The sequence below is a fragment of the Nyctibius grandis genome, chromosome Z, assembly GCF_013368605.1.
Source record: "Nyctibius grandis isolate bNycGra1 chromosome Z, bNycGra1.pri, whole genome shotgun sequence".
Taxonomy (NCBI): domain Eukaryota; kingdom Metazoa; phylum Chordata; class Aves; order Nyctibiiformes; family Nyctibiidae; genus Nyctibius; species Nyctibius grandis.
Window position 1 is genome coordinate 31,588,768 of NC_090695.1, and position 50,961 is coordinate 31,639,728.

General features: G+C 44.3%; 1 protein-coding gene and 1 long non-coding RNA gene across 4 annotated transcripts; one reads left to right on the forward strand and one right to left on the reverse strand.

The window, feature by feature from the left end:
* Positions 1–12,623: 12,623 nt before the first annotated feature.
* On the reverse strand, positions 12,624–17,365 carry LOC137676315 (uncharacterized). Of its 2 annotated transcripts, none has more exons than XR_011050067.1 (3): positions 17,277–17,365; positions 16,842–17,029; positions 12,624–16,015 (listed from the first exon to the last, which is right to left on the reverse strand). It is a non-coding gene; the product is annotated as an uncharacterized lncRNA (long non-coding RNA). The 2 variants fall into 2 exon arrangements; XR_011050068.1 differs by having other exon boundaries at positions 12,624–16,098.
* Positions 17,366–17,769: 404 nt separating this feature from the next.
* Positions 17,770–39,932, forward strand: RGMB (repulsive guidance molecule BMP co-receptor b). 2 transcript variants are annotated; one of them, XM_068423663.1, is made up of 4 exons: positions 17,770–18,203; positions 20,894–21,405; positions 31,420–32,029; positions 39,665–39,932. In XM_068423663.1, the coding sequence occupies exons 1-4, from the start codon at positions 18,083–18,085 to the stop codon at positions 39,742–39,744; spliced, it is 1,323 nt and encodes a 440-aa protein (XP_068279764.1). In that variant the 5' UTR covers positions 17,770–18,082; the 3' UTR covers positions 39,745–39,932. The 2 variants fall into 2 exon arrangements, with proteins under 2 accessions (XP_068279764.1, XP_068279765.1); XM_068423664.1 differs by lacking the exon at positions 39,665–39,932 and having other exon boundaries at positions 31,420–34,250.
* Positions 39,933–50,961: the final 11,029 nt, after the last annotated feature.

The following is a 50,961-nucleotide window of genomic DNA, read 5'->3' on the forward strand; positions in this document are numbered from 1 at the left end:
TAAAACGAGCCCTGATGACTGCACCAGCACTAGGACTTCCAGATTTGACTAAGGACTTCCAACTGTTTGTGCATGAAAGACAACATCTTGCACTAGGAGTGTTAACTCAGAGAATGGGAAGCTGGAAGAGACCGGTAGGATACTTCTCCAAACAACTGGACACTGTAAGTAAAGGATGGCCAAGTTGCCTTCGAGCAGTTGCAGCCACGGTACTGCTCATACAAGAAGCCCGAAAATTGACTTTGGGGAGAATGATAACGGTATATGTACCACATATGGTAATTACCGTTTTGGAACAAAAGGGGGGTCATTGGTTATCCCCTAGCAGAATGATGAAATATCAAGTGACCTTAACCGAACAGGATGATGTAATTCTAAAAACTACTAACCTGACCAATCCTGCAGTCTTTTTGAGCTCTGTACAGGAAGAAGGACAACTGGAACATGACTGTCTGACCACCATCGAGTATGTATACTCCAGTCGGGAAGATTTGCAGGATACACCATTGGAGGATCCTGACTGGGAGTTGTATACAGATGGCAGCAGCTTTGTGGAGAGTGGAATTCGATACGCAGGATATGCGGTGACAACTGAAAACACTGTTGCAGAAGCAGATTCCTTACCTTGCACAAGCTCTGCTCAAAAGGCAGAATTAATAGCTCTAACAAGAGCATTGGAATTGAGCAAAGAAAAGAAAGTAAATATCTGGACTGATTCAAAGTATGCTTTTGGTGTAGTACACGTTCATGGAATTCTGTGGAAAGAAAGAGGATTACTGTCCTCCCAAGGAACAAACATAAAATACAAAGAAGAAATTCTGAAACTAATACAAGCAGTCCAGAAACCAACTAAGGTTGCAATCATGCACTGTAAAGCCCACCAAACTGGAAATTCAAAAGAAATAACAGGAAATAAATTGGCTGACAGAACGGCTAAAATAGTAGCAAAGAAAGATGCCTTTCTGATGGCAATAGTTCCTACTAAAACTATTACCCTACCCAGAGAAAAACCTAGGTATTCACAGGAGGATGACAAGTTAGCAAATTTACTGAAGGCAAAGAAAAATTTAGCTGGATGGTGGGTAACCACGACAGGTCAGATAGTGATTCCCCCACTTTTAATGAGGGAAATAATACAGACGAAACACCAGGAATCTCATTGGGGAGCAGAAGCCTTAGTAACTTACTTAAAGAGACACCTAGTATCAGTAAAAATGCTAGAAATGGCAAAAATGGTGATCGCTAAATGCGAAATCTGTCTGAAAAACAATCCATTGATAAAAAAGAAACTTCCGATGGGGATATTAAAATCAGGAATGGAACCAGGAGACTATTGGCAAATTGATTTTTCAGAATTACCTAGACAAAATGGGTTTCGGTACATTCTGGTAGGGGTTGATACTTTTTCAGGATGGCCAGAAGCCTTTCCGTCGGACTAATCAAGCTAAAGAGGTAATCAAATGGTTGTTACAAGAAGTTATTCCAAGATTTGGGGTACCAGTTGGAATTTCTTCAGACAGGGGTCCACATTTTATTGCAGAGGTAGTGCAAAATGTCAGTAAGGTGTTGGGAATCACTTGGGATTTACATACACCCTGGAGACCACAATCTAGTGGAAAAGTAGAAAGAATGAATCAAACAATCAAAAGACAAATCAGTAAAATATGTCAGGAAACCAATCTGAAATGGCCTCAGGCCCTCCCGCTAGCCTTGTTACAAATACGGGTTCAACCAAAAGGTGAAACATTAATCAGTCCATACGAACTGTTGTATGGGAAACCTTATGAATCTCCTGAACCAAACGTAAACATGCATTTAAAAGGAAAACAGGATGTATGTAATTATTTGCTTTCTCTAGGAAAAACTCTAACCGTACTTCGGAGAGTGATAGTGTGGAACAGACCATTGTCTTTGGAAAATCCTGTTCATGATTTCCAACCAGGAGATTACGTATACGTAAAGACATGGACCTCTGAACCTCTGAAGGAACGCTGGAAAGGACCTTTCCAGGTGTTGCTAACCACATTTACTGCTATAAAGATTGCAGAAGCAGACGCGTGGATACATTACACCAGAGTGAAGAAAGCCCCACCAGTTTGGAAAATTGTTAACAGGGACGACAAAACATCGAAATTGATTCTGAAACATGTCTAATTTCCAGTATCAGCTTGAAATGATATTGATTCAGGGATTTTTGTTAGTGGGAGCCAGGTTAGAGACAAAAATTGGAAATGGTGTGACAAAAGGATATGGAAACACAGACCCTCAAACAAGAACAGATCAGGTAATTTATCTTCCAAGAAAAAATCCAGAAGAAAATTTAATGATAGGATTGATCAAGGAATTTGCCAATTTGCAAAATGTGTCACAGATTACAGCTTGTTTACCAATACCAAGGGCAGTGGGTGAGCCAATTCCATGGGGAATCTTAACTTTGAATTTGACTAACTTGGAATTCAATAATAGAACAATGAGGTGTAAACAGGAACTTAAAGAAACATGGGAATTGGAGTATGTTAAAACTGGGGAAGGAATGCCAGTATCTACAACCAGTTGGGAATGTAAGGGACGATTCGTGGCCCAACCTGGATTATATGAAGGTCCAGGACATAGGGGATGGTGTTATTACCCTAAAATGGAACAGAAAAACACCACCACATGGATAACAAAAACAAAATGTGAAAAGATTGACCAAACACAAACACAACAAGAGAAAGGAATGATTTGGGATTCTGTCTGGTCCATGACCATACTATCCCAATTTCAATATATGGCAAACACCTCCTGGTGTTTTGTCTGGGACGGAACAATCTTCACAACATGGCCCTCAGTAGATAATAAGGGAAGCTCAGTTCGGGAAAAGGAAAATTCTGTACCCTGGTGGAACTGCAAAAAAATTTACAATTGTAACACGATAGATTGGGCAATCCAGAAAGTTCCCCCGTTGGCAGCAGCCTTAAAATATGGATGTCTGTGTCGGGGCCTTAAGAATGACCTTCCACTAACTGACAAATATACTATACCTAGGGGCAAACAATTCAATTGTGGAAAAGAGACAATTCAAAGTCCAGGACATTTAGTCTGGGCAATGAGTGATGGAACTTGGACCACTCACTTACCTATGGATGGAAAAGTGAAACAGATAACATTAGGTATGCCAACATTATGCCCAATTTGGAAAAAATCTCCTTTCAAAGGCGAATTTGAAACTCTGAAGCTAAAACGTGTAAAAAGACCAGAAGGTGATAATGAATGGAATGAACCCTCAGCCGGAGTAAGAGTGAGCTGGTTCTTAGAATCCTTGTTAACACCTCTATCATCCTACAGGAATAGAGATTGGATATATCGATTAACAGGGCAAGTTGAGAGGTTGGCAAATGTGACCGGGAAAGGGTTCAGAGACATGAATCTTCAACTACAGGCAACATCTAGAATGACTTTGCAGAATAGGCTGGCATTAGATATGATTTTACTTAAAGAGCATGGGGTCTGTGGATTCCTGAAAGACAGAGTGGATCATTGCTGCATACATATTCCTAACGTAACTCAGGATGTAGAACATGATTTAGATTTACTGGAAAAAATAAAAACTGACACTCATGAACTTCAAGAAGACATGAAAGAAAGTTGGTTGGACAAAATTTTTAGTGGATTAGGATGGAACTTGAGTTCATGGGTCAAATCGCTGATAAACACTGCATTAGTTTTACTAATAGTCTTTATGACTATTTTTCTGGTCTATTATTGTCTGAAGAGACAAATAAACAGCAGAACTGCTTTCAACCAGATGATCATTCAGGCAGTAACCAGACCACAAAATCCACAAGATGAAGATTATGAAAATATGTTCTAAAGGCTCCCACCAACAACATGAAATAAGTTGTATTACTAGATAAATTTCAGAAATAGAAGTGAAAGTCTTGAAGTGATTTTCAAAACTTTCAAAGGGGGGAAATGTTACTAATACTTAAGAATTTTTTCAATCATAAGATGATAAGTTTAATAAGATAGGTATACTGGGAAAAAGGGGTACTGTGTTTGCTATAGAGTCTGCAGAGTTAGCCATAGGATGTTAAATTTTAACAGGTTACCGTGGAAATCCCATTAGGTGACTTACTGGACCTAAGAGACCGTCATGGACAGTAGTTGAATACAATAAGGTTGCCTGGACTTCCTGCTTTAGAACTAGCTAGAACTGGTCTTGAGGATTGACCAAGAGCCAAGGTGTTAATACGCCTGCGCAAGAAGGAGAGGTGAAAAGTGCACAGCGAGGAAGACATACGGCCTTCATCGCAGAGACCCCGGCCCACGACCACCAGAAGAAAATACGCATGCGCAACCAGGAGGAGTTAAAGGCGGAGACTATGGAAATGATTTCTCGGAACTCATTATAATAAAGACCACCTTTTCGCGGAAAAGTTATGCATATGTATAAGAATTCATGGAATATGTAACATTTTACTACATAAATACAGAATGATTTCTCAAGGGAGGCGCGCACGGTTTTTTGGAGGGACTACCTCCTCGTGCCGCCCAGCTGCAATAAAGGTGTGCCTGCTTCTTAATGCTACATTGGTGTTAAGAGGTTTTATTCCCGATTTCGGTGACACAATGATGTTGTCAATGTACTGCAGGTGTTCCGGAGCTCCACCCTTCTCCAGTGCAGTCTGGACCAGTCCATGGCTATGTTTCCACCCCCGGGGCAGTCATTTCCACGTGTACTGATGCCCCTCCAGGTGAAGGCAAACTGTTGCCTACACTCTGCTGCCAAAGGAACAGAGAAAAACGCATTAGCGGTGTCAGTCATGGCATACCACTTAGCTGCCTTTGACTCCAGTTCGTAATGGAGTTTAACATGTCCGGTACACTGTCTCCTGATGGCTGAGACATTCTTCAGTACAGATGGGGAGTGGGGTCTGTCCTCCATCTGGGACAATTTTCCCAACACCTCACTGAGCAGTTCTGTGGATTTGTCAGATGGTTTTTCTACAGCTGAGACACTGGCTCGTGGGGAGGAAATGAGATTGCCTGCATACTGCCGCATCCGATTATCTGTGTCGCCCACCGTTGGTGCATTGGCATCTGCCCAGCTAAATAATGCTAATGTGTTGGCATATGATGGTGGCAAGCTCAGTACCTACTTGCGCCACATGGGTCCGGTAACTTTGAGTGCATCTGGATCTACTGGCGTCCGTAGGTCATCCAGGTCCTCAAAAATCAGCTCCCGCATCAGCTCCCTTAGATTCTTAACACCTCTCTCAATGGTTGTCCACTTGCCTGGGTGGTATATGACATCATCCCTAAAAGAATACCTTTTTAGGAGATGCTGCCAGAGAGTGAGAGGCTCTGCACCAGTTGCAAGACTCCTATCAATATCCACTTCTCTAGCCATTGATCCCAGCTGCTTGGCTTCTCTGCCATCTAACTCGAAACCACTGGCTCTGTCATCCCAGCAGTGGAGCAGCCAAGTAACAAGTTGCTCGTCTTCATGACGGCTGTGATCTTTACGTATATCTTGCAGCTCACTGAAGGATAGGGATCAAGTGGTTCTCTCTGGCTCGTCCTCCTTTGATGTCCCTGGTCGACTGTCATGACCTGCTCTTTTTGTGGTTTTCGTCTTCTGTACAGGGGCGACTGATACCGGCTCTGGTGGAGTCCCTAGGTTAGCTGCATCACCCATCAGTGGGGGCTGATTAGCTGCAGCCCTTGTTGCCAAGGTCTGGGTCATCACAGCAAGTGCTTCCTGTAGTTGGGTAATCGCAGTACCCAGTGCAGAAATCTGAACAGCCTCTGGGGTAGCAGGGTTGTCTGCTGTAGGGACTGGCAGGGTCTGAGTATCTGTGATTCCAGTTGTGGGTGCTGGGGCAGCTGCGGTGTCTGTCATAGGGGCTGGAGCTGCTGTGGTGCCTGGTGTAGGGGGCCGGGGCTGCTGCAGGGCCCGTGAGAGTGGTTGCAGCAGCTGAGCTGTATCCACCCTTATACTGATGTTTAAGCAAGAGCAAGAACTGAAAGACATTCAAAAGACCTGACAATATGAGCATGGCTGTTGAAACATCCCAAGGGTATTCAAAATTCTCAAAAGCCGTTGAGATCAGCCTCGAAGGAAAAGGAAAGTACATGTCACCCACTCCCATTCCATAGAAATCAGAAATGGGCACAGTTCCAACATAATTTATAATACCATAAACCAATGCCAAACAACATAGCAGAGTGACACCTCTAAGTCCATGCCCAGAAATGATAAACTGCACAAAAGCAGTAACAAACAACAGCAAAGTCACACATTTGATTAGCCACCACAAAAGCAACTGTAACACCAAACCCCAAAGAATTCCACCCAGTGACCCTGCTACTGACACCAACATAATGAATGCTCATAACAAAAGCAGTCAAACCTGTGAAAACTTCAACCCTCTGATACAAAAATCAGAGATCTCCAAACCTCCTTGCTTTCTAACTTTCCTCACCAAAGTGGGAAGCTAGTGATACAAAAATCGTAGATCTCCAAACCCCCTTGCTTTCTAACTTTCCTCACCGAAGTGGGAAGCTAGGTGCGGCTGGGTAAGGAGTCCGAAAGAAAACTCAATAACACCAGAGTGTGTTATTAAGCAGGCATTCTTTATTGCAGCGCTGAGCAGCACTGGGGATTATCCACCATGAGTGCTCCACCGGTTTGGTAAATTTTCAGAGACTATATACCATAAAGTTATACATAGTCATAGGATTTCCGAGAACTCATTTACATAGCCAAGAGATATGCAAATGTCCATTCGCATGCGCAGTCGTTTTCCCTGGTGGTCGTTGGGGGTCTTCAGATGAAGGCTGGTAGTCTTCCTCACTGTGTTCGCTGACTGACCACTGCTTCTGCGCAAACTCAGTCCGGGGATCAGGTAGGTCACGTCCTTTGAGGTTGCAAATTCCCTTATCTCTGTCTTCCTGTGCATCCGCTCATCCCAAGGCCCAGCCATCTGAAGTGAGACTATCCTGGAGCCTCCTTATCTTACAGCCATTACCACTCTTCAAATTGTAAAAGCTTCCCTTTGTTTTGTATATCTATGTTAATCGAGTGTCTAAGGTATTTTCAACATCCCTTGCTCTGGGGACGCCAACTGTTTCATTCCCCCCTTTACTTGTTACTTGTAAATTCTTTTACAAAGGTTCCAAGTTTTCATATTTCATTACCTTAGGTAGGATCCAAATTTACATAGCTAATTTCTTCAATTTATACCATAAAAGGCAATTTAAAGCTGTTAGTATAATGACAAACACTAACAATATCAGAGTTGGTGTCAAAATCAGAAACAATATAATTATTAACAGTCTCGAGTCAACTTTACGGATGTGGGTCCTGTGAGTTGGGATTTCCATGGTCCTTCAGGTGCCTTCTTGATTCTTGAGTAGTGGATCCAGGCAGTGTGCTTCTCAAGCTTGACCGCAAAACTTGAAAAGGACTGCTCCATTTCTCTTCGAGAGGGTTACCTGAAATATTTTTAATGTAAACACAATTTCCACGTCTAAACAAATGCACTGGTGACCATTAACCATTCATAGGTTTCCTTTAAACTGGTCAGCAAAGTATATGGGTTTTCCACTACTGGATACAAACCTTTAACTATCTGATTTATTGCTCGCAAATCCTGCACCCATCGATAAGTTTTGCCATCAGGTTTTTTAACAGGTAAAATAGGTGTGTTATACTCTGAAGAGAGAACAACATTAAGGCATAAACGAGGTCAGATGCTGCCACTCAGACCGCTTTATTGAACGACAGGGCAGAGGGAAAACAAAGCAATAGGAAAGGTAGAAAACTAAGCAGGAAAGTGGAGAGAGCAGCAGGGTTAGTCACCACCACAGATCCAGTGGTGTGCCGTCGGTCCTCTTTCCTCCGTGGGGCGGGTGTACAGACGAAGAAGCAGAAATAGACACCACCCAGAGGAGGAGGGAGGCGGCGGCAGGGGGCAGCAGCAGCAGCGGGGAAGCAGGGAGGCTGTAAGGATCCTGCGGCTAGTCCATGGAGTCATGTCATCCAATGGGCATGTGTCTCCATGTAGGTCTCCTCCAATGGATGCGTGTCCACAGGCCTCGGTAACAGAGCTTGTCGCTGGCAGATAGAACATGCGCACTTATCCCAAAATAACTAAACGCACCTGCTGTCTGCCCCAAAGAGTCCATTTTATGGTCCTCCACACCACCCCGTGGCTCAAAGTTTGTTATGTCGTCCCAGATCGCTGTCTTCGGGATCCCGTGGTGGTGGGAGAAGAAAAGGATAGTAAAGTAGGAAAAGAGCATTTGAACTTTTTACAATCAGTTGGCTATAATCCTCAAATGCAAACAATCAACAGATTCAAACAATTTGTACAACGGATGGCTTCGGTTGGTGTATTCAATGCCACCCAGTGATGAGGTAGGTACGAGTTGTACAGTATTAACGGTGACAATACACAATAAGGACAACAACATTACACAACCACATAACATGTTAAAACAGAATGTGCTTAATTCACTGGGCACTTGGCAGTCATGAAAAGAATACTGCACGAAGGCAATGCCCCTTTGTTTCATCGTTTAACAATTTAAATATGTCAATCGACAATTTGTCAGACAGAAATAAATTCAAACAAAATTAGTCTTCAGACCTTAGTTTAAAATACTGCTTACTGCTTTTTCAAGAAGATGGTTGGAGGCAAACATTATTTATCTCTCTGATGAAAGTTATATTGAAAAATGTGGCAGCCCTCATATGGAAATTTGTATTTTAACAATAAAGCAAACTTAAAATATTGTTCCACATAACAAATAAGACAGGACACACTTACATACTGGGTGGACAGCTTCGTCCACCGTCTTGATATGTACATAGTAATTATCTTAACAATATCTTAACAATCTTGGCAAATTTTTAACAATATCTTAACAATCTAAAGAGCAACAGTTTAAAGAGAACAGAAACTTAGCAATATCTCAACAATTGAAAGAGAATAGAAAGTATCTCAGGCCATGTTGGAGGTTTATGGCTCTGGGGGATCAGAAGAAGGAGGTGATTGTCCACAATTGCAAACACAAGGCCAATGACAATTACAGGATAAATCATAACCATAAAAAGCCAGAAGATTAAGTATTCCAAGAATGATTAAAATAAAAGTTGAAAGGAAGAGTGCAACCAGAAGCGTAATTGCAGCTCCTGGTGACAGCCACATTCTGTCCTTTTTAATTCTTACGTTTCATTTGGCTATTCGCAGATGAGTTCGCTGCCTGCGTTGCGACCGAGAGACTGGTGGCCACGCTGCCCAGGTCTGCTGGAGTTGGGGTCTGCATACGCAGTAGGAAAATGGATTTCCACACCCCCAACCCAATAAGGAATGCTCCAGCACCTTCTCCCAGAAGGGCTGGAAGGCGCATGCGTGGTTTGGGGAAAAATGTGTGCAATGACATCTAACAGATATATTCTTTAGATATGTATTTTATGTCTAGCGATGTTATTTTGATCACCAAGGATACTTGCAAGTAAGTATAGGACCCTGACAATCAGGATGCACAAATAGGTTTCACACAAGATCCTAGTTACCATGCAATTTTCCACACAGAATTCGGATGCACCAGTTACACAATCCAGGCACACAAGCCACAAAGTTCTGATGAAGTTCTGGTCTACAAACACAACAAGCGGGGGGGGTAATCGTCTCAGGGAGGCGGCACGTAAATCTTCACAAGGCTCTGGTTAAACAGGGATTTTCGTCACACAACCCCCACCCCAACTGTCCCTGAGAGGCACACACAGAAAACCGGAACTCCACACACAAGAACTCCCACCCCGTACATCCCTGAGAGGTGAACACATAATACAGACACGTGATACAGATCAGACCTATCCGGGGTACACAGGAGAAACGAAGCAAAGTTAAAGCAGATTAGAAGCACAAACCAAAGTTAAAGCAGGCGAAGGGCGCAAGCTGAAGTTTAAAACGGGCTGGGGCGGGAGGGGGGGGGGGGGCGGGCGACACTGTCGCTTTAAGGGATCCTGCCAAGTACACAAGTCATCTATAATACTTTTCACTCCTCGCCTATCTTCCAGTTTCAGGGGATATTGTTTTATCCTAACAGGCCATGCTCTTTCTAAGTTTAACAACAATCCATTCTGCATTTTTAGCTTTTCCAGGCATTCCTGAGGCCCACACTCCTGGATATACCTGGTTCTTTATTTCGTGTATAATTTCTTCTTCCCTAATTTGGGGTCAGTGAGAGCCAAACTTAAAATTCCAATGTGATTCTTTTCTGGGATTTTTAACTCAATTTCTCCATTTTTAAATTTTATCTCAGCATTCAATTGTTCTAACAAGTCTCTTCCCAAAAGTGGTCTAGGAGCATTAGGCAGGTAGATCAATTTATGAATTCCTACACTTTTTCCAATTTTGAATTCTAATGGTTTCAAAAAGAAAGCTTTTGCAACCTGCCCAGTTGCTCCCATAATGTTAACATTTTGTTTGCTTATTGACAATAAGGTCTGATTCAATACTGAAAAAGGTGGCACCTGTATCTACTAGAAATTCTGCAGTTTTCTCTCCTTTCCCTAGCTGCATTTTTACCCAGGGTTCTGCTAGGGAAGATTCCCCTGGTTCCAGTCAGTCTTTTCCTGTGTCAGTAACCATTACCAATTTCAGTTTGAGACAATCCTTTTTCCAATGCCCCATCTGCTTACAATGCACACACTGATCTTTCGGGAGGGGTTGATTTCCCCTCGGTGGGGCACTTGCACTTCATCTCACAGCGTTAGTGTTATTTCCCGGTAAGTTCCAGAGGCTCTCTGGCCCCCTGCGGTGCGCAGAGCAGCCGCTGCAGCACCGGCAGCCGCTCCGCCCTCACTCTCCCCCTCCGAGTCTCCCCATTCCGATACGCCTGCCATGCAGTCTCCAGCAACCTCTCTAAATCTCTCGCAGCCATTCCTTGCACTTTCTGCAGCTTCCACTGTTCCCGGCAGACTTCCAGCCAGAATCAGAGCCTGCCCCTGGGCTCTGGCCACTTGCACAAACACCGCATTCCCCGCAGTATCCAACATTGCATCCACATCCTCCCAGTCAGGCTCCTGGGTTTTCACAATTAGTTCAGATCCTTTCACAACCTTTTCAGGATCATCCCGATAATTCCCCGCAGCATCTCCTTCTCTATCTAATCTTTCATTCTGTGCACCAACCCTTAAACACTTTTGTACAATACTACAAGCCAAGCAACATCCTTTTAACCTCCCATTTTGCTTTTTTTTTTTTCCTATCACTGGGATCATAGGGTCCTGGGGTGCTAAATTAATTCCACATTCCTTTTGCCACTCTGGGTGATTCCACAGAGTAAAGAACGTATCTGCATAACCCACTTCATCCCATTTTCTTTCCCTTCTTAAAAATAACATAAGTTGTAACAAAGTATTGTAATCTAAAGTTCTGTTAACAGGCCATTTTTCTCCATCATATAACTTGTATAAAGGCCACCACTGATTGCAATATTTTGTCAAAGTCTTATGGCTCACATTTCCTTCATGTGGTCCCCCAATATCTTTCCAGTGAGTCAGAATGCAGCCCAAAGGGCTCTTTTTCAAAACTCCACCCTGTTGGTTTCCCATTCAAAAATTTATAGCACACAAAGACAGGGACTGGGGCCCGAACACTTACACACACAGAGACAACAATTAACAATTACTGTAGACAGTATTTCAGGTTCCCACATTTATCAATCACTTGTCCTTCTCCGGCTGTTTCCCTCGCGGGACAACAGAACCGCGGATCCGGACTCCGCACTCGCTTCGTATGTATTTGTACGTCTCATTCACACAATCACACAAGTTCAGATACAAAGTCAAGTTACAATAAACAAATTTTTCCTCTGAACATTCACTTGCCCCCCCGCCAAAACCTCGAGGAGACAAACAAAGGTACAGAGATCACAAAGTTAACAACAGCAGTTGCTACTCCCCAGATGACAAATGTCGACACAGGTTATTCAAACCAAACACATACGTATTACCACGCATATGTAACCAAATGCCACCCGGCGGGGTTCTCACGAACCGCGACTTATGAGTAGCTCCAAATACAAATGCACAAAAAAACGATCGCACTAACAGGACGATTAATACGACTCGTACATGCAAATGTAAACCAAAATCAGATACAAACGTACAAACAAACGATTGCACTAACCAGATGATTAATACAAATCGTACATGCAGATGTATGCCACCTGGCGGGGTTCTTACGAACCGCGACTTATGAGTAGCTACAAATGACTGGTCCCAAAAACAGAAACAAAAACAAAACAAAACAAACACAGAAAGAATGCCTTTTCTTACCAGTGGTCCTTGTCTGTCCCCGCATGGATCCGCCGAATCGGAGAGTCCCTCCAAAGAAGTCTCCAGGGCCAGCCAAGGAAGTCTCCGACCCAGGGGTCCTGCAGCCGGACAGAGAGTCTCCTGCCTGGCTCACCAAAACTGATACAAAAATCAGAGACCTCCAAACCCCCTTGCTTTCTAACTTTCCTCACTGAAATGGGAAGCTAGGTGCGGCTGGGTAAGGAGTCCGAAAGAAAACTCAGTAACACCAGAGTGTGTTATTAAGCAGGCATTCTTTATTGCAGCGCTGGGCAGCACTGGGGATTATCCACCATGAGTGCTCCACCGGTTTGGTAAATTTTCAGAGACTATATACCATAAAGTTATACATAGTCATAGGATTTCCGAGAACTCATTTACATAGCCAAGAGATATGCAAATGTCCATTCGCATGCGCAGTCGTTTTCCCTGGTGGTCGTTGGGGGTCTTCAGATGAAGGCTGGTAGTCTTCCTCACTGTGTTTGCTGACTGACCACTGCTTCTGCGCAAACTCAGTCCGGGGATCACGTAGGCCACGTCCTTCGAGGCAGCCGTTTTAACTCCCTTACCTCTATGTTTCCCTGTATCGGCCCATCCCAAGGCCGAGCCATCTGAAGTGAGAATGTGTCTGGTGTCCCCCCCCCTCCAGCCTCCTTATCTTACAGCCATTACTGCTCTCCAAATTGCAAAGGTTTTCCTTTGTTTAGTTGAGCATCCAGGATAGTTGAGTAATTAAGGTATTTACAACGCCCTCATTGTTCTTGGGGCCCTAAACGTTTCACCTCCCAGACTCCTAGAGCAAAAAGTCTCTGGATCTCCCAGGTGATCTGTTTGCATTGGGCACCAAAGTGTCTTCTTTTAGCCCACACCCGGAGCTAAACAACAGGCAGTTTTTCCCTCACCCAATGTCCCTTCCTCAACTGAGGAAGGAAACTGGGAAAAAGAGGGAGACTCGTTGGGTATAATTAAATAGATTTAATAAAATAAAGAAACCAATATAAATGCTAACACAAAACACACAAAAGTATACTTAGCTACAAAGTTGCAGCAGGTTGTTCAGGAATACCAATTGTCAGCAATGAGGAAAAAGAGAGGCCAGAAGAGAGGAGAGCAAAAACAGCCCCACCTCTCCCCAGCCCCGGGTTATTCGGCACTTGAAAAAACTGCTTTGGAAATAATAATGCTTCTTGGTGTCAAACAGATCAGGAATCCGACAAAAAACAGAGGTGAGGAGACATTTCCCTTCCCAGGCCCCTTGCCTTGTGTCCTGGTTTGACCTAAACCAGGCCAATTTTCCTTTCAGTGATTTTTGCTTTCAGCTAAGTCTTTTCTAAGTAACTGCACTTTCTGAAACTAACTGCATGTTTTGCAGACAGTGTCTGCTTCTAGGACTGATAATGCTCGAAGTTTGTAGTTATCGCTGAGGCACCGATAGGGATGTTATGCAGAAAGGCTCTTGCTGTACTTAGTCTTAGAGAAGAAACCAAGGTCACTGCTAAATTCCTTCCTGCTTACGAGTGAAGAGCCGAAGGGGGGTCGCACCTGCAGGGAGGAGCGGACAGGGCAGGTGACCCAAAATTGACCAACGAAGGTATTCCATCCCATACACGTCATTCTCAGTATAAAGCGGGGGGATCACGCAGGTCTCGCGCCTTCTTCTGCCCTTTCCCTTGCTGCTTCTGCTGTGTTTGGGTGCTTCTGCTCCTTCGGGCTGCTTCTGCGGCTTGAGCCTTTGGCCAGTGTCCAAGGAGGACTCTGTCCGTTTTCCTGCTGCCCCCGATCCTGATCCGTGCATCCCTGAATCCAGCTCTCGACCGTCGCTAGGCCCAGCCTGGGCCTTCCCGGAGCCTGCCCTGAAGTGCCGGTGGTGACGTGGCTGGCATCGGGGGATCTCGATATTGGTTTTGTATATATTTATATATATATATTTGATTATTCCAATATTATTATTATACTTTTTCATTATTATAGTTTATTAAAACTGTTTTAACTTTCCAAACCGTAAGTCTCTCTCCCTTTTCCCTTTCCCTTCGGGGGGGGCGGGGAGGGTTAACAGAGAGCGTCTGCCACAGGTTTAATAGCCGGCCCAGCTTTAAACCGTGACACCTTGATAAGAGAGGAAAGGTCTGTTTCAGACCCCGTTCAAAGTGTTTATTTAATTACTGTATTTCTTTAGGATCGACAAGCTGACTTCTAAGACACATTGACTAATGTTTTTGGAAAGAAAAGGGCTTTGCCTTGATAAATTATGTTTGTTGTGTTGGCACTTACTCAACAAAGAAGAATGGTAAAGAGCTGGAATCGCATTAGAAAACAACTTCTAAGGACATCTTTCTGGGATTGCTTTGAACCCTCACTCATCGTTACTTTATGCACCCAGTCTCCTTTGTGCTTATATAAGGAAGGTAAGAAACAACACGAGTCTTGCCTTTAGGATTTTTAATCAAAGCTGCAACTTTCCTGATTGCAACAGTGGATTTTCAAGCTCCAAAGCAATTGTGCAAATTAAAATCCCATGTTCCTGTGGGCTAAATGGAGTTGTTTGAAATGTTCTTAACAAGGAAAGCCTGCTTCCACTGGCAGAAAGGGGAAGGAAATTTCAGGTGGTCTGGGCTCCCATTGCCCCACACAGAGACCTGTGGCTGTGGATAGCCCCTGCACTGGGTGCCCAACATAAAGGGAAGCCCACTGGCAGATGCAAAGACAAAAGACATGGTGGGCAGCCTCACAAGGGGGAAACTCAAACTGGGATCTGTGCTGTGTGCAGCTTGTCAGGTGGGCTCCCAGCCCTTGGATGACAAGTATGGAGCTATTGGCAGCTGCCGCCTGAGAGCCAGGAGCTGTGGGGAGGATACGCACTGAGCCACAGCAGGGCTAGGAGGCTGCTTGGGGCTGTCCCAGCGGGCCAGGGTTCAGGCCAGGTGTTGGGGAAGAGGGATCAGGGGCCAGGGTTGGGCTGATGGCACAGGTATGGGCAGGCAGCTGCTGGCCGTGGGCGCAATGGGGCAATGACCAGCCAGGAGGGGAGTGAAGAGGCAGGCGGAGGAGCATCGCTGCACTCGGAGGAGGGCTGCCCATGCTCCCTGTGTTCTCCCCCCCTTCTCTCCATTAGTTTTCTATAGGTGGCAGAAAGATCATGCTGTCATTAAAAGCACATCTCCTCCCTTTGTGCCCGTGTCAGAGAGAGAGGAGCGGCAGGCACGCCGGGATGGGCCGCTCATGGGCCGCTCGCTGCTGTTGCTGCTGCTCCTGTGACGCTGGCCACCGTCTTGCGCTGCTGCTATGGGTGCCGCTGTGCCCGGCGGGGGTGGCTTCCCGCCTGCCCTGCCCGGGTGCTGACCCACCGACCGCCCCGTCATCTCCCGGCAGCTGCTCACCCACCAGCAGTCCACGTACACGCCCTGTCGCCTCGGGAGCTGTCCGCCGGCCCCACTACACCCAGACCCCGCCGCTGGTGTTGCAGGCGGGTGACGGGGATGCTCGAGGTGAGTCGTTTGTCGTGTGCCTTTGTTCGAGCTGGGTGAAAAAAGCTGAGCGAGTTGCAGCGAGGCGTGCGTTTCGGATAGAGCGTTTGCTTGTTCGTTGTGTTCAGTTTCTTCCACCTGCCTTTAAGCAGTCTCAGCCGGTGCTCAGAGGTGCCGAGTTCTCAGGGGCTGGGGACTGGAGAGGGAAAGGAAGTATTGCCAACCTGTCCAGGCGCACATCTGGATTCACTTGCGAGTCTGCAAACTGCAGGTTGCATCCTATAAAGCAAACAGCTCCCTATACGAGTGCTTCCCATGCACGTGACCTTCAAGGCTACCATGGGGTTTTCCCTGCCCTGTGCCTAAAATGAGTTCCCTTCTTGAAGGCAAGGTGAATGAGAGGGTGCCCCCGACTAGGTGCTGCAGCCCCGGTGGGGTCAGTGCTGGCAGCATGCATTTTCTGCAGTTATGTCCCAAAGGTGGGCAGCATGGTGCAGCCCTCCAGGCCCATGCTGGGAGGCCTCAGGCCCAGCAGCAGGGTGCAAGGCCAGGGTGCATGCAGAGATCCTGGGTACGACACATGGCAACGACTGCCTTTGCTCAGCTGGAAAGAAGCAGGAAACAAAACATCAGTGCATCTGTGAGGCTGCTGTGCTTTCAAGTTTTTGCAGTTTTCACCTGGTGAGATTAATGTTGTTGGGCAGGAAGATGGTGCGACTTTCCCCAGCGAAATGGGCAAGAAACATGCTCCTTCTGCAGCCCTGGCAGGCAGGCCTCAAATGTGTCTTGCACAGGCTAGTGTGGCTGCAGCAGTGCACTCCACAATGCAGATGCAGAACCACCTCTGTGCAGGCCCTGTTCTTGCCCCCACAGCAGGGCCACTCACCATGTCTGTGTTGCCACATACTTGATATGCAGGTCCTAATCTGCAAAGCGTCCCATACCATCCACTGGGAGAGCCCAGTGCAGCCTGGACCTCAGTGAGCCACACAGCGCACTAGAGCCAAACAACATGTAAGTACCTGGTGTGGCACGGGCAAGTCACCAGGTGCGTAGTGCTGGGACTTCTGCCCTTCCTGTGAGTGGGCACAGAGGATCACCGTGTGCCCTGCGGCACCCAGGACAGCTCGGGAGGAGCCACTCGTGGGGCTGCCTCTTGGGACTGGAGGTGCTGCGCACGGGGGGGTGGCTCAGGCATCACACCAGGTTTCTGAAAAATAAACCACAGCTAGTTCAAAATCCAGTAGTGGTGCTTGCATTGACACGTCCGCTTAATTTCGCTATTTTTCGCGGTGCTGCCGCGGGTTTACTTAGAGCTCTGTCCGGGGACAAGCGGGCAGTGCAGAGCCTCTGGCTGCTATGAAAACGCCGCGGATATGGCTTGTGCCGGGACGGGCCCGTCTACCGGAGGTTCCACCCCTGTCCGGCCGAGCCCTCTACGCCTCGGTGCTACCCACCCTGCACTCGCACGCCAGGCCGGGCCAGGCCCGCGCGGGCCGCGCGCGCGACCCCTTCCGGCGGCCGTTGCACTGCGACCCTCCCGCCGCGTGTGTGCCGGCACAGCCAATCACCGCCGCAGGGAGCGCTGGGGGCTGCCCGCAGGCGCGGCCGCGATTGGCCACGCGCGGCCGAGTGACGTGGCAATGGGGCCGGCGGCAGGCAGGCGGGGCCGCGTCCGGCTGGATGGTGGAAGGGCTTTCTGCGCAGCGCCCAACAGGCAGGAAGCGAGGCGCGAAGGGGCGGGGGAGCTGGGAACGCCCCTCCCGCTCGAAACGGACCCAGCCCGGGGGGCGGGGCGGAGCCGACGGCACGTCGTGGCGCTTGTCGGATAGGCCGAGCAATCAATGGGAGGCAGCGGGGCGGGCGGGGCCTCGCAGGGCGGCCGCACTGCGCTTTGCGGCGCGAGGCCTGCGGGGCGCCACCGCCCGCCCGCCCGCCTTCTCTTCCTCCTTCTCTTCTTCCTCCTTCTCTTCTTCCTCCTTCTCTTCTTCCTCCTTCTCTTTTTCCTCCTTCTCTTTTTCCTCCTTCTCTTCCTCCTTCCCTCCTTCGCCCGCTCACTGGCTCCTTCCCTTTGTGCTCGTCTCCTCCTGCCGCCATGCCGCGCAGCCCCGCGCCCGCCCCGCTGTGGCCTGGCGGCCTCCGCTCGTCGCGGTGCCGCTGAAGGAAAAGGAGGAGAAGGAAGCAGCGAGGAGGACGTTGCCCGTCCGCCGCCTCATGCCGCGTCCCCGACCCGCCGCCAGCCCGGGGACCTGCATGGACGGGCATGGGGAAAGCTGCGCCTTCCTGCGCCACCGGGGCTGAGCAGCCGCGTCGCCGCGCGCCGCGCCGCCCATCGCTCCCCGCCCTCGGCCTCCTTACCGCCCTGGGGCTGCTGCTGGGCTCAGGTGCCGGGGCCCGAGTGGGGCTGCAGAGCGTGGGGCCGGGGCTCGGCGGGTACCGCCGCCGCGGGGCGGTGCAGCCGCAGCTCTGCCCCGGCCTGGCCACGGCGGGACGAGGGCGAGGGGAGGGTGTTCCGCGCTCGGGCGCCGCGGGCCGGTGCGGTGTTGCAAGCGGTGTCTGCTTGGGCGCGCCCTCCCCCGCCGCGTGGACAGCGGGGTGGGGCGGGAGCCTGGGCGTGGGGAGACTGATGCAGCGCTGGAAGTGATGGGAGGGTAGTGGAGCAGCGCCGGGCTGTGCGGCCGCCTGGGAACTGCTGTTTCTTTTTGCTTCAGGTAGCGCCAGCATTTGTTTGGTGGATTGGAAGCTGGGTGGAAGGTACCCCGCACGCTGCAGATGCTTGCTAAAGTGGTCTGTGTTTTCAACTCATAAGTCATCTGAGCAGTTGTAGTTCTGTGGAAATGTTTCTCTCTAGCTTGAGCGCTTTTATATATTTATAGTTTTAGTGAAATAAATTGTAGGGAGAGGTCATCTGATTTTGGTCACATTGCTGTTCATTCTCCCTTCTCTGTACCAAGAATCCACTGCAAATTTGCTAACGTTGCAAGGAGTGTGGAGGGACAGATTTATTAGGCTATTTGATAACTCGAGTGGCATGCTCAGCTAGACTAATTTATATGTGGTTAAAATATTGTCACGAATAATAACTGAAGGGAAAAATAAGAAAAGTTTTGATGCTTTGAAAGTCAGGCTCTGAACCACTGTTGCCTGTGCCATTTTGCTTGACATAGGGTTTTTTTTTTTTGTGTGTGTATCTGAAAACATAGAATTTGATTGTGGGGTTTTTTTCCTGTTCTTTTGCAAAGCTACATATCACTTGCATAAAGATCAAGTCAGAAACTTAGTGCTTACTTGTACAATTGATCATCATGCTTGGCTGTAGGTTAGAGACTTCCTCCTTGTACTCTATGTTGTCTTGGGATTTTGACAGGAGGTTTGCATTAGCTACCCATCACTGGGCAAAACATGTTGCCCTTAGAAATTTATGGTTTGGATAGTCAGAGTAAGTCATGTGAGTTCTGACTCACAGGAGGCTCAGCTAATGGACAAGAAAAGAAATTGCTAGTATCCTCTCATCGCTGTGTGAATTGCAGAAAACAACTGTGTTTAAAAATTAAAAGTGCGACATTACGATTCAGTCCATTTTCCAGTCCTCATGTCGCAGGATTTTAGGAACTTTTTAATTAGGCTGTTAAAATCAGACTAGACCCATGCCTTTTTTACTTTGAGGACAGACAAAACAAGTGGGAAATGATGTAAAGAGGGGTTCGAGAGGAGGGAAAAGAGCATCTGTTAGGTATGTTGTATTTTCCCTTTTTTCACACTTCCATGTATCTTTGTAAGCATTTTTGTGGTATTCAAAATCAGCTTTATGACAGTTTGAAATTACAGATTAATGTATGAATCTTATAGGTCATAAAAGGAACAAATAAGCACAGCATGTTTTCAGTAGATAGTTTTGGGTGCTTGGACAGCTATTGCATGAAGTCTTGCACATATTCTTTATGAAGGTCCATTTTCTGTTTTGCCTGTTTTCAGCTCTTTGGATGGAAGGGAACCCAATCTCTCCTTTGACTGGAGGCCTGGTTTTAACGCTCATGGAATGTGTGGCCGTGTTTCCTTTAGTGCAGCGTGCAGTCTTGTTCATTTCAGTTTTGCTCCTCGTGAGTTCTTGTGTAAAAGTTACCGGCAGAAGACCGTGGTTAACTGCCATGAGAATTTGGAAAGATTTCAGATTATGACAGTGAGAGCTGTGGAGGAGAGGGCTGTAAAACTCCAGTTTGCTTGCTGGGATGGTAGTTATGCTTTCTTTGCAGAAATCAGGTGACGGATAAGGTCTTAACTGATTTGTTCATGTAACCTGAACTGGGTACCTATTGCATACATCTGATAAGTACTTAAAGTTTTCTCATGGAGATGGTTTCTTTGCCCCTTGTGTTATTATTTAATTACACTGTAAGAGGTACTGCTATTGCAATGTATGGATTCCTTAGCTGGCAACTTGCACTTCAGACAGCTATGGGTTTTCTCACTCATGAGTCCTAGAAAGCAAGCAGTGAAGCCTTAGCTATGGCAGTGCCAGGGAAATAAAGCAAACTGAATTTATGGCCTGCCCTACCCTCCTTCCCCCTACTTTGCTTTCTAGAAGAGAAACTTTGTTTTCTACTTCATTCAGTCTGGTTTTGTTTAAACCTGTATCTCTTGCTGCCTTTACCACATCCTTCTGAGAGGCAGGATTCTGTTTAAAAGTTCAGTAGCTTGTGTAAAGCACTGAAAGACTAAATGCAGACTTGCTTATTGACCAAGAGATTAACTTAAGCACAGAATTTCATCATCACCTTGATATATGGAAATAAATTCTGGGCTCATGCTTGGCAGGAGTTAGTGCTCTTAATTTTCATCTAGACAGTATCAAGTAATGAATTAAGTCATGGGTCATCTCAGCCTATGAGATGTCCTGTATTGCTGTCTTTCTGCCTCCCAGCCCCTTTTTCATCTATTATATAGTGTTTCCCCAATGGATGAGCACTGTAAGTTGTCATCAAGTTGTTTTCTACAGTACCTGTGGGTGTGGAATGGGGTATTGCAATCTAAGAGGTTTGCTTGATTTCTTCTCTGCCCTCTGTTTTGTGCTTAGGTGACTGCCAGCTGCAAATACCTTGTCGAATCCAGAAGTGCACTACTGATTTTGTATCCTTAACTTCACATCTAAACTCAGCGTTTGAGGGCTTTGATTTGGAGTTTTGCAAGGCGCTGCGAGCGTACTCTGCCTGTACCTATCGCAATTCCAAAGTATGCCGTGGAAACCTAGTCTACCATTCTGCAGTGCTTGGGATCAGTGACCTCATGAGCCAGAGAAACTGTTCCAAAGATGGACCCACATCCTCCACCAACCCTGAAGTGACACATGATCCCTGCAATTACAGTGGACATACAGAAGCCAGAGAACATCAGGAAGGGGAGGAGACTCTTCTTCCTACTTATCTATTTTGTGGCTTGTTCGGTGATCCTCATCTGAGGACCTTTAAGGATCACTTCCAGACATGCAAAGTGGAAGGTGCTTGGCCCCTCATAGACAATAACTACTTATCAGTGCAAGTGACAAATGTGCCTGTGGTCCCAGGATCCAGTGCTACTGCTACAAATAAGGTATGGATTGTTCTTAAGCACTGTGCAGGCATACAGAAGTAGAAGGCCAAGACAATAGAGTAAGTCACTTAGCTCTTAACAGTTAAGAAGTGTAGCAGCATAAGAATCTTCCATGCAGTAGACTAAGAAAGTAAAACTGTTAGCCTCTTCTTTTCTGAGAATCAAACAAAACTTAAAACAGGTCCTTTTCTTCCTTCTGCTCCTCCACACCACAAGAAAACCCTGTACGTATCACCACATAAGACTTTAAGGATATTAAATGTAAGGCTTTAAAACAAGTTATCAGATTGCAGCATCTGTGACTGCCTCTGCAATAAGTAGAAATTCTAGGCAAGGAGCAAGAAAAGAGTGTAAGTTTCTGCTTTTCATTAATTCGCTAAATTGTATAGCCATAACAGTAGAAAACAAAAAATACTGACAGAGCGGTACAACAAATAAATTACCAAGACACTGAGGTTTCAGAGCAGAGATGAGAAGGGAAACTGCGGAGAATTGAGAGGGGGTAACAAAAAAAATACATTGATGCCAAATGGTTGGCAGAAGCTTTTAGTATCCTAGCTTTACTAAAGAAGCAGCACCCTGAAAATTACTCTGCTGAGGCAGAGTAAGATTGCTGTTCAGAGAGGCAGGACTTAAGATTGCTTTCCTGTCAGACATGTGAGGTGACTAGAGAAGGAATACATGCACTAGTATTGATAGCTTGTGCAATTTCCTTAAGAAAAGTTCTCTTTCTGCTGAAGGCAGATAGCAAGTGTGTCTGTGGGAAGAAAACAAGGAGGTATAAAGCATGAGCATGGCTGAGATGTCCTTAGATTTACCTCCAGAACCAGGGGTGGAAAGTGCTCTGGACTTTTCAGGGCATGTTTCTATCAATAAAGAAATTATTTGAACATACATTTGAAGCTGATGCTGTCACATATCTCGTTCCCTTTTTGGAGTGAAATAGCCTTTGCTCTTGTATTATAAAGGTGTGTCAGGCTATGTGTACACAGTTTCAAGACCATCAATGCTGGAGAATTTTCACTGTTTTGTTAAGCTCGGAAGTAGTTTTTTTTATTAGCAGCATCAGGAGCAGGGGGTGCCGGTCACAGTAGGTTAGAGCTTGCACATCTTCCATGGAGATGGCTGTGCAGTAATATTAATAAGTGAAAATCAGTCTTGCTATTGTATTTGTGCTGGATTCTGAGGTACTGACTAATGTCAATGCTTGTATGAGTGAGGCAAATTTTTGCATTTGTCAGAAGCCAGAGATTGGACTGATATATCACTGAAATTCCTGATCACCTTTTCTTAACCTGTGCCTGTTCCAAGAACGGTCTGCATCATGAATGAGTTCTGAAGGAGTATAAAATGAGGGATTGAGGCTAACCTGAGCAAGCTTTGCAAAAGAGACTTAGGTCCCTTGAAATCTGCTCCAGTGGCTTTTCTTAAAGACTCTTAAATAAGTGCAAGAAAGAGCTGCATTTCATAATCTGCAGTAAGCTTTTATACTCAGTTTTGCTAAAGTGTTGCAGAATGTTCTTTATTTCCTTGTTCCTGGTAGTACTGAAGGAAAAAGTTGAGAGTAGTCTTGTGTGCAAATTGTGTGGATGGCTAGGGTATGATGGTAATAGATAGGTAATCTTATCCTACCCTTTAGCCACATTCTGAAAATGATTGATTGTGGTAGCATGTTATGCTGGAATATGTCTTCTCAAACAGGTAACCAAGAGGAGATAAATGTACGTACTGGGGGAAAGTACATATTTTAAAGACTATACCTTCTGTCTTTATTCACAATGTTTTTGTGTTCTTCTTTGACCGGAAAAAGTGGTAATACATTTTTCTCTTTTATAATAGTGTTTTAACATCCCTGCTGTTGCACAAGTACAGCTAAGTGTGCAGAAGCAATTAAATGAAATAAGATGTATGGTTTAGGGTATTAGAAATTTCTCTAATGCTAGTCCTTGAGTTTTTTCTTTCTTTGGCAGGTAATCAAACTTATCGGCACACCTGTTTGTAGGAAATTAAAGTTGTTTGAATGTATAAGTAACTTAGCAAGATAAGTTTTAATATCTCTGATGCATCCTCTTGACTCCTTTATTTCTTTATGGAGCAGGCTGCTCTAAAAGATACAGAAAAGGCTTGTTAAACTATACTGCCACTGCTAGTTTCATTCCTCTAACGTTTTTCTATACAGGTATTCCGTTTTGTTGTGGTAGTGGAGTATGCTGCTGTGTGTACTTTCCTAATTTTGGCCACAGGGTAGCTTAAGGCATGTTTACAGAGCTACCAAGAGGAGTTCAGTGACTTTTATCTGTGTAGTGTTTTTTCCGTAGTGGAGGTCACGCAAATAGGTCTTCTACCTTCTTCGTAAGAAGTTTCCAGAACATTCATTATTGTTAGTCTTGCTGCTTTTTCATTGGAGATATTTGAGATAGATGTTTAATGGGAAATAATAACAAAGGTTTATGCTGAATTTAAATTGTGCAGAAGCCAAACCAAATACTAAATTGCTAACTAGCCTACTTAATCCACTCTAAAGGAGATCTAGTGAAAGCAAAGACAAAAAGAGTAGAAAATTTAGTTTCTCCTGAATGCACTTTTTTAGGGGAAGTGATTTAAGAAGCTGTAGGAACAAAATATTTAATCTTCACCCCATATGCAGTGTGCTTTTGAAAGGGACATTCATCACTTGGCCTTTTAGGTAGTTATTACCTTCAGATTCGTCATAGCTTTCTGACGTACCAAGCTTTAAGAGAACCAGCAATGAAGGGAGCATTTTGTGTAAAGTCGTCTCTCTCCAGCCCTATGAGACTTCAGTGACCCAACAGTCTGAGGGCTATCCAGTAAGTTCATAAAGCACAAGAGAATGCCAGAAGGAGATTTTTAAAAAGAATGTGAAGAATAAAAGTATGTTTCCCCGCCTTCCCTCCTCCCCAGGCAGCGCATCTGGCGGGAAAGTATGTAAAGCAGGGAAACTCTTCCTTTAATTCCTTCTTTGGAAGAGTACATCCTCTTGCGGGAGTTGTGTATTTATTCACAAAATGCTCTTGGCAATTTGTTTGTAGGTGTTTTGCATATTTGTGATGCCCATAGTAACAAATCTGTTTCTTCACAGTGAACAATGCTATTGTATGTTCTGTGGTCTAGCTGAAACTCGAAACTCCATTTTTTTTTTTTGACCTTGTCTGAGGTGCTTATGCCCCTTGGCATAGGATCCTAGGGCCTTTCAGATAGACAATGAAGGATCATCACCAAGTAGCTAGGAAACTGAGTTCAGTCTCTCCTTTCTTTTTCTTTCTGACAGATTTCCTGTATGAGTTTTGGGTAGGTCACTGGCATCTTTATGTCTGATTTCTCCAGCTATAGATAAAGAGCTCCCCTGTCTTGGGAGCTCTTTTGGGATTTCCTGAGGATAAATGGCTGTAGAGAGGGCAGGTAGGAAGGCTATTGTAGAATGCATTAAATAGAAGGTTTGGGTTTTTTATTTACTGTGTACTTTATTTGGATGGGTATAAAGTCTTTATTGGCTTTCATCGCTGTGACATGTGTTCTGGATATCACTAGTGTAGCTGTCTCTGAATAGCAAATGAGCCGCAGATGCTTGGGCTTGCCTATGGAAAACTTCCCTTCTTGTTTGTAGTAATTGGAACTGGAAATTTTGCAATCCAGTTGTTTCATAGTGGGTTGAGGGTGAGAGAGTGAATGGAAGGACAAAGAAGGAAAAAACCACAGAACTTTTACTGTAGTGGATTTACTGGTCATAAAGCTTTGAACCTGGGAATTGGTGGTATTAGCAGGGTAGGGGAATGTTGTGTATAAGCATTCTTTTTCCCAGAGTCAAAACATTTAAATATCTCTTTTGCAGCATGGTTTCTGTTTTTGTGGGAAATTGTTGCAGACTGAACACAGTATACTTGGTCTCCTTTAAGTAATATTAAAACATTTGTCTTCCAGTTACTGTTCAATTGTTCTTCTAAGTAGGAGCATCAGATAACTGATCAGATGTGATTAGTTTTTTCATCTTTATGGACATCCTGCCTAAGGTAAAGATGAATTTAGGTTTGTTTCTCAGAAGCAGTATATACTACAGTTTTGTTGGAGGACATCATAAAATCACTTAGGTTGGAAAAAAACCTTTAAGATCACTGAGTACAACCCTTAATGTAATACTGTCAAGTCCCACTAATCCATGTCCCTAAGTGGCACATCTACATGTCTTTTAAATACCTCCAGGGATGGTGACTCCACCACTTCCCTGGGCAGCCTGTTCCACTGCTTGATAACGCTTTCAGTCAAGAAATTTTTCTTGATATCCAATCTAAACCTCCCCTGGCACAACTTGAGGCCATTTCCTCTCGTCCTATCACTTCTTACCTGGGAGAAGAGACTAACACCCTGCTCGCTACAACCTCCTTTCAGGTAGTTGTAGAGAGTGATAAGGTCTCCCCTAAGCCTCCTATTCTGTAGACTAAACAACCCCAGTTCCCTCAGCCGCTCCTCATAAGACTTGGTCTCCAGACCCTTCACCGGCTTCATTGCCCTTCTTTGGACTCGCTCCAGCACCTCAATGTCTTTCTTGTAGTGAGGGGCCCAAAACTGAACACAGTATTGAAGGTGTGGCCTCACCAGTGTTGAGTACAGAGGGACAATCACTTCCCTTGTCCTGCTTGCCACGCTATTTCTGATACAAGCCAGGATGCTGTTGGCCTTTTTGGATACCTGGGCACACTGCTGGCTCATATTCAGCTGGCTATAGACCAACACCCCCAGGTCCTTTTCTACCAGGCAGCTTTCCAGCCACTCTTCCCCAAGCCTGTAGTGGTGCATGGGGTTGTTGTGCCCCAAGTGCAGGACTCTGCATATAGCCTTGTTGAATCTCATACAGTTGGCCTCAGCCTGTCGAGATCCCTCTGCAGACCCTTCCTACCCTCAAGCAGATCAACACTCCTGTCCAGCTTGGTAACATCTGTGCACTCACTTGAGAGTGCACTTGATCCCCTCATCCAGATCATTGTTAAAGATACTGGACAGAACTGGTCCTGATACTGAGCCCTGGGGAACGCCACTTGTGAACAGCCACCAACTAGATTTAACTCCATTCGCCGCAACTCTTTGGGCCCAGCAATCCAGCCAGTGTTTTACCCAGCAAATAGTACATTCATCCAAGCCATGAGCAGCCAGTTTCTCCAGGAGAGTGCTGTGGGAAATGGTGCCAATGGCTTTACTAAAGCCCAGGTAAACAACATCCACAGCCTTTCCTTCATCCTCTAAGTGGGTCATCCTGTCACAGAAGGAGATCACGTTATTCAGGCAGGACCTGCCTTTCATGTTGGTCGATAGCCATCTCAATATGGGCCAGCAGTGTGCCCAGGTGTCCAAAAAGGCCAACAGCATCCTGGCTTGTATCAGAAACAGTGTGGCCAGCAGGACTAGGGAAGTAATTCTCCCTTCATACTCAGCATGGTGAGGCTGCATCTCAAATATTGTGTTCAATTTTGGGCCCCTCCCTACAAGAAAGACATTGAGATACTGGAGCGAGTCCAAAGAAGAGCAACGAAGCTGGTGGAGGGTCTAGAGCACAAGCGCTGTGAGGAGCAGCTGAGGGAACTGGGCTTGTTTAATCTGGAGAAAAGGAGGCTGAGGGGAGACCTTATTGCTTTCTATAGCTACCTGAAAGGAGGTTGTAGTGAGGTGGGGGGCGTTCTCTTTTCCCAAGTATCATGTGACAGGATGAGAGGAAACAGCCTCAAGTTGCACCAGGGGTGTTTTAAACTGGTTATTAAGAAAAAATCTCTTCACTGAAAGGCTTATGAAGCAGTGGAACAGGCTGCCCAGGGAAGTAGTTGAGTCACCATCCCTGGAGAGATTTAAAAGACATGTAGATGGGGCGCTTAGGGACATGGTTTAGTGGTGGACTTAACAGTGTTAGATTTCCAGTTGGACTCAATAATTTAATGGTCTTTTCCAATCAAATGATTCTGTGATTCTATGAAATGAATAGTAAAATAGCAACAGATAGTCAGACTTACGGCATTGTAATTGTGTTATGGCACTAGTGAAGACTAGTACGAGAACTCAGAGTTGAAGGTGTTGCTTTTGTTTAAGGCACACAAGCCAGGCACCTTGTACAGATACATGGAGGTCTTCTACAAACTTCACTTTGGCATCTCAGTAACAGCATCCTTGAAAGGCTTTGCATGTGCAGTGGGATTTAAGAAATCTTTGTGATCAGTACACTCAGTGAGGATGATGTTACTGTCATTAGTAGAAGTGAGACCATTAATGAAGTCCAAGATGAAATATTTCAAGTGCTGACGAAATGTGTGGGGTTTTTTTTCCATTTGTTTTTAGTACTCTTAGTATGGCTGATGTTTGTATATTGTATCTTCAGGTAAGCCTCTGGAACCACCTTATTTTCATCTTTTAGGGTTCCCTACTGAAGTAGGTTAAGAAAACTATGTGCCCAGGGAACAAGGCTCAGATACTGATACTTTCAAAAAGAACTCTTCATCTGAAGATTCTGGCATTTGGAGTTTTCTGTCCTAGGTTTAGAAAGGGCAGATAGTTTCTAGTCCGTAAACAGTGACGCATAAGCAGCTTTGTGGGGGTTTCTTACAACCCAGCCAGAGTGTAGAAGGTGCTACAGGTACACATATAACCCATGTTAATTTTGTTTGAAAGAACCTTTTTCACTATTTAATGCTTTCTCTTACCTTAAGCTTTGCAGTGACGTTTGCTGCGTCTTCCTTTGCAACAAGCTCTTAAGTATCCCTCAGTACCAGGGTGTGAGATTGAGGTAGGAGTGGGTGATAAGGGAAGGACCTTACAGAACTCTGGTTTTGCTGATTTGGCCTGTGGATGTCACATGACGGAGAACACAATATCCAAACCTAATGTCTTGAGCAGCAGTGTTTAAATATGACTGTGTCCTTGGAAAGTCTTAATGGTCGTTGTTGATTCTCTGGAGCATCCTTGTGAGGTATGTGGAGGCCTTCATTCACTTAATAGTCGTTCTGCTCTCATTCAGCATGCAGTGTTATTTCTGATCTTGCCTAAGGGTAAAGGCTTCTGTTCTCCTCTCTGTCTCTTAAATTGTGTGCATTTCATTCTTGCAGAGGAGGGAGCTTTGGAGAGAACAGTTCGGTGGCTGCTTCCTGATAAATTTTGTCAGTTGCCTTGCTTAACTGTTTTATCAAGTAGCCAGTTCTGCGTCTCATTAAAACCATTAACTCTTCTTAACTCCAGACTTGTTCGGGTGCTGAGCAGACTTAGAGCTTTTCTTCTGTTGAAATGTAAATCATTGTTGCCTTGCAGAGCAATGCAAATGTGCTCTAGGAAGTAGGAATGCTACTTTGGGCAGAGTGAGGTAGAAGTCTGTTTCAGCGAAACTGTGTTATATACAATACAAGACCTAATTTACTGCAGGAGGTACTAATCACTTGACAGATCTCAGGTTTCTCTTCTCTGGGTTGCTGAGCTTACTTCACTAAGCATAGAGTTGTGAGGTGGTCTTCACAGCCACGAGGGCACTTGTGCATTTCTGGATTTTGGGCATAGGCATTCAAGCTTAGCTGTGGCCCACAGACACCAGTTTACCAAATTGTTTAACTATAGGTAGTCTCAAGCTAGCTGTATAACTGATTAATGTAAAGAAAAACCACTGGAAAATTCGAGACAGCACCAGTGGGAATGTATGAAATCAAAATAGCAAGTATTGTCTGTGTGTGAGACAGACAAATCATCAACCAACTGGGACAAACCAAACATTGAAACTAGTGTAATACTGTTTAGGGTATGTCTGCATACTCCAAAGGAGTAGTTGTTGCAATGGGAGGGTAGAGAAGGGGCAACTTTTGTCTTATACAACTGGTATGGAGAAGTGAGGCTAATGAGGATAGAGGTTTTATTTGGATTGTCTGTGATCAGCTATTTATGTAACCTCTAGCTTTTACTTCAAAGCAGAGGGGCAGGAAACAAAAGCTGTTGTGCAGAAGTGTGCTGGTGAACTGAAGTTAAAATGTGAGGTTGCTGTAGAGGAGATTTTAAGGAAAAAGTGTAATGATACACTGAAAATGCCTTCTAATATGTTTTAGAGTACTCTGAATCATGTAGCAGACTGCTAAATGGTACACTGTAAGTAATTTTGATGTAATCAGTCAATGATGAAAATAATGATTAAAATACCTATTCCTGGTAAAAAATTTCCTTTGACCTTTTCAAGGAGTCACTCCCCTCTGAAACTGTAAAGGAAGTAGCATATCTATTTCTAATCCTTATATGTGATTCCTCATTATAATTTTTATTTTAGGAAAAGCCACTACACACTCCAAACTTGGTCTGCCAAATAGCCTAAGTATTCCCTTCAAGTAAGACTGGAGGACCTACTCTTTCTGTTGTGGCTTATTCAAATAAGTGTAAAAGTTTAAAAGGCCAGTCGTAATCTTGAAACAATGAGTAATTGGTTTATGCCCCTGGTTTCTGTGTTGGAAATCACTCTTCAAAGGCATGTCTTTGAGTATCTTTCAGTCTTGCTTTGTTTCTCCAGGGGCACATTTTCTAGCAACAGTGGACTGGAAGTGTCAAATCTCAGTTCCTAGGACTAATGGATCCAGGAGCCCTAAGCAGTTATTTGACTAGTTGTCATGGTTTTGCGAATGGACAGGGTCAGCAGAAAGGACACAGACACCAGTCTCAAAAGATAAGCTTACTTTTACTTTAGTTTAAAGTAGCAAAAGAAAAAGAAAAAAGGCAGCAATAAAATAATAAGGGAAATAATACAGCAAGAACAAAACAAAGCAAGGTGATGTACCTAATCATTACTACATAGAATTAAGCATAGTGATTAAGAAAGATACATCACCTGTTGCCTTAATACTTTACCATCATCCACATCTGCAGTCGCTGGGGGGCCCCTGTTACAGCAAGGATTTGGAGAGCCTTTCCTGGCAATTGGGAGGTCCTACGCAGTGCGTCCACTCGTAGGTGAGGTCTCCAAAGTCGCTGTAAGAGGGTCCAGCTTTTATACTATTGAATAAACAAGCTTATATCACCTCAAATGTGGAAACGTCTCGTTTCACTCCATTAGATGCCACCCAAAGCCTGGCCAGGGCTCAAGGAGCAACTATGGGAGTTTCTTGATCTGTTTGACTCTGACTACATGTTCCCAGATAAGGCTGGACATCTGGTTTCCCAGCCTTGACAACCCAGCTCTAAACAAGAAAAGATAGGTACATTCTCATGACTTTTCATTTTCACTAATGATTATATTTTACTTAAGCTACATCTTTTGTTAATGATCATGCATATTTCACTAATAATCAGATACTAATATTATATGATGTGTGGTTGGAGGTTCATCTAGAGGTCAGCTTTGGTTTGGGGCCTGTTGCTCAGGCCTCAGCACTTCAATCATGCATCTCTCCTGTTGTGTTATGGCTGATAAAGCGTAAATACATCAGTGCTTTTAAAGTAGTCTCATACAGCTAATCCTGGCAACCTGCAACAAGTATACAGTACCCTGACAAAGGTCATACAGTCATTGTAAAAGGAGTGATGAGAATATTGTGAGTGGAGGAAGCTGAGTTCTCTTTTACCTTTCTGTGATTTCACACAGTCTCATTCTGGTTTTGTTGTAGTGGTTTTGCTAGCATTGTGGGAATTACTTGGCGCTTAACACTTCGCTGTGACTGGAGGATGCATTCCAAAGTGTTAAGAAACCATCAGGCAGGAGGGAGTTGTGATGCTTAATTAAATATAAAGCCTTTTCCTTACCTGACCTTGTGGCTGTTGCCACATGCTAATAGTCTTGTTTCAAGGCCAACCTAAGAATAAATTTAACAATTGACATCTGGTAAAATACTGCTTTAGGCATGTGTACAGACTGTTTTCCTTCAGGCATGAGTTGGGGACAGCTATCAATCTCTGAGCTAGTTGGCAGTCCCAGATACATTCAGCTGCAAAATAGAAAAGGGATTGAAATGATTTTTTTTTTCCACTAATGTCACTTTTTTCCCTCCCCCTCCTGCCTAGATAACTATTATCTTTAAATCATACGAAGACTGTACAGATCAGAAAGTATATCAAGCAGTGACTGATGACTTGCCTGCAGCTTTTGTTGATGGTACAACAAGTGGAGGTGATGGGAACACCAAGAGCTTGCAAATTGTGGAGAAAGTCAGTGGCGAATACATCGAAATGCATGCCGAGTACATTGGGACCACAGTGTATATACGCCAGCTTGGGCACTACTTAACATTGGCCATTCGCATGCCTCAAGAGTTGGTCATGGCCTATGAGGAGAGCCAGGATCTGCAGCTGTGTGTGAATGGTTGCCCTTCAAGTGAACGTATTGATGATAGTGGCCACTTAAAATTGCCTGTGATGGGGCAGTGGCTCCCTCAGGGTGGTGCTGCTCATGCCCAGTCAGTGTACACACTGGAAACTGCCATCACGAAATGCCATGAGAAGATCCTGGTGAAGGACATCTATTTTCACTCATGTGTATTTGACCTACTCACCACTGGTGATGCTAACTTCACAGCTGCTGCTCACAGTGCCTTGCAGGATGTGGAGGCACTGCACCCAAGAGAAGAGCACTGGCATATCTTTCCCAGCAGTGGAGGTGGTGGCGTGGGCAAGGGTAGGAAATTCTTTGTTGGTGTTGGACTTGTATACTTGATGCTTCGTGTGTTTTTGTAGGGTTTGCTCTATAACAAAGTTTTGAAACGTATATTGTCATAATATATTGAGTAAAGATGAGTATATATGTATATACCATGTATATGAAGGGTTGTTTTGTCTTGGGGCACCTGCCGGATTGTATATATTGTGTTAACTGTTTTCATGTATGTTTGATGTAGTATTTTTTGTATCTATTTGTTTTGCAGTTGGTGAAATGTTTTATAATGTCCCTGCATTGGGACCTGATAGAAAGCACTTTATTTTTTATATATTAAATATTTATGCGTGTATCTGTGTAACTATGTATTATAAATGTAACCACGTGCATACAATACTCAGTGCTCCCTCTAAGTTCTACTTGGTTTAACACATTTTTTTAACTTGGATTAATTTGTGGTTTTTCTCTGTAATTTCTCTTACTCTAGAAAGAGCACGTCTCTTGTCCTGTAATGACATCAGTGATTTGCTGGATTCACTAGTTAAAATCATTAAGAGTGGAATTGTATTCTGTCCCTCAAACAAATGGCCATCCCTTCTTTGGAGGCAGAGAGTGAAGTGCTTCCTATTAGCTCAGATGACCAATTTGGATAATATGAATTACAGAACCTTCTTTGTAATTCTGACATTTCGTAGTTTCATGGCATGAGTTTCAAAAGAAGAAAAGGAAATGCACTGCAGTGAGACTTAACGTAGCTTTAGAGAACTAGTGGAAAGATGATTTTGAGAGATATTAATGGTCTAGTTGGGTAAGCACGTAACAAAACTATTGCAGCTGCCTCTAACCTGGAGGGTTAAGTCATTCTCCAGGATGGACTGGACAAATCACAAGCCTGAATTCTGTCCCTTGCTTCGGGGCTAATTCTATCTATACATTCAGAAGGAGGAGGGGAGTGAGGCTGCAGACTGACTACTTTTACTGAGGAGCTAGGAGAATAATTCTTTGGTGGCTTGAAAGTTGGTTTTACTTAGTGCCTTAATCTGCTGCCGGAAGTGGAAGCTTTAATACATGCTACAATAAACCCAGCTCCAAGATGGTCTTTTTTTCACTCTTAAAACTATTAATCTGAGACTGGGCTGGTAAGTTAGAAGTGTTATCAGAGTAAGACTTAAATAGCACTTGCCTTTGTTAAGCAAACTTGAGCTAGTGTTTGCCTTAGTGGAGTAAGATGGAGTTTATTCATGGAATAAAAGCTCCTAGTTTTTAGGAAGACTCTTCTGGCTAGGTTAGGGGACTGTTGGCTGGTACAGACAGCATTAGTCTTCTCAAAGAAACTAATTAATTCCCTGTATGGATGGGTAACTGCATACAGATGTTATTCTGGGAATACTTGAGATGAAAGTAGTCAGAACTGAGTTAAGGCTGAAGGTAAAACTTTTAGACTAGACTATTGACAGTTTGTTCTGTCAGTGCTGTCTGATGGTGCTGTTTCAGGTGAGTTAGACTTACAAATTTGTATGTCTGATAGTGTGGCTCCTGTGGTTTTATCTGATGGTGACAGGCTTCTCGCTATCTTGTGTGGCTGAACTTCCTCATCAGTGCTCTGAATTTTAAGTTCTCATGGCTGAAAGCTGAATGAACCTAGTGTTCCTTGCAGTGGTGCACATACTTATTGGGCAAGCACCACATACTAGTTGATTTCCTCTGTCTGTGGAGGGCAAGCACCACATACTAGTTGATTTCCTCTGTCTGTGGATCCTGTATGTATATACATATATATGCTATATATATATGTACACTAGCATTGAATTGTGACCCTCTCAGATAAATAGTATTTCAGAAATGTAGTAATTCCCCCAAAGAGTTTTCCATTTTCTTGTTCCTGCTGTGGGATTTCTTGAGAAAATATTATTTGCACTTGTTCATTCTTGAAGTCTGCCATCACCAAGAGAGCTTTAGTTAATGCCAAGTGTGGATATTTTGAAGCTAGTGAATCATCTCTAGGGAGAACTTAAGTTTAGAGGGAACACTTTTTTTCACAGGTCCCCCAGTGGCTGTCTTTTAGAAGGCTGCGAGTTTGGTTTTTTTCGTGCTTGGAAACCCCACAATGTGTCAGTCTTTGCAAAACCTTTTAGATGTGGTTCATGACTATACCAGTAAGCATTTGCAAAAGAGTGGCTGTGCAGTGTGTAAATACTTTAAAATTATTATGATAGAAGAATAAAGTTGCCTACCCTGCTGAGGAGTGTCTGTAATGTGGTGTTAATGACCCCGGGTGGGGTGCAGAGAAACTGGGGATGTGGGCCATGCACTGGGCAGGCAATCTATAAACAGCTTCAGTTTGTTTCGTAGCCATCACTTGTTGGATAGGAATGTGCTGAGTACAATCGTTATACTTCCTTGCAGGTGCTTCTTTTTCCTCTGCTAAATAAGCTGTGTAGTGAAATTTAGGACCAGCAGCTGCAAACCAGCCCAGTTTATTGAAGAGACAGTGTATGGGAAATGCAACAGCAGGAACCATACCCTCAGAATCCCACTTGTACAGTTCCTTTGCAGTGTTTGCAGAGATACTTAGAAGAGCTTTAACACAGTGATCTGATATTGCTGCATCCATCTTGGGAGGTGTTATGAAAATAGTTTTTTAAAGTTACTGGAGAACTCTCAGAGCAAAAGAACCCTGGAAGAGAAAATTACTTGCTGTAGAACTGAAGAAGAGATTGAGGCATTGAAAGAATAAATGATATAGAAGACTCCATAAGATCACAGAACTTTGTATAACAAGATGATCTGCTAAGTATACATGGGAGCTGTAATATTTCGGTGCAGGGCTAATCACACAGTATGAAGGTAAACTGAAAGTGCCAAAACTTAAAACATTGTGTCCGACACATACCAAGAAAGATAGACCTAATATACACAACTTTGAGTGTTGTCTAGCTAAGCTTGTGTTACAGCTAGAATTTGAGGTGTGTGGGAAACAATCTTATGTGATAAAGAGTGATAAAGAGCCTCCTGGAGGGCAGGGACTAGTCCCTGGCCAGAGGGGAGAGACTCAGCTGTGACTGGGTGTGTCCCAGGGCAGGAGAGGCTGCAGCAGTTTGCAGCTCATTGGCGGAGGGCGCTCACTCCCTCCCAGTGCACAAGGCGAGGAAGGTGCCAAGGAGCTGTGTACCAGGGGTGTCACCAGCAGGTATTTCCCAGCTCAGTGAAAGAACAATGGTATCTACCCGGCAGAAGAAGACCAAAATGGATGTGGGAACCCAGACAGAGCTCCCACGGAAGGAGGCAATGGTGCAGGTCACAGGCTGCAGGGAATGCTACAGCGTCTCTGTGGTGACAGGGGGCTGTGTGCGCTGTGAGCAGGTAGATGATCTGCTCGGCCGAGCGGCACAGCTGCAAAGCCAGGTTGAAAGGCTTCAAGCCGAAGTAGAAAGGCTTAGGAGCATTCAGGAGGCTGAAATGGAGATAGACTGGTGGAGCCAGGCTCTGCCCTCCCTGCAACAAAAATGGGAGCACCTGCCGGAGAGCTCCCAGGATCGAGGGACCCCTGTACTCTGCCCCTCTCAGGTGGAAAACAATAACCTAGAGGAGAACAATAACCTACAGGAGAGGAGTGAGTGGAGGCAAGTCTATGGCCATGGCAAAAGGCGAGTGTCCGCCTTGCCTACCTTGCCTCCACAGGTGCCTCTGAGCAATAGATATGAAGCCCTAGTGGAATACAGCCGGTCCAATAGGGATGTGGTGGAGAGGCAACCTATATCAGAGGTCCCACCACAGTCAGAAAAACCTGACAGGCGTATAGCTACCTCCTCCACAAGGAAGAAGAGAAGAGTTTTAGTGGTTGGAGACTCCTTCCTAAAGGGATCTGAGGGCCCAATATGCAGAGCTGACCCCCATCACAGGGAGGTCTGCAGCCTGCCTGGAGCCCGAATCAGGGATATCACCAGGAAACTCCCCAACCTGGTGAGGGCCACAGACTACTACCCCCTGCTGATCTTCCAGACAGGTGGGGAAGAAGCTGCATCCCGTAGTCTGAGGGGGATGAAGAAAGACTACAAGGCCCTAGGACGGTTGGTGACAGAGTCTGGAGCACAAGTTGTTTTCTCCTCCCTCCTTCCATTTTCAGGTGATGACGTGGGATGGAATGGTAGGATTCTCTCTATTAATGCCTGGCTACGAGACTGGTGCTACAGGCAGGGCTTTGGGTTCTTTGATAATGGCTGGTTTTATAAGACACCAGGCGTGACCGTAATACATGGGAAAGGTTTATGTCGTAGGGGCAAAAGGGTTCTGGGACAGGAATTAGCAGGGCTCATTCGGAGAGCTTTAAACTAGATTTGAAGGGGGATGGGGTAGTAGCTGGGCTTGCACCACTGGGGCAACACTCTAGTGTTGAGGTAGACCAGGAGGCCTCCCATCCCCCTAGGGTGAAATCGGTGTACTCAGCTCGCTCCCTGAAATGCCTGTCCACCAATGCACGCAGCATGGGGAATAAACAGGAGGAGTTAGAAATCCATGTTCGGTCGGGGGGCTATGTTTTAGTGGCAATTACAGAGACTTGGTGGGACGCCTCGCATGACTGGAATGTGGTCATGGATGGCTATGTCTTGTTCAGGAAAGACAGGCCGCTAAGGAGAGGTGGTGGAGTTGCTCTTTATGTGAGTGAGCAGCTAGAATGTATTGAGTTCTGTCCAGGGGCGGATCAGGAGCGAGTTGAGAGTTTGTGGGTGCGAATTAAGGGGCAGGCTGGCAGGGGTGATACTGTTGTGGGTGTCTATTACAGGCCACCGGATCAGGATGAGGACAGTGATGAGGCCTTCTACAGGCAGCTGAGAGCAGTCTCGCAATTACAGGGCCTGGTTGTCATGGGGGATTTCAACTACCCTGATATTTGCTGGGAGGACTACTCAGCCAGCCAGCCTCAGTCCAGGAGGTTCCTCCAGTGTGTTGATAATAACTTTCTGATGCAAATGGTGGGTGAGCCAACTAGGAGAGGAGCGTTGCTGGATCTTATCCTCACTAACAAGGAGGGTCTGGTTGAAGCGGTGAAAGTTGAGGGCAGCCTTGGTTGTAGTGACCATGAGATGGTAGAGTTCAGGATCTCATGTGGCAGGAACAGAATAGCTAGCAGAATTGCAACCCTGAACTTCAGGAGGGCCAACTTTGGCCTTTTCAAGCAATTGCTAGGGGAAATCCCATGGGACAGGGTACTAGAAGGTAAGGGGGCCCAAGATAGTTGGTTAGCATTCAAGGACTGCTTCTTCCGAGCTCAAGATCAGAGCATCCCAGCAGGTAGGAAGTCAAGGAAGGGTACCAGGAGACCTGCATGGTTGAACAGGGAACTGCTGGGCAAACTCAAGTGGAAGAAGAGGGTGTACAGATCATGGAAGGAGGGGCTGGCCACTTGGGAGGAATATAAGTCTGTTGTCAGAGGATGTAGGGAGGCAACTAGGAAAGCTAAGGCCTCCTTGGAATTAAACCTTGCAAGAGAGGTCAAGGACAACAGAAAGGGCTTCTTCAAATACATTGCAGGTAAAACCAACACTAGAGGCAATGTAGGCCCACTGATGAATGAGGTGGGGGCCCTGGAGACAGAGGATAAAAAGAAGGCGGAGTTACTGAATGCCTTCTTTGCCTCTGTCTATACTGCTGGAGGCTGTCCTGAGGAGCCCCGGACCCCCGAGGCCCCAGAAGAAGCCAGGATAGAGGAGGAATCTGTCTTGGTTGATGAGGGCTGGGTCAGGGACCAATTAAGCAATCTGGACGTCCATAAATCCATGGGCCCTGATGGGATGCACCCGCAGGTGCTGAGGGAGCTGGCGGAAGTCATTGCTAGGCCACTCTCCATCATCTTTGCTAAGTCGTGGGCAACGGGAGAGGTGCCTGAGGACAGGAGGAAAGCGAATGTCACTCCAGTCTTCAAAAAGGGCAAGAAGGAGGACCCGGGTAACTATAGACCGGTCAGCCTCACCTCCATCCCCGGAAAGGTGATGGAACAACTTGTTCTTGGTGCTGTCTCTAGGCACATCAAGGATAGGGGGATCATTAGGGGCACTCAGCATGGCTTCACCAAGGGGAAGTCATGCTTAACCAACTTGATAGCCTTTTATGAGGACGTAACCCGGTGGACAGATGATGGTAAAGCTGTGGATGTGGTCTATCTCGATTTCAGTAACGCGTTTGACACGGTCTCCCACAGCATCCTCGCAGCTAAACTGAGGAAGTGTGGTCTGGATGATCGGGTAGTGAGGTGGATTGTGAACTGGCTGAAGGAAAGAAGCCAGAGAGTGGAGGTCAATGGGACAGAGTCCAGTTGGAGGCCTGTGTCTAGCGGAGTCCCTCAAGGGTCGGTACTGGGACCAGTACTATTCAATATATTCATTAATGACTTGGATGAGGGAATAGAGTGCACTGTCAGCAAGTTCGCTGATGACACCAAACTGGGAGGAGTGGCTGATGCGCCGGAAGGCTGCGCACCCATTCAGAGGGACCTGGACAGGCTGGAGAGTTGGGCGGGGAGAAACTTAATGAAATATAACAAGGGCAAGTGTAGAGTCCTGCATCTGGGCAAGAACAACCCCATGTACCAGTACAAGTTGGGGGCAGACCTGTTGGAGAGCAGCGTAGGGGAAAGGGACCTGGGGGTCCTAGTGGACAACAGGATGACCATGAGCCAGCAGTGTGCCCTTGTGGCCAAGAAGGCCAATGGCATTCTGGGGTGTATTAGAAGGGGTGTGGTTAGCAGGTCGAGAGAGGTTCTCCTCCCCCTCTACTCTGCCCTGGTGAGGCCGCATCTGGAATATTGTGTCCAGTTCTGGGCCCCTCAGTTCAAGAAGGACAGGGAACTGCTAGAGAGAGTCCAGCGCAGACCCACGAAGATGATTAAGGGGGTGGAACATCTCCCTTCTGAGGAGAGGCTGAGGGAGCTGGGTCTCTTTAGCTTAGAGAAGAGGAGACTGAGGGGTGACCTCATTAATGTTTATAAATATGTAAAGGGCAAGTGTCATGAGGATGGAGCCAGGCTCTTCTCAGTGACATCCCTTGACAGGACAAGGGGCAATGGGTGCAAGTTGGAACACAGGAGGTTCCACATAAATATGAGGAAAAACTTCTTTACGGTGAGGGTGACTGAACACTGGAACAGGCTGCCCAGAGAGGTTGTGGAGTCTCCTTCTCTGGAGACATTCAAAACCCACCTGGACGCGTTCCTGTGTGATATGGTCTAGGCAATCCTGCTCCGGCAGGGGGATTGGACTAGATGATCTTTCGAGGTCCCTTCCAATCCCTAACATTCTGTGATTCTGTGATTCTGTGATGTGGTAGATACATTCCACTTTGTAGAAACAACTGCAGAAAGCAAAGGGAGCTTTAAATATGTGTATGTTTAGTGTATACAGAAGGTGGCCATCGTATCTGGAAAAGCATACTTTCAAAGGTATTGATCTACCACCACAAGCTCTGCAGAAGGCAATATAACATGATCATTGGTATTTTAAGGCAACAACTAGTAAGCTACTACTGACGCTATCTGTTGTTGGCCTTTGTCTTAAAAAAAGTTTGCTGATGCCTTGGATATTAGTTGCTTATTCAAAAGGCTATTTTTAGTATCTTCTAGAACATTTCTAACCAGAGTATTTCCTAATCCTATCCTAACAGAGCTCTTAACAGCAGCTGAGGATAGTTCTCTGCAGTTGTGGAGTCTGACTGCTTGCCTAGGAAGCACGTCACAGAAGTGAGCAGAGAACCGGGTGCTTAATCCTTCATTTTGTATGTACATATGGCTCCTGAACAAGGGTATAATAAAAGGAAATAGTATACTCAGCTGACTGTCAAACCAAAAATTCTTTTTTCTCTCTTCCTGGAAAACCTGGCTGGAAGAATAATCTGCATAGAGCACCTGTTAAGTGGAACACAACCTGAGAGAATGCAGGGTCTGAGAGCAATCTGGCTTTTGTTATTGTGGTCAAGTTAGGGCCCTTCAGTAGTGCATTTCCTTGCAAACTGCTGCTCTCCTGCCAGAAAATAGATCATCAGCTATTTACATTCTCTTACCTTCACGTTATGGTTACCGTGCATTTGTTTTAGGGGTTTTGAAGATGTGCAAGTGGCTGTTTACTTAACATAACACCCTGAAGTGAAACAAGCAATATTGCAAGCTTTGCACTGTCTGAGGAGGATTTCATTAGTGAAGATGTTTAGAAAAAAGTCCAAGCGGCTTGTGGCTTTCTTCTCTTTTGACAGACTCATAGCACAGTTCCAAATCTTGCATTCATTTTCTTCACATAAGTACAGCTGTGGTGTTTTACACTGAAATTTTCATGCTTTGGGTTATTTTAATTCACATCTGTGTCTTGACTGATATAAACTGTATTCCTTTCTGTCTTCTCCTATTCTGGCTATTAAAGACTACTATCTATACAATGCCTAGACATGACTAGTAATAACTTTTTTTTTAAGAAGATATTCTTTGTTGTTGTTTACAAGATAAGCATTTTCTGTGTTGTGCTGCTAGTTCTCTGCATCTGTATTCAAAACAACCAGGGATTGTGTGGGTTAATGTTGTTCATCATTAGATTTTTATCATTCTTATTAATTAGCTTGTTGGAGAGCAACATAGCCACAGATCAAGTACAAGTATGCAGGTAAATTTATTGTGATGCTGATGTAAAACATTTGCATCTGATCTGATTCAGAGTTCTTGTAGTCTGTGTAAGTTACACTTCATTGAAATTAAAAGCTGCTGATTACTATATCTGCTGTGAGCAGTAAGATTGATTACAGACTTCGGATACATGCAGGGGTATGTATCAGAATTGGTAACTAGATATAAAAAGGACTTAATGTGTTGTACGTTAAGTGCCAATAATTTTTATTTATAGGAATTATTTTAATGATTATTGCAATTTTAAAGCTTAATTTCCACTTTTTTGGCACCATAACAGGAGAAAAATAATCCATTTTATACACAAAACATGTACATGCCATTGATTCTAGTATGTGCTCAGGGCTGGGTCTACAAAAGATTTTATGTCTAGTTTGTGTGTGAAGTGTTTAAATCCAAAATTGAGATAGACAGTAAAGCCTTCTCAGCTTGAACCCAGACGTTTCTTTAGGATCTCAACCTCTCTTAATCCAGTAAAGCCCTTCAAGGAACCTGTATTTTTGCTGCTGAGCAGGGATGAAAAATGCAGTCTTGAGGGTTGTACATGCACCTTAGCCAAATTCATGTGTTGTTCATCTGCCTGGTTTACTTGCAGGACTTGGCAGGTACCTGACATGCTCATTCATGTTTGACAGATGATGGTAAGAGTTGTTTATAGTGTAGTAGTGGTAAGCATTCTGCCAGACTTTAGGAGAGGCAAGTTAAAATTCCCTCTCTGCCTCAATCTTTCACATCTTGCCAGAGTGCCAGTGCCCTAACAGCTGGGAGCTATTATCAGATAAATGCCATTCCTTGTTATTATAAAGTGATAGCTTTATCCAAACAAGGTCTTAGGTGCCTTGAAAAAGACTAGGAGGCATACTTTACGCTTCGAAGTTATTTCACCTAAATTCAGTAAACTAAATATGTAGTCCACCTTTGTAAGTCAGTGGAGTAAATGGCAATATTGTAGGTTGGATTGAATTGTCTTCTGGAGGTGTCTACTGATATCCGAGGGGAAACCAAGGCAGCTAATTTTTAAATAGCTGAAGTCAGATGAAATTAGTCTAGCCCTGATGGGTACATCTTAAATTCCAGCTGAGGTTCCTATTTGGGGACTACCTATATTTGCTAGATAAGCCAGCTGACCCAGCATTTCCTGCACAGCCCCACTTCTGTCTCACAGGCCTGACTGATGGATACACATTGGCCTCTGAAAGTCTCACACTTGACTTTGGCCTGGCCTGTACGCTGAAACTTTAAATATTTGATTTCTCTTGAAAGCATACCTGAAGAAGGCAACAAGGCCACTGCATCCTTACTGTACTGGGCCCTTCTCCCCTCCAAAAGCAGCTCTATGCGGAAAAAAATAAAAAGAGAAAAAAGAAGCAGGAGTCAGGGAACAAAGAGGAAATAAGAGATTGAATGGGATTGTACAGGGTAAGGCTTCTAATCTTAATTTTGGCCTCTTAATTTCCTGACTGTTTACATTTTCCAATGAATGACACAGACTATATAACCTAAGTCTGCATAGGAGCAAAGGCTGTGTTTCTAATCAGTGTGGTTTATCTTTTAGGCTGTCCTTTGGTGAATCCTTTGCTGTCATTACTGTACAAGTATTTTACAGAAAGCAGAACAGTTTCAACAGGTGAGATAGATAGCCAAAACCGTTAATACCTTGCAGCCAAATTATTAGTGTATTTGACTAGAAAGTAAAAGATCTGTGTTTGTTGGAATCCCCACTCTAAATTATGTAAAGGAGATGTTTAAACAAAGGTTTCCTGCCTTCTCGGGTGACTGTAGTAATAATTATCCTACTGGGTTTATCAGCTTTTATCTGGCAGTGATAAAGAAAGTGCAAGCTGCCTCTTTAGCTGGGAATTCTGGTGGAGGAGAGCACTACCTGTGAGCTGGATTTGTCAAGTCCCATGAGAATTTTACCTCACTGTTTCCTACTGGATAGCTATAAAGCTACAAACCCCTGCTGTGGATCCTGACAGTCCTACTTGCTCCAGTGTGTTAAGCTCTCAAAAATTCTTAACTAGATAGCAGTGCAACCCAAATGTTTGCATACTATGCTGCTTAGCACTGCAGTGCCTGAGCAGTAGGTCCAGTATATGATTTAAGTGATTTTAAAAGCTAGCTCATCCCTGAAATCATTGCAGATGCCTGTAACATCCTCGACACAAATACCTCTGTACCTAGCTATATCTGATTAAATCCTTTAACTTGGCCCCCCTTTTATAAGAACCCCTGAGGCCTGATCCAGCATCTGTCCTTTCTCAGAACAAATGCTCAGCTTTTTCATACCAGTCTGCTTGGAAGCATATGAGACCTGCCTTCAAAGACACTGTTAGGATTGAAACACATCACTCCCACTTTCTGTGCATGGGGTAGCATCTCATGTCAGAGGAGTAACTCTGTCTAACGATGTCTTTCTGTAGAGATAGCACAACAGCAGCAAGCCCTCTTGGTGGCTAGGACAAGTTAAAAAGTAATGTACATTACTGTCTGTGGTGCCATCTCTAATCCTTTTGTCCTGACCTTGATGCAGTGCCAGTGGTTTGGCATGACCTGCCTTCATCTAGTCCTTGCTTCTACAGGTGCTGCCAATCATCTCTCCCCAGCTTGCTTAAAACACAATGAACTAATTCCCTGTAAAGTAAGTTAGATGATACTAAACTATAAGATATAGGTGATACCAGAATAGACTTTTTGAAAAAATAAAGTTTGGGGTTTTTTTCATTTAGTAATTTTACAATACTTTAGCAATTATAAATCCTGTAAAAAGGCCCTAATAATTAAACTGTGGCTTGCACAAGTAGTGTTTGTGATTCTTTGGAATGTCCCCATTTCAGAATATACATATTTTTTTTTAATATGCATATAAAAAAGTCACGTGTCTCACCTCTTTTTGCAAATGAGGTGGCTTTTATGTATGCTAAAGAGATCAATAAATAGTCCCATTGGGAAATCAGACATAGATATTCATCTAGCATAAGAATAATTGGTGAAAAATAATTTCAGATGCACCTATGTCTTATGGCAATCATAGTCTTCTGCCCTCTCCCTGCAACTGGTTGAGGCTCCTCGGTCAAGAAATATCAAGTCCTTCAGTGCTGACCCTCTGTGTTGGAGTCCTTGAAAGTTTTCTACAAGTAGACATGCATGCTCATTGACAGAAATGCTACGAGTTTCTTCTTTGTCAGCAAAGCTTCAGCTAACCAGATTACTTTTTTGCTTTCTCTAGATGCATTTTTTTTTATTGTTGACCAGTTCAGAAAACATGGTAATCCTGATCTGACTGTTTCACTGACTGAAATAGAGGAGCCTTTATGGCGGTGTGCTCCTCGCCCCCAGTTTGTGTAACCACCAGTGGCAGTCATGATGACTGCATTTGGCTTAAGTTGGACTTTGGGAAGATGGATGGCAACACAGTAGCCCAGGGCTGTCCAGCGCAGTGACCCAGACTTTTTGCTGGTATGCAAATACGACTATAAGTCAATCATCTTACTCCATAAATAGTGGACAGCCCAGAGCACGTTGAGCTCTCCTGCATGGCAGCGGGCTGCGTGCCAGGATCTCAAAGTTACTCATTGAGGTTGAGAGAATCCGTAGCTCACATTTTGTTAAGTGAATTGCGAGTCAGCACGCTGAAATTTTGTAATCTTAGCTGAGTGTTATAAAGGATTGATTGCACTTAGTCTGGGGCTAAGTCTGGATTCAGCCATACCTAGGCTCCTCTCAGAGAAGTTTAGAATGCAAGGGAGTCCTCTCTGAACCTTATGACTCAATGGGAGGGTCTGCCTAACAGTTTTGTCTGACCTTATCCTCTATGTAGTAAATAATCAAGTGTGCCTTGCCATCGAATCATGTGAAAACAGTCACATTTACCATGGAACTTTTGTTAACTCACTGTTTTATGTGAATGAAGTATATTGATGCTTCTTTCATGTGAGTGAAGTGCATCACTCTCTTTTCGTGACAACCTTACAAATGGAAACACTTTCTACTTCTGTGTTTAGACTCTGGTAAAAAGTCTAACATCACAATTATGAAAAACGAGCCAAATAATAGAACTTTGTTCAAAAAAGTGTAAGGATATTGCTCCTACATTGTCTGATGGGACCAGAAGTGTATAGTGAAATCTCAAGTTCTGCACATTTCAGAGGATTTTGCTTTGCCTTAGTTCTACATGGGCTCAAACAGAGCAAACAGCTGTCAGCAGCTGCAGTGCATTACATGATCTCCTGGAACACTTCTTCCCATTTATTTTCACCAGGAAAGATCCATTTCATCCAGTCAGAGATGTGAACCAAAGCATGGTAAGAGGGAGTGGGAAATAAGGAAGTTCACTTCAAAAGCGAAAATCTTCTCAGCTCTTTCAATATTAAGATCATTTGCCTGGTAGTGCTAATGATATCAGATGGTTTAGTAAAAGTAGGCCTCAAAGTAGGCCCTAAAAGGCTGACTTTGTGTAACCTTTAAACAGAAACAATTTTCCTTTCAGTAATTTTCCTTTCAGCTAAAGTAACTGAACTTCCTGAAGCTAACTGCTTGCTTTGCAGATGGTGTCTGCTTCTAGGACTGATAACACTTAAAGGACTGGTGGGAATGGTATGCAGAAAGACTCTTGCTTATGCTTATTCTTAGAGAATCTAAGGTGTCTGTTAAATTCTTCATTAATTAAAAAGAAGGGCTAAAGATAAGACTGCGAACAATGACTCGATTCACAACTCTGAGGCCAGGAGCAGTTATCTTTTCTTTGGAGCCACCTGCATGTATCAACAGAAAGGCATCAACCATGCTTGTGCAGAAATGGGATTGTACAGCGGGCAGCATAACTATGGGGAAATTACGACCCCTAGGGACCACCAAAGACCCCCATGAAAGCCCCTCAGAGACTCAGACCAAATGGGTAATGACTATGTAAAGATGATAATTAGTTCCAGGAATTAGAATGACTATGTATAACCATTCCGGGAAATTTGATGCATATATTATGTAAACAGGTGATATAAGCTTTGACTAACACATTATATGGTATGCACAATAGGTGGAGCAATCCCCCATACATCCGGCGCAGTAATAAAGAGAATGCCTGCTTCTTAATGCTACATTGGTGTTAAGAGGTTTATTCGCGATTTCCGTGACACGAACAATTATAATGCAAACCTTTAAAATCAACATGCTATATAATATCTCTCTGGGTAAAAAAACAACACCCAAACCCCTTAATCCTGCAATCTAAAAGCAGTTCATTTATAAATGAATGAGTTAGTCTAATGACAAGAAGTCAAATATCTCCCAGTTTCAGCTTTGCTCAGAGGATGTTTTTACTAGATGTTTAAACTGCCAGTAGTTAAATGGCAATATATTGGCCTCTGGTGGAGTACTTGCCTTAAACATAGAGCTGCTAACTGCAGTTTAATTGTGGACAATAAAGGTTATCTGACAATCGTTAATGAAACTACCCAGATAACAATTTAAGTGGGATTTTTTTCACTAATTTCCCCTCAGCAGGGTTCTTGGAGATTAAGTGTGTGTAGGGATCAGTATAAGAGTCTACTTAATTTTTAATCTCAGGATATAATTTTCTAATGTGCCACAGTGACTTCAAGCATTCAGTCTATCCTACTCATAAAGGGGGAATACAATTCTTCCATTCTTCATTTATTTCACCCTTACACGTAACTTTCAAATAGGGATTAGAGTATTGTGTATCATCAGCTTTGGCTGAAGCACTGCATCTCTGAATCTCAGGGAAGTTCTTTCCCTTGCTTGTGCCCTACTAAGCTTTCTTTCAAGCTCATAGCACTCACCATTAACTGCATTTTTCTATAAAGGATCAAAACACTTCTCATAACTTCCTTACACTGAGTGCCTATCAAGGAAGCAGCAGAGCTGAAGTTACCATTTCATCTCTAGGTTTTCAGCAATGCCTTCTCACTCCGTCACACACACAAATCTCATTCAAGCAAGCAGATATGCAGCCCACAAGAAAAATTTCTTATTTCATTGTGACGTTAACAGATCTTTGTGTTTTCACTTTCCACACTTAAAGATTTTCTACCTAGACTGGAAGAAATTCAAAACATAGCCTTCTACAAATGGATAATACCTATCCTATTTCTGGGGTTATGTCAAGAAATGTCTTACCAAAGCCACAAGGGAAAATGAAAACATCAACCTTGAAATCTGGCAATCTAGGGGCAAATGAAAATGCCTACAAGATTGAACCCTGAAAGAAGACAAGTATAGAAATGTATCCTCTTGGTTATAGGGAGGATATAGCACTGAGCTGCTCAGACCTTTGAAGCCAGGGGGTAGTGTGGGTGTGTGATCAGAAGCAGAAATTTCGAAAGGCAGTATATTTTAATATAGAAAATTGAGGCCCTTCAGGTATTACCGGATTAGGCAACAGCTGTGTGCAGGCCCTGAGGACTGCAGTATTGAATCTAGGTGTCTAAATTCTTTGGTGATTAAAGGCTGTGATCCCTGTGAATTAACAAGCCCCTATTTTTGCAGATGAGCTTAAATTTTGAACATCCACAAGTCCATGGGACTTGATGAGATGCATCCCAAGATCTTGAGGAATCTGGCAGATGTAGTCACTAAGCCACTCTCTGTTGTATTTGAAAAGTCACTAGTGACTAAATCTTACATGCTTATAGAGAGGCACCCAGTCATGATGATTTTCCAGAAAGGGTATGAGAGCTTTTGCCATCATGCAGTTCTCTCTGCACATCTTTCTTTGTGTGCCTGCACTTGGAGTGGGCCCCCTTCCACCCTATTTTGCTGGCTTCGAGGTCTCTCCTGTCCACATCAACCTGCACCCTTTGCTTGTCAGTCCAGGCCACAACTTCCTCTCTTAATTGTGGATCATTATCTTCCTCCCTTGCTGTTCCTAGTTTAAAGCTCTTCTCAGCAGACTTGGCCAGGCTTGACAAACCTGACAAGATGTTTTCTCACACTCAGGTGGAACCAATTGGTAGTCCCAAAAAGCTGAAACCCGGTAACTGATAACAGCTGCAAAAGAGGTTGTTGACCTGCAGGATCCATCCACTCCTCAAGCTCCTCCTTCTACTGGCAAGTGACACCACTGGGCCCTGGTGCCCCTGGCTCCAGAGCCACATAGTCATTCTGGTTATCCTCCTGATCCTCCCCTGGCTGCATTGCTGGTGCTCATGTAGAAGAGCAGCAGGGCGGGGAGTAGGCCGAGAGCCAGAGAAGCCTTGGCAGTCTCCACACAGTGTCCTGGATCCGAACCCCCAGCAAGCAGCAAACCTAGGTCCTGACCTAGGTCAGGTCAGCAGATGGGGACCTCTGCCCCCCAGCAAGCAGTTTCACACTGCTGTGACTTGCCACTTCTCCCAGCTGCCGTTGCGCTCAGGTGCAGCCAGCTGGGGCGTCTCACCAGATGCAGCTCCCAGCCCCTTATCTGCTACCAGGGCACTGAATCTCTTCTGTAGGTCCACACCTCCAGGTAGGGCAGAATAACCTCCTGGGACTGAAAGCCACCAGTCTGTAGCCTTTGCCCTCCTGGGCAGAGACTCTGCCTGCTTCCTCACATACAGCAAGGGTTCAGGCTTTTGAAGCCACAGCATTGCAGAGAAGCTGATACCTCCCTTATTGCTATCAGGAGACATGATTAAGCGAGGTCAGGCAGAGGTTAACAAGGCTGAGAAGCACTGCCCTAATTAAGATCAGTGGATTTCTGGAAAAACTCTCCTTTGCTCTTCGTCTCCTTTGCTCTTTCGTGAACCTTAAGGGCTGCACAATGCTATCATGGTGTTATCCAAATCCTTGATGAAAGTTTCACCTTCTTTATCCATCAGCTGAAACATAGATTTTTAAAGGTGTTCACCTAGATTCTGTGATGCTTTGCTCCTCTGTTCTCATTCCTCTTCCTGATGCTGTCAGCTTTCCTAGAAGTACTCATTTCAAACAATCATCAAGTACATCAGAAATAGCTATGATGACCTCCTTATATTTGTGCCGTAGTGGTCATTTTAGAATCTGTTTGTTCTTTCTGTGGGAAAATAAAACAGGGCTCACTTCACAGTCTAGAAAGATGTGAAACTAATTGTACCAACCATCTAGTTCTCAAATTTTCCGTTTTGGAATTCACTACAAGAAAATTGCTCCATTCTGGAACTCAAAGTGCAGTAACATGTATTTCACATCCAAATTGGGTTTGAGAGAAATACACAGACCATATGAAGCATGAAAATCTCACCTGTCAAATTGAACTAGTCACAAAGCTGAAAATAAATACAAAGAATCTTACGGTTAATCATAAATAATTAACATCTAGTTAACAATCAAACATTTCCAGTGCTTCAGAAAAAGAAATCATCTGTGTCAAAAGAATTCACGGTACTGTATTCTTTGAAATTACTGACCATTGCTAGTAAGTTTAGAGAAATCAGTATTAACTGTTTACATAGGACTGCTCATGCAAACGTTTGTAAGTGGATTTCTTTTAACCATTTAGGTGTTAACCTTTCACGGTCATGCGGTCTTGAAGTGGAAACCGTGCTCCGGATTTTGCAAGGGAAGCATTTCAGCGTCTCACTTGCTGTTTAACTTAGCTGGGAGTGCAGCTCCCTCCAGTGGCTCAAAGTGCTCCTCTAAATATCTGGCAAGAGAAGGAACATTCCCACCCAACCCCCCATCTTCTACTCAAGATGAAAAATGGAACCCTATTTATAAAAATTTATCTCTATCATATGAGAAGACTGAGTAGAAGAGTAAAGGAAAAAATAAAATATATCCTGTTACAAAGACGAAATCATTTAAGGTGAATTTACAAAACAAAATGAAGCTGAGCTTAGTAAATAAATATCTTACACTTCAAGCAGTAGTTTCTGATTAGCAAATAGTGCAATACTTGCTGCTCACACATAAAAACCTCTCCATATTTTCACTTTCTAAAATAATGTTAAAAGACAAAACCAAGCAGTTAGTATCTAAAAAATGGTCATAGAAATAATAAAGCACTTGAGAGATCTGAAAAGTACAAGCAAGCATTTACAGTAGCTGCCATAGGGCTGTTTCTTGGTGACATATATGAAGGGAAGGAATAACCATCAAGAACAAATGAGGATAATCTATCAGAACCTGCCTTTTCAGGCATGTTCCACTTAATCAATCAGCTGCATCCAATAAGTATAGTAAATTGTTCTGTCTAATCACTGAAGTGTCAGAACAAAGCAATTCTTTTTAATATAATACGGAATGTTTGGTACAAATGGTGAGTACCTCACTATCTCATTAAAATTCTTAACTGATAAGCTAAAAGCTAACAATGCCTGAAACAGCTGGTACTGTGGCAGATCTTTGCTAATCAGCACCCCTGTGTGGGAGACCTGGAGTAACCATGAAAGCGCTGGAACTGGCACAGAAAGGACAGACATGACATCCCTGCTGGGAAGCGCCAATCTGACAAGACCTACTTGGGGTGGGGTGTGTGCAAAAGTTTTTCAATTTTTCTGTGCTCTTCCACTGCTTTCCTTAGGGAGAAGGAAATCTATGTCTACATTAGCAAGTTGTGCAGTGCATTTGGAGTGAGTTTGCAGAGCCAAAAAAACGAGTTGAGGACCCAGCATCCATACCCCACACCTTCGGGAAGGAGGGCATTACATCAGTTGAGCTATAGTTGCTCCTGTGGCCTGGGTGCTTGGAGCGTGTCTTCCCCTTTGGCTTCATCTGAAATTAACCAGCCCTGTGCAGAGAGAGGTTGCTCTACAGCATAGAGTGGAAGAAATCAGGAAATGCACTTCAAAAATGCACTCCTTACTCAATCTAAAATCCTATTGTAGATGCATGGGGTGTTTGCCAAGTATTTCACTTTTTTTGTAAGCTTCTGTACATCCACAACAATAACATCAGGCACCTGGCTCAAAAGAGTCTGAGAACAGTGAGAACCTGAAATGTTTTAAGCCAATGTTATAAAAATAGTAAGCCAGAAATGATGACAGATATTTTGGGACAAGAGGATCTGAAAAAAATACCAAAAAAAAAAAAAAATCGAGGCTTTTCCTCCTTAATAGTCTCCCCAAAAGTATACTTCCACTAACAATACAGAATTTCCTTTTACGTATGACTAAATGGTTATCCTGTTATCCAAAATCTCAGACTCCATAGAATCTGAAGCCTACAAATCTAGCTGGCCAAATGGTTATTAAATAAACAATGATAGTTACTAATTTGTAGTTATTTATCCCCCCATAGTAATTATGATTCTTAAAGATGTTGCAGTTGAAGAATCTGTAACGACAGAGCGAATAACTCTCTGTAGCATTCACTG

Bases quoted from the DNA above. Each gene is read 5' to 3' on its own strand.
- RGMB (XM_068423663.1), top strand. From the start codon at position 18,083: ATGGGGAAAGCTGCGCCTTCCTGCGCCACCGGGGCTGAGCAGCCGCGT. The intron at 21,406-31,419 runs GTATGGATTGTT...CCTCCTGCCTAG, and splicing joins GTGCTACTGCTACAAATAAG to ATAACTATTATCTTTAAATC. The intron at 32,030-39,664 runs GTAGGAAATTCT...CTATCCTAACAG, and splicing joins AGGTGGTGGCGTGGGCAAGG to AGCTCTTAACAGCAGCTGAG.